The sequence below is a fragment of the Impatiens glandulifera genome, chromosome 5 (genome assembly GCF_907164915.1).
Source record: "Impatiens glandulifera chromosome 5, dImpGla2.1, whole genome shotgun sequence".
In the NCBI taxonomy this organism is placed as follows: Eukaryota; Viridiplantae; Streptophyta; class Magnoliopsida; order Ericales; family Balsaminaceae; genus Impatiens; species Impatiens glandulifera.
Window position 1 is genome coordinate 35235281 of NC_061866.1, and position 72089 is coordinate 35307369.

General features: G+C 31.2%; 1 protein-coding gene across 1 annotated transcript; it reads left to right on the forward strand.

Moving 5' to 3' along the window:
* The first annotated feature begins 48709 nt into the window (after positions 1–48709).
* On the forward strand, positions 48710–50365 carry LOC124940278 (2-methylpropanoate--CoA ligase CCL4-like). The gene has a single exon (XM_047480783.1). It carries the CDS (start codon positions 48710–48712, stop codon positions 50363–50365), a length of 1656 nt encoding a protein of 551 aa, XP_047336739.1.
* The last annotated feature ends 21724 nt before the right edge of the window (positions 50366–72089 follow it).

Genomic DNA, 72089 nt, shown 5'->3' on the forward strand with positions numbered 1-72089 from the left:
GATATATTAAAGGTTAATTCATGAATTGAGATAAGTATTATAGGCTATGGTACGTGATCTAGTATAATTAAAATATATTAATCTATCAATCATTATACTTAGTTTCAACATTAAATATTGTTTAGATTCAAGTAAAAGGTTCATACATTTAATCATGGAGTGTTTGTTGGCTTACAACCCATCAAACCTGCTTAATCAATCAAATCAATAATGTATTTTATTTGGTTGACAAATATATCATCTTTCAAACTATTTTATGTGATCAGTATATCATCTATATATTAGTAGGACCAGACTAACCAGTAGTATTTTTATCATTATGTTTGATGTACAAACAATGATGATTTTTTATAATCAATATTTCTCATCAATATTGATGGTTCTAAACATCACTACCTTGAAGTCTACTTTAAACCGTATAGAATTTTATTTAATTTACAAACTTAATTTTTTTATAGTTTCTATTAATATAAATCTTTTAATCAGTTTCATATAGTCGCATTTCTATATATTTCCAAATTAGAATAGATTATTTATATCAATACGATGTAAATGTCATTTATTTAGAGCAGTTAAATAAAATAAAATTCCTTAAGTAACTAATTTTGCTATTAGAGTGAAACAATGATGAAAATCTATCTCATCTTTTTTATTATTATAACTCCCGGAAAAACTCTTTACGTAGGTTCCCGTGAAAAGCTCGAGGTTTGAGAAATTCAACCTCAGTTTATGTGTCAGAAAATTTCTTTTGAAATAAAATATTATTTTTAAAAGATGTCATTGATTCTTGATAGATTTTTGAAATTAATTAAAACAATTAATGTCGCGGTTCAATTTTAAATAATTCGGAGATTTACTGTAATCAAATCACAATGATTTTTAAAAATCTTTTAGTATAAATTAATTAAACATAATTAATTTAAATGATTATTTATTTTGAATAAAATTCACTAATTGATTTTTAAAATTAATAAAAGTTGGTATACGTATACAAACATACTGACCAAAGTTTTTTTTTTCAGTTCGTAGTTTTTTTTTTGAAAAACGGTTAAAATCATTTTATTAAAATCCCAAAAGTGGGAGGGTCAAAAATCAAAGTTAGACAAACCTTAGTTATGATTAAAAGATGACAATCAAACGACCCTAAAGAAATTGATTAATAGCCATCAAACATACGAAAAATACAAATTACAAACAAAAATTACAAATTGTATCAAATCCTAATTATTCCAATCAGGATTTTTATTTCCATACCAACTTGATATTTCAACAGTTTATCTTTCTCTTCCCTTTGTCCTTCCTCTTCCCCTTCCTCTTGTAATGAAAGAGGGTGAACTTAAGATGATGATGAGTACTGTCTATTCTCATTTAGATTTTTTCCTTTATATGAACCCGTTCTAATTTGATAAAAAGAATTATTCTTTAGTAATTTAGAGCTCTTCACCTTGTTGTTCTCAACTTGAATTTCAAGATTATTGTCTTTATTTTCTTCAGTTTCAGTTTTAGAATCCTTATCAACTTTGGATTCCTCTATATCAACCTTAGAATTCTCTTCTTTCTCTTGATTAACATGAGTATATTCCTCTCTATTTTCATCAGCAATGATATGATTGGCTTTATCGATAGATACAAGGGTCTGGCTATTGATGAAGGTTTATGAAAAACGGTTTGAATCCATTGTAGCAACTGTCAATGGCGTGGAGTTTTCCTTCGATGAAACCGTAAATGCGGAGTTGTTTGAACTTCCGATGATGGGGCACACTTTCGACATGATCCTTTCATTAGAAGTCATGCAAGAGATGAAGAAGACCTTTTCTGCTGACGGTTCGATGATCCATGTTAATGGAAATAAGAAGGTTCTCAAACCTCACTTCATCTTGCTGAACTACGTGGTAGGAAAAGTGCTACAAGGGAAATATGGCTCCTTCCATCTCTATAGTCAAGACCGTTTTGACTATATGTGCGCTATTTCAAAGGGAATCCAGGTAAACTGGGCATCTACCATTTTCCAGAACCTCTACTTTTCGATTTGTCAATCAAACAAGGAAAGCATAACATATGCGGCTCAACTGAGTCGATTGATGGAGCATTTGGGGGTTCCCGTGGGAGAACCATAGCAGATCAACTCTCCGAGGGTATTCTCTACCCTTACAGTCGCTAGTACCCTGATAAGGATGAAGAACAACGTAGAATGTGCCTCTGGTGCATCTAGTTATGAAACAGGTGGAAAGCCCTCTACCCGATCCAAACAACCGTCTACTTCTGTTATGTCAACAGGGGCAAAAAGATCGAAAACAGTGAATGAATCGGAGGCCAGTTCCTCAAGTCTGAAAAGTTCAAATAAGAAGGACTCCGAATCAGTCGATTCAAGGTTAAAGAAAGGTCCAAGCGTACTTGCTGCAACTCCTATGTCCTCTCTATCCACTCCATTAACTATTTTGAGAAAGCCTTCGAGATCCGGTGTCTCAAAGGAAAAAAAGACGAAGGCACCCCACGCGTCTAAATCATTGAAGGTAACCTCTTCTTAATCTTTGGCCGCTGTGCCTAAGTTTGATGTTCCTGTAGTGGAACAAGATGAATCCATTTTTTCTCCCTTAAGAGAATCTGCTGAAGGGCCTGCTGTTGAGTCAGCTTGTCCAAATGATGAAAATGATAACAGGAATGTGTCTCCTATTGTTCAACCTGATCAAGTAGCCACCGGTGCTACAAAAAGTGCTCAACCAGAACAAGGTGTTGTTCTTACCCTTGTTTCTGGTGAATCTGTTGTAAAAGAATCTTTAGTAGTCGGGAAGGTTACTCGTGTAAAGCTCCCTGCCGAGTTGTGTAAGAAACCCCAATCTGCATATGAGCTGATGCGGTCCGCAAGACAGACATGTGGAATCGTGTTCAGTGAACCCAGACCTACTCCAAAACCCATCGAGGTTGTTAGAAAAGGTAAAGATATTGCGACTCCAGTTTCTGAAGAAGTATCGGAGGCAACAAGCATTGTTGACCTCATATTGGATCAAGTTAAGGCCATTGCGGCTGAAAAATTGGAAATCTTTGAATCATGGTCCCTGAAAAGATTGTCTATCAAATACAATGAAACCCTGTCAAATTCTGCGATAACCCGAGAGTGGAAGAAGCGTGTAGCCAATGAGAGAAAAGTTCTCAAGTGGGCTAAAACTTCAGAGGTTGTTGAGGCTCTAAAGAGAAAAGATCTCGTTGAAGCATGCCTATGTGGAAGAGCCCTTTTCCCAATTCTTGAATCCATAAAGGCTAGCGCACGCATATGTTGATTCCATTAAAACTATTAGGGCTGCACTAACGTTTTTTTCTGAGGTGACAGGTTTAACTATTAATGAAAGCAAAAGTGTGGCATTTTATGGAGGCGTGAAGAACGAAACAAAGCAGAACATCTTCAACATCACGGGCATCAAGGAAGGCAACTTTCCCATAAGGTACTTAGGAATTCCATTAACTGCGAAGCAGATCGAGATCTCACACTACAAGCCGCTGATTGAAAAGGTAAAAAATACGATATCTGGCTGGGCAGCGAAAAAACTTTCTTATGCAGGGAGGATCGAATTGATCAAAACCGTGGTTATGGGCATAGTTGGCTATTGGGCGCAGCAAATGGTCATTCCGAAGAAGGTAATGAAGGAACTCGACACACTGATGAGAAACTTTATCTGGGGTAATAGTGGAAGAGGAGGAAAGAAAGTCAAATGGACCGCTCTCTACAAATCGAAGGACGAGGGAGGCATCGACTTGAAGAACTGTATCAAGTGGAACAAGGCTCTAACCTTCAAGCATCTGTGGGCTTTGGAGCGCAATTAGGAGTCACTATGGATCAAATGGGTGCATACGAGGTTTATGAAACACGAAACCAGCATCTGGACCTGCAAAATTCACGAAGGTATGAGCTGGTCTCTAAAAAAGATTCTTAAACTAAGAAGCGATATTGCAGATTTTTATGACATCCGACTAGGGGACGGGAAATACACTATATTCTGGCACGACCCTTGGTTTGAAAACCAGCCTATCATCGACAAGGAGGAGTTTCAAAATACTCGTATCAGAAGGGACTGCGCAAAAGCGAAAATCAGAGACATCAAAAACAGGAATTGGAACTTGCTCTTGAGAAGAATTCCAAAAGGAAAGAGGATACTTGATCATATAAGTAACATACAACTACACGACAGACCGGATATTCATGAATGGAAAGCTTAGGACAATGGGAAGCTAGTATTGAAGAAAATATGGGAGGTAATTTGGGAAAAAGCGCAGAAAGTAGAATGGGCTCCTCTTGTATGGTCAACGAAGATTATCCCTCGACACCAGTTCATCCTATGGCTCACCTTTTGGGAAAGACTCAGCACACGTGATCGTATCAGTAAGTATATGAGCATCCCGGACGCGAGCTGTCTTCTATGAATAGGAAGTGAAGAAACCAGAGATCACCTATTCGGGAGCTGTTGTATTGCTTCGGAGCTTTGGGACAGATTCTATAAAAGCCTGGAGCTGATTAGTTTCCCGAGCGAATGGAATGAAATCAAAGAAGCGGCACTACTCAAAGCCAAGGGAAATAGATTTGCAACAAGCGTGTTCAAGTGCGGCTTTGGAGCAGTGGTGTATAATATTTGGCAAGAACGGAATGCAAGGGTATATGACAGAACCCGTAGGAGCATTGATGAGTTATGGAAAGATATTGTATCGGATTGCAGCGCCCTCGCGGGAACGTGGAGAGGAGTTCCAAGCACGGAGCAGAACTGGAATATCTGCAGGAACTGGAATTTACCGTTTTTTAAACTCACCAGAATTGAAAGCATTGTAAACAGATAATTCATTTACGTTTTTAGCTTTTATTCAGAATGTTACGACTTCAAAATCATTCTAGGCCTGTCTAGAATAATCTCTTAAACTCGTAGTTTTTTTCCCGTTTTTGGGAATTTTTAATGAAATGACGCTAAGTCGTTTTTCCCAAAAAAAAAGACTAATTTCAACCCTGTTGAGAAAGGTTCTGAAATTGAAGTGAAGGTGTTAAAGAGGCTGGATGATATCATGGACAACTACGTCTTGGTTGCTTCCTGATATGTTCATGGCGCTAATTGCTCTGGTGCAAAGTCATTTGATGATGATGAACCAATGGACATCCTTGATGCTAACAATGATACCGATGAGCTAGACTCTTCTCTCTTGATTGAATTCGGGAATCTGTCTACGGAAGAGAGACGTATTCTAGATCAACCCATTCAAGAGAACCTTCAAGAAGAAAAAGAAGAAGAAGTAATTGTTCAAGAGCCCGAACAAGCTCTTGTAACGAATGAAGAAAAAGTTCATAAAGAATATCCTCTGTTGTGAAAACAGAGGAAGCTCAAGAGGAAATGGCCGAGGTAACTCAGCCAGAGATTATCAGATCTGAGGGGGAACCCTCCAAAGATAAGAATGCTGAAGAAGGAAGTTACTCATCTAATAAGAAACAGGATCAACACGCAAGCTATGAAAAGCCCCGCTTATTCCCCAACACCATTGTGGGAAATGTTCATGAAAATATCAAAATTCCTCTTCACTACTCTATAAATCTATTTGAAAGATTTCAGAGAGCTGAAGAAGAACTGTTAGAGGAGGAACAGAATGAAGCTGCTAAGGTAGCTGAGAAGGATCAACCGGAGCAATCCATGCAGATCCATACTCACTTTGAACCAATTCAAAGTATGGCATTAAAGTCTCAAGAGACTTCATCAAATGAAGAATCCTCTACCGAAGGTAACAAGCTGTTAAAATCTATGAAGTCTGTGCTCTCATCTCTTCAAAAGAGCATGATAAAGGCCTTGAACACCCAGGAAGAAGAAAGAAAGGGCTTTGGAGAAATTATCAAGGTCCTTACTGAATTGGATAACACCCTGAAGAAGAACACGTATAAGACTCATGTTTCAAATTTAAACTTCTCCAAGTTTGAAAAGAATCTCTTTAGCCGTCAAACTGAATTGTTGGACATTGAAAGGCAAATCAATGATGACCGTCATAGGGAGACTTTGGAATAATTCAGTATGGTGAAGAATCAGATGGTGGAAATTCAGGGTTGTTTAAGTAGAAATGATAGTGAACGACATGAATTTGCTGACTCCATTGCAAGGAAGTTTCAAGCAAAGGAGAACGCAAAGGCTAATGCTGAAAGAGATCAACCTAGAATCACCCAAGGCGAGTCAAGTAGAAGAAGTGACGGTGTATTAACGGGCACTAGATCCAGACGAGCTGCAAGAAACTATGATAATCCTAGGCCAACCAAGAGAGGTGGAGGTCGTAGCGGTGGTGATCGTGAAGGCAGAAGCAGTGGTGGTGGCCGTAGTAGGCTATCTGATGTTGATCAAGGAGGTCGTGACAGTGGTGGTGATCGTGGTGGTAGATCAAGTGGTAGCTGTCGTAGTGGTCGCAACTTTCCTCCTTTTCTCAACATGCTAACCGACCAAGACATGAGCCCAACCGATCCTCGAGTTAAAAGGGAAGAACAATAATTTCTTTTCTTCTACTCTATTTAAGTCTTTCAAACAATGTTTCCTTGATGGTTTACTGAATATTAGTTTTTGGAAGTTTGATGTAAGTGAACAAGGGTTTGTTTTATTTATATGATGAATGCATATTTTGGTATATATATATACAGGTTTGTAATTTCTTTATCAAAAAGGGGGAAATTGTTGGGTCAAATTATTTTAACTAAGTGTTGAAATAATTTAAGCATTGAGATTTTGATGATGAAATGACTTATGAGTTTTGATGCAGGTTTATTGAAATTATAGTTTATAAGACTTGGCTCTAATGAGGGCCATTAGACCGATTTTGGCATTAGATGCAAATAATTAGACGTGCAGTGTAACTCAGTGGAGTTAGACGTGCAGTCTAACTCAGTGGAGTTAGACATGCAGTCTAATGAATGTAAAGAATTAGACGTGCAGTCTAACTCAGCGTAGTTAGACGTGCAGTCTAATAGATTTCGGAATTAGACGTGTAGTCTAATGTATTTGGAATTAGACGTGCAGTCTAACTCAGCGGAGTTAGACATGCAGTCTAATATATTTGGAATTAGACGTGCAGTCTATTGGAATGAGGAAATTAGACGTGCAGTCTAATATATTCGGAATTAGACGTGCAGTCTAACTTAGTGGAGTTAGACGTGCAGTCTAATATGTGTGGAATTAGACGTGCAGTCTAACTCAATGGAGTTAGACGTGCAGTCTAACTCAGTGGAGTTAGACGTGCAGTCTAACTCAGTGGAGTTAGACGTAAGTCTAACTCCTTTAGACAAGTCTGAGGTAGAACCGGAATTATACGTGCAGTCTAACTCAACGGAGTTAGACGTGTAGTTTAATGTTTAGTGAATGATTAGACGTGTAGTCTAATTAGTGAAAGTTAGACGTAAGTCTAACTTCTTCAGACAAGTCTGAGGTAGAATCGGAATTAGACGTGCAGTCTAACTTAGTGGAGTTAGACGTGCAGTCTAATGGTTATTGGATAATTAGGCGTGTAGTCTAATTAAGTGAAAGTTAGACGTAAGTCTAACTCCTTCAGACAAGTCTAAGGTAGAACTGGAATTAGACGTGCAGTCTAACTCAGTGGAGTTAGACGTGAAGTCTAATGGTTATTGGATAATTAGACGTGTAGTCTAATTAAGTGAAAGTTAGACGCAAGTTTAACTCCTTCAAATTAGTCTGAAGTGATTGTAATTTGACGTAAGTCTAATTCTATTAGACCAGGCAGTCTAATGGACTCTGTTATTAGACGGAGATGTTTGATTTCATTAGACTAATTTTCACAATCCGTCTAACTGAAATACGTCTAATGCTTAGCTTAAGCAGTATGCTTGAAGCTAGCACCCGCCTACCCACGTGCTATAGCTATACCCTACTCCTGCTCCACTTTATAGTGAAGATCAGTACAACAGCTATATGCAACCAACCAACGAATGCCACGTAAGAGAATTTTCCTCATATTACTTGTTTTCCAGGTACATCTCTGATAGAATATTCGGCACACTACTAGTGGTGTACGGCCACGTTCCTTGTGCTCAGAACCTGCGGTGTATAATGGAGGCTTTACAATGGAAGAGTGCCACGTATCATTCTAAAGATTCGACTGTTAGCTCCTGCTCAGTATTTAACAAATCTCAAGGAAAACGGACAATAAGCCTTACGAACTGCCAGATTTTACAAAGAGTTAATCTATACTCTGCTTGCTATTCAAGAGAGAGAATTCAAGCCTTTGAATATCCATATTGTGAAGTTGCTTTCTGATTGTACTGTGTGTGAATCAAGAGAGAACTAGAATCAAAAACACCTTTAACTGAGTGATATTCTTCAGATTGTATTTAACAAAATGTGTTATGTTCAATAGTGAGCTAAGTGTGTGTAAACTGTATTTGATTCGATACATATTATAGTGAATCTTTCCGGTAGTTGGAAGAAGGGGTGACGTATGAGAGTTTCTCCGAACATCCATAAACAAACTGTTGTGTTCTTTATTTCGGTCATCTTTTCATATTTCATCTTGAGCTTCAAACCCAAGTAAACAATTCCGCCTTGAATCTGTTTCAAGTGTTTACAAGTGTTTGCGTAGAATAGAAAGTGAATTAAAAACCCTAACATGATTTCTTTCAAACCGTTTTTCACAAGTCTTCATCAATAGCCAGACCCCCGTCTCTATCGATAAAGTCGATCCTATCAAAAATAATTTGGAATTGAACACGGTTTAATGCAAAGATTACTGCACTCTCAAATAGGGGAATTAAAAAAGAGAGTTGAATTTTTTTACTAAAAATGTCATTCGTTTTGCACTAGTTTTTTGCAATAATGCGTATTATCAATATTGCAAGGATTAAAGCAAATCGAAGTTGAACACAGTTTAGTGCAAAGTTTACTATACACTCAAATAGGGGAATTATAATAGAGTGCTAAAAAATATTTACTAAAAATGTCATTTGTTTTCCACTAGTTTTCACAATAATGTGTATTATCAATATTGCAAGGATTAAAGTAAATCGGTGTTGAATACGGTTTAGTGTAAAGTTTACTGCACTCTCAAACAAAAGATTTCTACATGAGAGTTGATAAATTTATACTATATATGCCATTCAGTTTGTACTAGTTTTTACAATAATACGTATTATCAATATTACAAGGATTAAAACAATTTGGCGTTGAACACGGTTTAATGCAAAATTTACTAGACTCTCATATAGGAGAATTATAATAGAGAGTTGAAAAATATTTATTAAAAATGTCATTCGTTCTACACTACTTTTTGCAAAGGTTAAACCAATTCGACGTTGAACAATATTTAGTGCAAAATTTACTGGCTTTCAAACAGGGCAAGAATTCTTAAATAATTACAACATACTTTTATTGTAAAAATAATAGCAATGAGGCGATGAACGTGGATTAATACAAATATTAGTACACTCTAATACAGGAGATTTTTATCCGAGAGTTTAAAAATAATTACAGTATATCGATTTGCACTAGTTCTCGCAATAAAGTTCCTCATTTTAATGCAAACGCTAATACAATATAATTTTCTAAATGGTTTAGTGCAAAAATTAGTGCACACTAGTACAGAAGTTTTTAAAAAAAGAGACGGATAATGTTTTTCAAACGTTCTTTAATAATATTGTCATTATTATATATATATAAAGACTAAATATAACGCAAAACTATAACATATATAACACATTGTTTTAAACAAACAAACATAACCAAACAACTAAAAAAATATTCAAAGTTACACAAAAACTATTATAATATTCAATAAACATTAAAATAAAAGATAATCTCCCAACTTACTCTTCTTCATTGCATCAGATTTGTCCACTTCATGAATATTCTTCTCATTTATGCATTCCGCCACAATGTTGATTAAGTCACTTTGTATTTATAGTAATTCATTAACCTAGCATTATAATAAACAAATTAAAGCCAAAAGATGTAAAACATATCAATATATAAATAATATATTTTTACATTACCTTTTTATTCATTCCCTCAAAGACTGTCAATATTAACCAACATTAAACTCATCTCCTTTTGCAATGTCTCTTTCTCGTTTGATCCGGTGGTGAGTCTTTCAATTTCAGACTCAAGTATATAGATTATTTCTAATGCTTCACAAAGCAACAAGTTATTAGCCTCTAACTCGGTTGTAGATTCGGTATTTGCGGCTGGCATCGGTACCGTTTCCTTCTCATCTGAGCAAAGAGAGGAAAAGCTTGGCTTGCTTGAAACCATTATGAAATGAAAAAAGAAAAGGTTTAGAGAAAATGGGTTGAAGAAAATATTTGATGAAGAGATGGAAATATGTTGAAGAAATTGGGAGATGGAAAAGATGAAATGATGAAGAAAATTTAATGATGGCGTGTGGAAGTTGAAAAGAAGGTTATGGTTGGCCGAATTAATAGTGAAACGGGAACCGAGGAGACTTAATTTATTAAGACTCGCAACTAATCTTGCATTGAATATTTATTAATATTTTAAAAATTATGTTTCATGTGAAAAAAATATAGTTTAATGCAAAATTTAATGTTAAGAGATTATTTATAATGTTTAATGTGAAACCTACTGGTAATAGATTACTAATAATTTTTTTTCAAAATTATTAAATATGATTTATTGCAAAACTTCTTACGAAAATATTATATATAATTTTTTATAGGATCGGTGCTAACAATAGAGGCTAGGGTCTAACTATTGTTAAAAACTTATGACAAACGATTTGATATAAATCCTATTAAGGATTAATATCTCTTTATATTATTCACAAATCCTTCGAACTCTTGAAACGATTTCAAGTGCAGAAGTGTTCGTCAAATTTGAAGCTTTGAACCAATGAAAGATGAATGACAGAAAGTAAAGAATACAAGAGGTTGTTTATGAATATTCAGAGCAAACCCTCATATGTCACCCCTTCTTCCACAACCGAAAGGATTTCACTAAACTCTTTGAATCAAATAAATTTTACTGACTAGCTAACACTTTGTTGAATAGAACAACCTCTGTTCAACTTATAATATTATCAACCTCTTATCAACAATATTAGCAACTTCTATTTAACAATATCGTATCTTTCTCTCTTGAACTTGGAAGATGATAGAAATCAATAAGTGCAAGAGTGATTCAGTAAGACAATAAGGTGAGCAAGGTAATCAGTAACTCGTTTGTTGTCCTTGAGCATCTATTTGTAGTAGAAGGACACCAACGGTCGAATCTTCTTCATGGATACGTGGCAAGCATCCATTGGAAGGTCTCCCATAAAATAAGAAATCTGCAGACTCTAATTAAAGGGATCGTGGCCGTACCGAACTAGTAGTGCGCCGAATATCCTCTCTGATATTGTCTTGTACTAGACAAACCGTTGGAAGGACATTTGCATATGTGACGTTCATTCATTAGATACAATTAGTTAGCTTGTTAGACTGCACAAGAGTGAGTGGAGTACAGTAGCAAACAACTAGTTGGTCGTTGGTAGACGTATGCTAACTTCAAACGGCTGTTGAAGCGAGGCATTAAACGTGCTCCATTAGACTGACTAGTGTAAGGGAGTTATACATCGATGTCTAATTGCGTGTTCCATTAGACCACCAAGTCTAATGGAGTTAGACTGCAACGTCTAACTATGCATATCTTTAGACTTGTTTGAAGGAGTTAGACGTCAACGTCTAATTACGTTTCCCATTAGAATACCACGTCTAATAAAGTTAGACCTCAACGTCTAACTACGTATCTGTTAGACTGCAATGTCTAACTACGTATCACTTCAGACTTGTCTGAAGGAGTTAGACGTCAACGTCTAACTACGTTTCCCATTAGACTACCACGTCTAATGGAGTTAGACCTCAACGTCTATCTACGTATCTGTTAGATTGCAACGTCTAACTATGCATCCCTTCAGACTTGTCTGAAGGAGTTAGACGTCAATGTCTAACTACGTTTCACATTAGACTACCATGTCTAATGGAGTTATACCTCAACATCTAACTACGTATCTGTTAGACTGTAATGTCTAACTACGTATCACTTCAGACTTGTCTGAAGGAGTTAGACGAAAACGTCTAACTACGTTACCTATTAGACTAACACGTCTAATGGAGTTAGACTTCAACATCTAACTTCGCAACACATCTATTTTGCTTACTTAGACCACGTTTAAGTTAGCAAAGTCTGATGCACCTGCATAGAAACAATTAGACAAAATTAACTTTTATTCACAACTAAGTTTTAATCATAAATCATTAAAATAAAGTCGACATCGAATAAGCTTATTCTCATAATTATTTTAGTTAAAATAATTTGACCCAATAATTTTTATTGCGAAACGTATTGCTGGTATATTTCAAATATGTCAAACGGAATTTTTAAAACTAATAAATATATATGTAATGTAGTTTGCAATAATAACATTTCATACCATTGCAGAACTGGTTGCAAAAAGATTATATATAATAATTAATGCATATCTTAAAGCTATAATATTATGAATATTTCAAAAAAAATTTACAAAACTATTATATAAAATTGTATTATAGTTTGCAATAATATATTTTAATAGAATTGTAATACCAGTTGCGAATATATTATTTATTTGTGTTAATACAATATTTTTTAAAGATTTGTTTATCAATATTATCCCAGTTACTTTTGATTTTAATTTACAATAATCAAAGCCTTATTTATATAGTATTTGTTACAGTAGATGGAAATAAATTTTATTGCAAAAGATTTTGCAAATATTGACGTGAATATATGTTAGTATTATTATCAACATTATTCTGTGACTTATTTATTACTAGTTTAGTTACAATGATATATTAATATAAATTTAGAAAAAATATTAGATTTTTCTATTTCTAATAATATATTTTGCATTAAATATTTTATAGATTATATTTTTCGTAAAAATACGTTTACGTTGAAAATATAGTTTGAAGATTTGCAATATTTCAAATATTTATTGCAATGTGTATTGTAGTTCTTCAAAGTTTGCATTAAAAAACGAAATGTTGCAATTATATGTTGCGATTTGACAATTTTAAGCATCTTTAGCTATCATATATTTATATTTATATCTATAATCTATTGCCATAGTAATAATGGCACCTTCTTTCTGGTTGTGGAGATATACCATTAGTAAAAGAAAATGCAAATTAAGAAAATATAAGTAATTCATAAAAGATATCATACCTAATATTGTTGTGGAAATATACAAGTAAAAAAAATGAAAAGAAAATAAGTAATTCCAAAAAAAAATAGGCTCATACCTAATATTGCATTAGGTATGACTAATAATTTGGTAAACAAAAATAGGTGTAGTATTTGATTTTGAAATGAAGTTCTTGGTAGACATCTTTCTCAATTAAAAAATCAGTCACGTCTTCTATTATGTAATATGTCTTTTTTACTTGTTTTGCAACAAAATTTAACCATATATAATGAACATATAAAATTAATTTTTATTACAATGAAAAATTACATCCCTAAAAATTTTGTTATAGGATTGTAAAAATATATCTTTGTAGCAAAAATTGTTGATAATTAAATGATATATTTCTACAGAAACTTGCGAAATTAAATAACGTAGTAATATTCATGGAAAATCTCCAAAAAGTATATACATTTTTTAAAATTTTGTGGAAGTAAAATTAAAAAAAAAATGTTTGCTACATTTTCAACAGAATATTGTACATTGCAACAAATTTACAGATATTTCTTTGGTTCTAAGAGTATATATGTTCATTAATTTATTTTTAAAATTATTTTGCTTTGTTTACAATGTACTTCTAGAAATCACAAAATTTAAAATTGTATTTTTCCATTCGAAACTAATTTTATTCACGTTACAAACTTATATGAGTTAGGACAAAAAAAAAACATCAAAATATATGAATATATAATTATATAAGTCTAAATATAAGTTTTGTTCAAGATTATTAATTAATTAAAATTAATTTTTGGAATAAATCAACTAAAATTAGACATGTCTTGAGGGTGCCTTGACTATGCTTAAGGTGAAGGTGATATTTGTTTCAAGTGTTTTGTAACTTGATTGTTTACTTTAATTTGAACAAAATTTTGTAATTTTTTAAATGTAAGAGGGGAATAATTTTGGAGTTATTCATTTCAATATATTTGATTATTAGGTTTTACTCAATTAGTTACTTATATTGGGTTGATATTAATGGAATTTTATATTCATATCGATGTTAATGGTGATAGATTCAGGGGAATGAATTTTGAAGCATTTAATATATATAATTTTAAAAGGGCAATAAATTGAGTTTAATTTAAAAAAAAAATATTGTTGTAACTGGGAGACAGCCATTTGTGATGAGCTCCAGCAAAATGGAAGACAATGAACTGTTTTAAGAAAATATGTTAAGCACAAGACTCGAATCAACAATATATTTGATGATTTCGTTCTTCTTTATATTTTATTTATTTGTAACATCACTATACATATATTTTCTGTTTATTTAAAGACAAGATTTCTAACAAAAACTTTCTAGCATTTGGATGCCTCAAATCACTGTTATGAACATGAGGAATCTTTTGTCTTTCTTAAAATAACCCCACTATTATGAACATGAGCAATCTTTTGTCTTTCTTAAAACAACCCTTAGAGTCTTCGTTTAGAAATTTTAAAAAATCCAACAAAGCTTCAATCGGCCATTAATGACCGGCCATTAATGACGGATTTTCCTTCAAATGTTCTTTCTTCTCCCAAAACTATCCCCTTCTTAAGAATGATGATGAAATCTTTTTATAGAGTTCTCAACCTTAGGATTTTTATTCAATCACTAAATTTCAACGCAAAAGATGATGATCGTCGATCATTTCTTCAACCAAATTCTCTCGCCAAGGAGGTAGCAATAAGGTTTTGATACCATTTCGGACAATAGAGTTTTGTTTTTGGAGATATTTAGTCGTAGTGATGTTGCGAGAGGGGATACCTATCAAGAGATAGAGTTTTAATGGAATCATATATAAACGATATTGTATGCGTTTAAATAACGTCCGTCACGAAAAAAACATTTTTCTACTTTTAAGTATTAAATATAAATATTTCTTTGAAAATTTTGAAATAAAATTAAAAACTTGTGAATAAAGAGTCGCCACCTAAATGTTTTTATAAAATTAGGGAAAATAAATTATTGGCATGTAAAACAATAACACATTGAAAATAGATATTTTAAGGTTCTGTGCTTGAAAATGGGCTTTGGCGCTATGTCTCACATGCCCATTTAAAAAACAATCTATACTTTTAATATTTTGGTCATTTTTAGAAAATATTTTACATTTTTTTTATCCGTTTATTTGTCAATTCTTATCCGATCTAAAATATTAATATTAAATTAAAGGTAATACTTATTAAATATAATAACAAATAATAATTATTATTATTCACAAATAAATAAATAAACTGAGAAAATAAAGGGAATTAAAATTTATTATATTCATAACTTAATTTTATGATTATAAATAAATTAATCCACGGTTTTCTTTTCTTTTTTTATAAAATGGTTAAAGGAATTAAAATTTTATAAAATTAAATAAACCTATAACATACCTGTGTAATTTGTATGATTTTTTGGGTTATTATTCTTGAGCAAAGCTCCATAACAACAACAACTTTTTTTTTTTTCAATCTTAAAATTTAAATTTAAATATTTTTAATATAAAGTTAATAAATAAATTTAAATACTTTTAATGTAAAGTTAATAAATAAATTTAATTCATTAAAAGAGAAAAGATATTTAACCCATATTATTAGTAAATTTAAATTAAAAATTTTAATTTAAAGAAATTAAACGTAAATGAAATATCTTAAATTAAAATAGAAAATTGAAATTTATAGATAAAATTAAGATAAGACAAAATGAGAATTTATGCTTCCAGTGAGCTTAGAGCTTAAGGCTTCCTAAAATGTTAGAAGCTTCTTGAACAAGTAAGAAACTCACAAACTATCTCTCACACACACAAATGAAAAAAAAATGAAAGTCTCAAATAATTATTTTTTTCTCTTTTTTTCTTCACATCTCTCCTCTTTTTCTTCTTCTTTTTTCTCGCGCTACATTGTTTTTTTGTATGATATTTATAATAGTCTATTGCCCTTCCATGATGTAATTTGCGGAAAACATTTTGCACAATGCCCGATCATTTATGATTTTTGTGGTTGTAATAATCTCCCACCAATATTCATTGGTGCAAAAATAAAATAAAATAAATAAAAATAAATAATTATTAATTTTATTTACACAAATAAACTAATATATATATATATATATATATATATATATTAGCCTATTTAATTACTTATTATTTTATCATATAAAATAAAACAACATATTTAATAATAAATTAAATCATTTAAAATTCAACCTATTTATAAAAATATTATTTATTTTATTTGCAAGATAAGATATTATTCCTCCAAAAAGTAATTTTATATTTTCAAACAAAAATTATTTGGTAGGCTACAAATTTATTTAAAAATATAAATTTGGGAAACAAAAATGAGTGTCTACCAAATGCCCTCTTGGACGAAGTTTGAATGAAAATTTTAGTTTTAATAAAACGCATATCCAAGTTTGAGTAATAGACATTTTATTTGAATCTCCTAAATTTATTATTTTTCTCAGATATATTTACTGAAAACAATTAAAAGATAGAGAGATAAAATATGATAATGTCCATGTTCACGACATTTCCAACCTGATGCTCGTATGACGTTTGTTGGAGAATTCGAAATGCAACAGCTATGCATTTAGCTCATTTAGAAACCTGACAACTATTGGTTGGGACTCGACCATGGCTTAATTTGTCCACTTAAACTAAGAATTAAAAATGTTATAGTGTTTGACTTAACTTGTTCACTTTAGTTAACGAAAATCTTACGTTTGACTTAGTTTGTCCACTTAAATTAAGAACTCTGTGTTATAACTTAATTTGTCCACTTAAACTAAGAAATATCTTTAGCTTGTCCACTTAAGCTAAGTTATTCTTTGTTTATCTTGTTCACTTAAGCTATGAAATATTAAAATATTTGGCTTGTCCACTTAAGCTAAGAACGAAACTTTTGTATTTGACTTAGTTTGTCCACTTAAACTAAGAACCCTGAAGGGTTTATACTTTTAACTCGACTATTACTTAGTTTGTCCACTTAAACTAAGAAATGTCTTTTAACTTTTCCACTTAAGCTAAATTATTCTACATCTAGTTTATTCACTTAAACTAAGTATTTTTTTTGTCCACTTAAGCTAAGTAACTAAAAATTTTTATTTTTATTTTAATAAAAATGCCTCTAGCATAAAATGATTTCGTATTTTTTTATCACATCACTAATCAACCAAATTTTAGAAATAAAATGTAGACCTTTTCAACCTTCTACGTATTTGAGTGCCTCTACGTTCTCACATTTTAATGACGTTGGATCAAAACATCTTCAAGAATTAGTTCAGTACATTGTCTCTTTGATTATTCAGAAGGAAAACAATCGTAAGTGCATTTCTTCGACACACAGTTTATCAATTATGAATTCAAACTCTAGTACAAATGGTATAATAAATTTTCTTTGAGCATCTTATATGCTCGAACATCAATATTTGAAGTTCATGTCAAGCTTAATCTCTCAACCATGTACCATAAGGTTAGATATAGTTTCTCTTCTATAAGTTATGTGCTTCGAACTCTAATCCTTAAAGTGTATTTCTTTAGACATACTCGAGGTATATCTAATAGAAATGATACACTCTTGTTCTTGTGATAGGATCGACGACACCAATAGAGACGGGGGTCTGGCTATTGATGAAGACTTCGGATAAACGGTTTGATAAAATCCTGTTATGGATTAATATCTCTTTCTATTCTTCGCAAATCCTTCGAACTCTATAAACAGATTCAAGTGCGGAAATGTTCGTCGGATTTGAAGCTTTGAACCAATGAAAGATGAATGGCAGAAAATAAAGAACAGGTCACCGTATGACAGGAGGGCATGCTTACCACTACAACACTTAAGATGTTGATATCTAAATATATATTTATATATTTGATATGACTAACAATTATTGAACTTAGTTTTATCCAAAAACTATTTCATCAATCATCAAATCAAAATTGTTAATTTATTTTTAAATCAATTAAAAATTTCAACCCAACAATTTCTCTCTTTTTGATTATTTAAACTAAATTATCAAAACCAGTTTAAACATTAAATATTTCAACCCAACAATTTCTCTCTTTTTGATTATTTAATCTAAATTATAAAAACCAGTTTAAACATTAAAAATTTCAACCAAACAATTTCTCCCTTTCTGATTATTTAAACTAAAATATCAAAACTAGTTGAGTTCATGATTTAAACATAATCTAGGCATTATCATAATCTAACAATCCTAAAAATATTTCTAAGGTAAGAAAACTTAGACTCGAGAAGTGTCTTTGAGAAGATGTCAGCCACTTCAGGCTGCTGATTGTCATATGCTATGTCTGAGCAGTCGGCTGTCCAGATGCTATCTTGCTCTTCCAAGCTGCTTTCCTGTTTTACCTGCATTTAAAGACAATAAATCTGGTTCCCAATTTTCTTTGGGTCCATGGCTTATTAGTCCCTTGGGAATCCATACTTTGATTATTTTTATGGATTTCCCATGTTGCATTGTGATCGGTGAGTAAGATTTATACTTAGTAGACGTCTTCCTGCTAGCAGCTGAACTGTTAATCTTAGAGGATGGTTTTTGTCTAAAACTCTTTGACTTCCTGTCAAGTTTTAATATGCCAGACTTACTGGCTGCTTCCATCTTATGTTTCAGCCAGCTAACAGTTGGCGGAACATAAGTAATCTCATCCTTTAAGGTTAACTCATCACAGCTTGGATTAGTTCCATTCTTAGTTAAGCTCCCTTTGACAAAGTTTATAGACTTAAACTTGTCAGTTTCTAGGTTTAGCTTTTCACAAGACTTGTCTGAGTCATTGCCATCAAATCCTAAAACCGGATTTGCATCCGGTAGGCCTCAGCATACTTATCTGCTGTCTGACTGCATCTCCAGACTTCGTCCAAGAACCGACCACATATGTCAAACGTTGGTTTTCAGAAAACAGAATTTGAACATTTTCCTTGAGCTTTTCATTCTCATATGAGAGCTCAACCATTTTGTTTTTAAAAACTTCAAAATCATTGTTTCGAGATGAAGAAGAGCTGTCAGATTTGTTTTTCAAATTTAGTTCATTAAAAGAGTTTGACAGTTTCTTGTACTCAATGACCATGTAATTGAGTGCAGTAATTAACTCATTTCTTGAGAATTTTTAAGAGGAGAAATCAAATACCTCAGAGTCAACTTCTTCTTTTGCTAAGAAGCAAGTGACCTCTTCATCATCACTGACGTTGGATGATGAATCATCTGAGTCGTTGTCGGCCCACTTGGCTTTGTTTTCAGCCGCCATGAGAGCCTTCATCTCTTTCTTGTTCTTTTTCTCATCTTTCTTTTTTTCATCAAGCTTCAGCTTGCTGTTTCCTTCCTTGAAGTGTCTCTTCTTCATGAATTTGCATATTTTCTTCATGAAAAGAGCCATGGAATCGTTGCTAATCTACATAGCAGCAGCCTTCACAGCAGTGGCAGTAGATGGCTCCTCAACAGTCACTAATGCCTTTGTTATGATGGTGGATGTAGGGTGCTTCTCTTCATTTCTATAGTTCAACTCGAACTCATAGGCCTTCAGATCGGCTAACAAGTCATAGAGCTCCATCTTATTGAGGTCTTTAGATTCCCTCATCGCCATCGTCTTGATATCCCACTCTCTGGGCAAAGCACGCATGACCTTGATCGCAACCTCTTTGTTGTTGTAAGTCTTGCCCATAGTGGATAGAGAAGTGATAACCTCACTGAATCTCTCATCGAACTCAGTCATCGTCTCTCCAGGACGCATCTTGAAGTTATCGAACTGTTGAGTGGAAACCATGAGTCTGTTTTCTTTTGTTTGCTCGTTGCCCTCACACAGTTTAGTCAGCTTCTCCCAAATATCTTTGGCAGTGGGACATGTGATGATCTTATGTACCATGTTGTCATCCAATGTCTTGTAGAGGATGTCTTTTGTTATGTTGTCAAGGTTGTTCTTTCTTTTATCTTCATTGGTCCACTCAGATCTAGCCTTCTCAATCTTTATCGGACCGTTGGTGATGACAAACCACATGTCATCATCTATGGTAGCTAGATGAGCGTGGACTCTCGCCTTTCACACAACATAGTTTTACTCTGAGAACATGGGAACATTTTTGATGACAGTCATAGACATGATTCAGATTCTTTAGAAGCTTGAGAATAGAAAACAAGGCTCTGATACCAATTGATAGGATCGGAAGCACCAATAGAGACGGGGGTCTAGCTATTGATGACGACTACGGATAAACGGTTTGATAAAATCCTGTTAAGGATTAATATCTCTTTCTATTCTTCGCAAATCCTTCGAACTCTAGAAACAGATTCAAGTGCGGAAATGTTCGTCGGATTTGAAGCTTTGAACCAATGAAAGATGAATGGCAGAAAGTAAAGAACACAAGAATTTGTTTATGGATGTTCGGAGCAAACTCTCCTACGTCACCCCTTCTTCCAACCACCGGAAGGATTCAATATAATTCTTTGAATCAAATACAGTTCCCTAATCTAACTAACTCTCTGTTGAACAAAACAACCTTTGTTCAACTTACAACACTGAAGTTTTCTCACAGAAAAGACAATATGTAATAAAATGTATTCACAGCTAGATGATAAGTGAGATGTTTCATTTTAGAACTTTCTTGAAAGAAAAAATGAATGAAGCATCTCTCTCTGTATTTCTTGTATTTTTCAGCCAGCAATTTTGTCCGTTGTCTTAGGCAGCAATTTATTCTTGAAAAGCTTCAACGATCAAAATTTTCTTTTGGACACATGTCATCTTTCCGTCCATTAAGTACTGGGTAGTACAGCAGAAAAAGATTTTTGAGATCGTGGTAGTACAATGCAGTACACACAATTTGAATTATGGCATACGTGGCGGTTATTCATTTGTTGAGCTCTACTGCCAGCTGACTGGAAGACTCTGCTGCCAGCTGCCTGGAAGAGCATCTACCTTCAGATGCACATCTAATCATCTTAGCCGTTCATCTGCTTAGAAGCAATCTGCATTAGACTCCACTCCACGTCTAATTACTGTTCCTTTCATACTAGTCTGAAGGAGTTAGACTGCACGTCTAACTTTTCCATTAGACTCCACGTCCAATTACAGTCTGTTCCTTTCAGACTAGTCTGAAGGAGTTAGACTGCACGTCTAACTTTCTCTTTCTAGATTGCACGTCTAACTCCACTAGTTAGACTGCACGTCTAATTCCGAATTCATTAGACTGCACGTCTAACTCCACGAGTTAGACTGCACGTCTAATTCCACGAGTTAGACTGCACGTCTAATTTCATGCATCTAATACCAAATCGGTCTAATTATGCATTGACTTTGAGTTGTGCTGCAAATTAACAAAACTTTAATTATTATTTCTGCACCTGGTGAGATTCGAACCCAGGTCACCTGTATGACAGGCAAACATGCTTACCATTACACCACTTAAGATGATGATATCTAAATATATATTTATATATTTGATATGACTAACAATTATTGAACTTAGTTTTATCCAAAAACTATTTCATCAATCATCAAATCAAAATTGTTAATTTATTTTTAAATCAATTAAAATTTTCAACCCAACAATTTATCCCATTTTGATTATTTAAACTAAATTATCAAAACTAGTTTAAACATTAAAAATTTCAACCCAACATCTTGCCTTTAACAAATTTTACAAAGATTATGTGAACAACGCGGGGTGATTTCAATACCTCAACGATTATGAGTGTCTTTTTCACTATTTCTTTTCCTATGACTAGGGTATATCTAATAAAATCGTTAAACTTTTGTTCTTGCATTTAGCAATCCGGACAAGATTCTAGGTTGAACAACAAGTGGTGATTTCTATATCTCAACCAACACAATCTTGTTTAATATAAGTTCTTGTATTTTCCTATTTTTAGAGACCTTAAGTTCTTACGCATAACCTCCTTTAGAGATGAAATGCCTTTGTTGACAACAATGGTTTCGAGTTTGGGCATTTTGACTTTTCCACAAGCTTTTCCAAAGGTTGTGTTACAAGTTTTTTTTAGGAGATTTCTTTTATAATCTCTCAAGCAAAGGAGTAGTCCCTTTTGTAAGCTATTTTTTCCCCTTCCTTTTTGAATTTTAATTTGAATATTATTTTTTTTACATTCAATGTTATGCATATTCACTTTAAACTTACTGTTTTGATAAGCATTTTAGAGGTTTGTTATATTATGCTCCCGGATCGGAAGTAATGTGTGTTTGTTATAGAATATACTATAAACCCTTATTCACTTTAAATCCACTATGTAGAAAAATGGACAAACCCAATAATGAAACAATTTTAATACAAACAAATTGTGATAAATCAAACATAACTAGCAGAAGACCAATTAAATGGGAAGAAATATCGTTCCCAGATAATTGGAAAATAGAACAAGTTGTACCTGTAAAACCACAGGTCTAGAATCATAATAATATATTAGATATTTGTCAAAGTGAGGAAGGAAGTGTCGAAATAAGATTTGACACAAACCTAAAGTTATGTCCAATACAAAGACATAGTTCTATCAAATCATATATCTCACCATTAGATTACAAGGTCGAATACCCTTCTAGGGCATCCACCTCTCAAATAAGAGAAACAATGTTTTCAGAAGATTCAACTCCAATTACAGAAAAATTATTTATCAACAGACAAAACATTGTTAGGGAAAATAATACACAAACCCTAAACGAACCAGAACCGACAATGTCGGAAATGAACTTTTCTATTTAAATGATTAGTACAACCAAAATAGATTTCAATACTGGTTCTCCAGCCAGAAAAATAATTTCTAATGAATTCAAAAATCCGGGTTATACCCAATTCAGAAAATGGTTTTTTGAAAGTTTTCACATTTCAGAAATAAAACAATTCGAAAAAGAATTTTATGAGTTCTGTACTGCTAAAAATGCTTTAATTCCTTTTACCTATTGGTTCATAAGCACCTATGTAAAAAATTATATTTCAGTAATTGAAAGAACTTTTAAATTAGAATCAGGAAAAACCTATTTAGGGACATATCCACCTCAACAACCTTTCCATATTGAAAAGGGAGAAAAAATAATTAATTTTGCGCCTTACAAAAATTTAATTGAAAATGATACACTCCCAATAACATGCAAGCATATCAATAATATGTTTGAAAAACAAAACTACACAAGTCTGTTCCTAAATATCCTAGGAGAACAGTTACAATCCATGGAAAATAAAATTGAAAAATTAATAAAATTGATAAATGAAATCAAACCAGGTACGTTAAAAATAACCCCAAAAGAAAAAGAAGCTTTACCAACTTTCCAACCACCTCCAATCATATCTGATTTCAAACTAAGGCCAATGCAAGAATTTGAGAAAATTCTTGAAGAAAAATTTAGCAAGTTAAGTATTAAGACCTTAGACAAGGAAAACAAAGATGAGATTAATAAAATAGATAAATGGGCTGATAAGCCTATACAGAGTAAATTTTACTATAATAGACCAACACCAATGGATGTTTTACATGAAGAATACACAAATACAATTGATATTAGTTATTCAGGAAACAAAATTTATGAATGGAATATTGATGGATATTCAAACAAACAAATTTATAATACAGTACATAGGATGTTAATGTACTCAACAATTTGTAAAAATAGTAAAAATAGTGATAAAACAATAGCGACAATGATTGTTGCTGGATTCAGTGGACAATTAAAGGGCTGGTGGGATAATTATTTTTCCCAAGAAAATAGAGATTCTATCCTTAACACTGTAAAACAAGAAAACAATAGCCTAACTGAACATGCAGTTTATACATTAGCAATTAACATCATTGAACACTTCACGGGAAGGTTCAATGATAATAGTCATACAATTAGAACATTATTACAAAATCTAAGGTGTAAGACACTTTCAGATTTTAGATGGTATAAAGATACCTTTTTAAGTAGAGTAATGGAACTACCAGAATGCAATAATGTACATTGGAAATCCAAATTTATTGACAGCCTCCCTAGCCTATTTTCTGAAAGAGTTAGAAGAAACCTCAAAAAGAGTCATTCAATGATACCATATGAAAACTATACATATGGTGTATTAATAGATACTTGTATACAAGAGGGACTAGCCTTATGTAATGAAATAAGGTTAAACCAACAAATTAAAAGACAGAGTCAAAATGAAAGACAACAATTAGGTCAATTCTGCCAACAATTTGGTATAGATAGTCCTACATCTAGAAAAGAGAAAAGGGTGAAATATAATAAGTTTCACAAATATAGAAAACCACCCCGAAAATACTCAGACATAAAACATGAGAGGAGGGAAGAAAAGATTAAAAACAAGCCAAAAAATTTCAAAAATAGTAAGAAATGCTACAACTGTGGAAAATTTGGACACACATCAAAATACTGTTGGGCAAAGAAAAAAATTAATAATCTTGAAATTCCAGAAGACACAAAAAGATTAATAATCCAAACTCTACAAAACTCAGAATCTGAAGAATCTGATTCAGATTCAATACCTAGTGATTCTGAAATAGATGACCTAGATAATGGAAACATTTCTGAATCAAGCTCGGAAGACTCTGAATGTGAGTCTTGCCGATCAGGATTGAGTTGTCCTAAAAAAGAAACAAATAACCTAGATCAAAATATTGACAAATCAGAATTATATAGAATCATATCTCAATTTTCAGATATGAAAGTTAATGTTTTAACATCAAATCATGCTTTTGAATTACTAAAAGCCATCAAAGACCCAAAATTAAGAATGCAGATCATAGATCAGTTTAATTCTGAAGAAGGAACTTCATCCTCTAAAGATGAAGAACCAGAAGAAAAGAGATTCAATTATAATAATCATAATAAATCTTACACTATGAGTGAAGTAATGAATCAACTTAGACACAAGATTCAAAACAAAGAAGAGAATACAACCCTCACAAATCTGTACAAAGAAATTAATAATTTAAAGGAAGAAATTAAGATATTAACTAAGAAGAATATTATACAAGAGTCTAGATTAACTAAGCTTGAGGATAAACCTAGCGAAAATAATCAATATAATGACAACAAAACAGAAATTGAAGAAAATATCTTCTCAGAAATTTTTTTATCCACAATATAAATGGTTAAATCCCAAAAATGGCACATAAAAATATCTCTCCTAATAGATAATCATTATACAAGGTCATTTACTACTCTTGTTGATAGCGGAGCAGATTTAAATGTTATTCAGGAAGGACTAATCCCTACTAGGTATTTTCATAAAACAAGCCATACCCTATGGCATGCAGGGGGGATAAACTCCAAATCTAATATAAGCTTCCAAAAGCCTATATATGTACTGATAATAAATGCATTCCTCAAAGTTTTATACTTGCTAAAGATATATCAAATCAGGTCATACTTGGAACCCCATTTTTAAACACAATCTATCCTATTAAGATGATTAATAATAAAGGTATTACAGGAACCTTCCAGAAATATGATATTTTTCTAGAATTTATTGTGGAACCGTTTACTAAAATGTTACATAGTATATATGATAATATCAAAACAAAACAAGATCAAATATACTTTCTAAAGCAAGAAATAAGTCTTATAACAATAGATGAACAACTAGAAAATCCTAAATTACAAGAAAAAATAGCTCTTCTAAAAGACCAACTTTCAATAGATATTTGTAATGAACATCCAAATGCATTCTGGGATAGAAAGAAACATATAGTTTCACTACCATATGAGGAATCTTTTAATGAAAAGAATATTCCTACAAAGGCAAGACCTTGCCAAATGAATTCAGAATATCTGGAATTATGCAAAATGGAGATAGATGCGCTATTACAGAAAGGGGTTAATAAGTCCATCACAATCACACTGGTCATGTACGACTTTCTATGTAAATAAACATTCAGAAATCGAAAGAGGCGTGCCAAGGTTAGTAATAAACTATAAATCCCTCAACAAAGTATTAAAATGGATTAGGCACCCAATTCCTAATAAAAAGGATCTGTTAGATAGACTATATGATAGTTTATTATTTTCAAAGTTTGACTTAAAATCAGGATATTGGCAAATTCAGATTGAAAAATCTGATAGGTATAAAACAGCATTCAATGTCCCTATAGGACATTATGAATGGAATGTGATGCCGTTTGGATTAAAAAATGCTCCATCCGAATTTCAAAAAATTATGAATAATATCTTTAATCCTTATAGCACATTTATAATTGTTTACATTGATGACATATTAGTCTGCTCAAAAATAATTGAAACCCATTTTAAACATTTAAATATGTTCAAAACAATAATAACTCAAAATGGATTAGTAATTTCTAAACCAAAAATGGATCTTTTTAAAACAAGAATAAGGTTTTTAGGTCATATCATTGAAAAGGGAAATATTACTCCTATTAATATAAACATAGAATTTGCGGAAAAATTCCCTAATATGATCATTGATAAAACACAGTTACAAAGATTTTTAGGCAGCCTAAATTATGTGGCTCCATACTATAAAAATCTAACAGAAGATACATCAATCTTATATGAAAGACTGAAGAAGAATTCAAAACCATGGTCAAACCATCATAAAGAGGCTATTAAAAGAATTAAAAATAAAGTAAAGGTACTTCCTTGTTTAATGATAAGTAACCCAAATTGGGAAAAGGTAATTGAGACTGACGCTTCTGACATAGGATTTGGAGGAATATTAACTCAATTAGATCCAGAAACAAAACAGGTCTATCTTGTCAAGTTCCATTCAGGAAAATGGAAAAATTCTCAAAAGAATTATGCGACAATCGCCAAAGAAATTCTTGCGATAGTCAAATGTGTTTTAAAATTCCAAGATGATTTATATAATCAAAAATTTATTATACGAACAGATTGCAATGCAGCTAAATTCATGTTCCAAAAAGATTTTAAATATGATGTATCAAAACAAATGTTTGCCAGATGGCAAGCTCATTTAACCCCATTTGATTTTGAAATAACATACAAAAAAGGGATAGATAATAATCTTCCTGATTTCTTGACCCGTGAATTTTTAAATTTACCGGAATGAGCGGAAGGGGTTATGAATCTTTCTCTAATAGAGGAAGAGGACCCTCCTCTATCAGAGGAAGAGGTCGGGGCAGAGCACCAGAGATCATATCTCAGTATGGTAAACAAAAGCTGATAGCAATGGATCTATCTCAAAGTACGGACAGTCAAAAAGACAATCCAACGTACGCCAGAATACTGGGAGATGAAGAATCAGAATCTAATAATATTGAATTTATGAGAAATGAATATAAAGAAATTATATTTCTCCTAGAAGAAAAGGACCTCAAATGGAAGAGTGAGCCATGGACAATAATGCAAAGGTATTTGGATAATACATCCACACCATCAAAGACTTACAAGACCCGAATATTTTACGAACAAATACTTATTCAAAGTGGGTCATGTGAAATATCACATTTCTCTGGGGCGAACAAAGAAATTTATAATTTCAGCAAAATAATAATAAAAAAGACAATTTCGTTGGAAGATTGGGGAATATCCCCAATGAAAGAAAAAGAATTGTCGTTTAATAAGACGACAACAATCAAATTTAATTATTGGGATTATTGTGATGCCTTCACTAAGGCTTCTAATTATGAGAATAAATATAAACATTCCTGGTTCATCAAGGTATGTGCAAATGTCTATAGAGGAGACATTCCCCACTGGTTCATAGACTGGTTTTACTGTTTTGGTCCTAGCCCAAAGGTTTTACTAGAAGAAATCAAGGTCCTATTTGATAAATGGAGTGAGGTATCTCCCCAGCTTCTGAGAAAACAAGAAGCTAATTTATATATTGAAGGAATAGCTTCATGTTTCTTTTTTACTGAATTTTCCATTCCATGGATTTGAAAATGGATTCCTGAATTTGGTTATACCAAAACAGGCATTCCCTGTCTGTTTAGGTCATCTCATTATAAATTTTGGGATAAAATGATGAGAATAGATCAGGAAACAAATGAGCGATTCGGGAAGGAGACAATGGACCTCCTACACCAGCAAATAAGTATGTATGAAGAAAAACGACAAGTAGCTAAAGCACCGTCTCCGTTTGATTATATCTCCAAAAAATTTCGAATGAGGTCAGAGAACTTATCAAAGAGTCAGATGATAACTACATATATTAAAGAAATGAAGAAAGACTTTATGTCTAAATTTGAAGATGATAATAAATCAAACAAATCAGATTCAACTATGGCATCTGATTATCTCCAAGACGCTCAAAGTGATGTCGGCATTGAAGACATTTTCGAAGCAATCAAAGACACCTTGGTTGAAAAAATTTCAAGAAAAGACGTTGGATCATCATCATCCAGCCAGTTCAAAATTTAAAGGGAAGCAAGATCCTAAAGATGCGGAAAAAACTTATCCCGGGAATCCCGGGAGGTACTGTTTGCAGAAGAAGAAGACAAGATCCGTAATTTGCGGAAAAAACTTATCCCGGGAATCCCGGGAGTCACTATTCAAGTTTTTAACTTTTGTTTATTGTTTTACTATAAATAGTTGTTTATGTTGGGTTGGAAGAGGAGGCAAAAACGACCCCTGAAGTCTGTATTGTACTCTCTCTCTCTCTATTGTACTCTCTATCACCATCACCCTGTTGTAATATATTGGAAGTTACATCAATAAAGTTTGGAGGACAGTGTGTTTAAACCTTCAATTCCGGGTACGTTCCAAATCTTACTACGTATTTAATTATTTTCTTTAAATGTCAAGCCTAATAGGCTAATCTAATTAGATGTTGATCATGACCGCTAACTACCATACCTAAAAAAGAGAGTAATTAATAAAAAATTAAAGCTTATCTTAGAAGTTTGAATGGACATCTAGCATGAATTTGAAGTGTCGATCCCTTTTATAAAATGGTACTTTAATTTTGTGTTCCTGTTTAGTCCTATTTAGCCACTGTTTAGGTATGTTGGACATTATGGAACTTTAAATTAAAGTTAAGTATTATAATTGGTTGATTGACATTTCTTTTTGTCCTAAACACATGTGTCCCTCGTCAGACTTTCTTTGTAAGCTCTATTTTTTATTTATTATATCCGATCCGAAAGGCGATATATATATATATATATATAACCTAGTTAAAAAATAAAATATAACAAACAAAAAACATAAACTAAAAAAAAAATAGATAAAGAAATATGCATGCTTTAAATTTTAATATTGCTTGATTTTCTTTATTTTGTGCATGATCTTATAAATATGTATATATGTAACATAATTAAACAGTAAAAAAAACATAAAATTTCTATTTTTTTTAAATCAATACCCAAAACCATGAAAATTAGCCTAAGATTTAATATTTTCGGTCATCTTGTATTTTAAAAACCTAAAAATAAATTCTGTTTTTACTCAATTTAATTATTTTAAGAATAAATAGATTCAGCCCAAACCAAAACTAAAATTATAATTTTCAAACAACACTTGACTGATGATAAACCATAATGTAAAAACTCTATCGGTCACGTCATTTAAAAATGAATTAAAATTGAAATCAGCCTAGGTTGTTCTAAATTATTTTCAAAATTAATAATTTAAGTCCAGTTGGAATTTTATTTTGAAGGAAAGTTAGGTCACTTGACCGGAAAAAAAAATGTTTCTGCCTTGTTTCGTTTGATCTTATTTTGCATGTTTTGATCTTATAGTTTTGAATTAAATTATTGTTGTATAATTTATTACTAACCTATGTATTTAGATAAAATCTGGGTCAAAGATTGGCCACTATGTAGTTAGTAAATTAGGATCTAGATTGAAAAACTAGAAGTAGCAGACCCTACTGTTGTAACGGTGAATCCCACCGAGGCAGCGAACCCTGGAGCGCACTAGAGGAGTCTCCGAATGAGAAAAACATACCCAGGACCGAGAGGATGCACATGTTGATGGCTATATTTCCTGCACCTGTGGCTAATTTAGGACCGAGAGGATACACCTGTTGCTAGATACAACTCATGTACTCGTGGTTAACCTAGGACCGTGAGGTCCTACACCCGTGGCTAACCTAGGATCAAGAGGATACACATGTTGCTGGCTACATTTCTTAGATTAGTGGCTAACCCAGGACCGAGAACTCATGAACTCGTGGCTAACCCAGGACCGAGAGGATGCACCTGTTGTTGGCTACATTTCCTGCATCCGTGGCTAACCTAGGACCAAGAGGGCGCACCTGTTGTTGGCTACATTTTCAGCACCGAATGAGTTGAGAACCGATATTTTGTTCACCTACGACTAAGAATCTGAACCTACTGACCAGGGACCAATGTTGTTGCACGCTAAAGATCGAGGACCGATGTTGTTGCACATCGCTATGGACCGAGGACTGACGTTGCTTGCACCAAATGACTAAGGACCATTGTCGCTTGCACCTGGGGACTAAGGACCGATATTGTTGAATGTTGGCTGCACTAGAGGACTGAGGACCGGCCTATTGTGTGTTGTTTGAATGAGTTAGGTTCACAATTCGGCTAAAATATAGGTTGCGAACGTGGAGGCTAACTACAGTCTATGTGTATGTTTTTCATGTATTTATGTTTTGTGTTTAGGCTTTAGGCTTTTATTTTGGGTTTTTTCTGTTGGCTTTATTTTTTTCATGTAAGTTTGTGGTTTGTGTGATCATAGGTTAGCATATAAAATATTTTAAAATATTGTAAAGCGTAAGTGATTTTAAAAATGACCAAAGTTAATTAGTAGAGATCTTAGAGTCGTTGTGGGACATAGCGTTTAAAAAAATCTTTTCCTAAACGTAATTAAACGCCGAACTCATTCACTTAATTTCTTCATTTTTTAAAATTAGGTGGCAACTCTTTGGTCGTGAGGAAATTAAAATTTGAAAAAACTGAAAGTATGTCTATGACATACTTCCCATTAAAAAACTCTCATTTCTTTCAGATTCGACAGGATGGTATATTATGGAGTTGTCTACAAAGCCTTATTTTTATAAGCTTAAAATTTTTAAACCTTCAAATTATTTCCCCTCACAATTTAGACTTTTTAAAACTACTTCTTAAAAAAAATAGAGATCCTAGAAAACAATTTCAAGTAGACGATTCAACGTAAAAAAATATCATTCACAACCTTATAAATATGTTATTGTTAAGGATTTTATGAAGGCATAATTCTAGAGAGATAAATAGTATGAGGCAAAATTATGTATTCCTTCTTCTTAATAGTGAAATATGATGACGGTTAAACTGGACGTAGCTCTTTTAAGTGAATCACTATAAATTTGTGTTTTCTTGTTTTTTTTTCTTTTTTGCGTTTTTATATATCGTTTAAAGCAAGTTGGATTTTGGCACCTGAATCCAAATAGAAGGTTATAAGAAAAAAAATTGTCGTCTATGAATTGAAGACCATAACCTTATTTACATTGTCCATTGTTTATTATTTAATCCATTAAAAATAATAAAAAAAAAGTATTCGGTTTCTACACATAATAAACAGTACCATATCAATAATCAAACGTGACTTAACCCAATAATTAAATAAATTTAATAGATCACTTTATTAATAGGGTTATGAATAAATTATAGTCCAAACACATTATTTATATATACTGGCCCAATAAATCTAACATTCAACTCTCTCTACGCACCACGAAGTAGCTAGTGCCGGCCCGCAACGTTGGGCTGCCCTAGACCCAACATTTTTTTTACTCACAAATAAGAATTATTAGTTTTAAATAATATACTTAAAAACATAAATAGTTAAATATCAGTAAAAGAAAAGGAATAGATAATTTAGTGTGACATGACAAAAATAAATATATACATATATATAATTAGTATTCCAGTTTAATCGAATCATAAAATATATTGTATTCCAATTTAGTATCAATTACATTACAAAATTAAAATATAACATCAATTATAAAAAAAAAATTCTAATTAGCACTATCCAATTCAATAAAAACAGCTTCTTCTTGCATTTTTTAAAGCAAACTTTTCAATCAAGTCAAAGTACTCTAACTTATCTAAGTATTCATTTTCAATTGATATTATAGCTAATCCATTTAACCTCTCTTGTGACATGGTACTTCGTAGTTAAGTCTTTATCAATTTCAACTTTGAAAAACTTCTTTTTGCCGAAACAACAGTAACCGATATAGTCAACAAGATTCGATAAGCAATCCATACCATTGAGAAACAACCATCTTCCGAATACGATCTTATAAAGTGGAGGATGTCAATCGCTTTTTTTTACTTCCATCGGTAATATTGTTTTCAAATCTTGAAGTTCTTGGAATAATATGTCCCCATCAATGTCCTTAAGTTGATTGTGCTCCAAGAATCTTTCTAATTTAATACAATACTTCTTCAATTCTTCATCACTAACACTTTTAAATTTTGCATTAAACAAAAATCCAAAGATCGCTTCATAAAGTTCAAATTGCTTAAATCGATCCCTAAGTGATGTAAGGGCTTGATCAATAATTTGGAGAAAATATGTAACTCTAAAGTTATCCTCTAATGATTGACCTTGAATGACAACATCTTTCACATCCTCATCAAATTTCTTCTTTCTACGAACAACTCTTTTTTGTGGGAAAATCGGATCAATACCAACTTCATTTGCAAGTGTTTTGGCTTCCTTCATCAAATCATTAAAACTTCATATTGAAGACTCTCATCTTTTTCATTATCACATTCATCTCTAATGACATCATTTATTCATCACTTGCTTCTTCATCTCTAATAGTATCATTTTCTCTGTCACTTATGTCTTCATCTCTAAGACTCGAATTCGAAGAGATAGAACTTTGATTTTTTGCATTGAATAATTTGGAAATCGAGCCCACTAGTGACTTTGTCATTGCATCATTTCGTCGTTTGATTCTTCTATTATAAGATCCGAAGAGATTAGAAAACATACCTTAATAAATTTCAGAGCTAATTCAGAAATTAGAAATAAAATTGTTAAAGTTAAGATATAGTAGGTTAAATTTATAAACAAGTTTAAGAAGTTTATATAATTTATAAGGAAATATATTAAATTAAGAAGTTTATAGATTTATAAGAAAATATATTAAATTAAGAAATTAGGAAAGAATAATATAAAATAAAATAATAAGATTATAGAAGGAGAAAAAGAAAAACAAAAAGTAAAAAAAGTTAACGTGTAAAGGGTTAAGGAAAGATAAAAAGTAAGTTATAGTAAAAAAAAATTATAAGAATTGGGCTGCCCAGGGGTGGGTCTGCCCTAGCCCATGGGCTTCCGGGCTTGCCCCTGGGCCGGCCCTGGAAGCAGCTGTGGTAGCGAGGGACAATGAATTCTGGGAGGAGACTGTGCGCTTTTGTGAGCCTCAAGGAGGGGATAAAAGTGGAACCATCGAAGAAAGAGGTGGTGGAATATTGTCTTGAAAGGATTCCTCACTTCATGGTGCTGAAGACCGTGATATTCATGGAGAAACTGCCTAAGACTTCAACCGGAAAAACAAAAAGTTTGAGCTTAAATAGCATGCTCCAGGGAAGATCAAATAGTCAATGAGCTCATCCATTTAGTGAAAAAACAAAAACAAAAAAGATCTAAAGCTCTTCCACATGATCATTTCTTCATGGAAAATGATGATGTCTTAATTTGATTGAAACTATGATTGTCATGAATGCAACAAATAAATGTGCAATGATATTAATTACACGCAAATATCTATTTTTAGCATGCACCTATTCAGCCTTTGGTCCGCGCCATGGTTAACTTCTCTATGTAACTTATGCATTTCATGCTTGTACATTTCTCAATGTTAAGAATATTCCTTATAATTACTAATAACCGTTGGTAATCTTATCTCATGAAAATTATACGTAAATGATATATGAAAATAATACAATGATAATAAAACAAATACAACAGATTATTTAAGAAATGAAAAAAAAATTTCTCGTTTGCTCCGAGGCCTGTGGAATCACAGTTCCCTTAAAACAGTTTCACCGTCTCCCGTTTGTGCTGGAGAGTTTCGTCGGTGGCTGCTTCCCAGGGTACAACGGAACCTGCAATGATTTAGCACAGAAAACCACTACAACAGCAAACTAGACAAAAGTACCTGAATCACAATCACCGGGTTTTGTACAAAAATGGTCGAGTCAAGAAACTCGAAGAACACTCACAAGAACACTCACAAGAACAAGGAAAGACTTTAGAATTCTAGAGAGAGAAGTGATAAGATAATGTGTGGAGAGGAATACAATGTGAAGAGATATTTATAGTTGAAAATTAAACTCATAATCAATTCTTTAATCCACCGGTCACTAATCCATCATCCATTCATCCAACGATTATCGTTGCTTGCCTTTTCATCATCTTTGCAAGTTACATCCTACAATAAATATTTTGTAGTTACAATTGTTAATTGCCTCATTCAAGACATTTATGTTAATTGTAACAATTAACAAATTTAATTCACAATGAATTTGATGTGAATTTCATTTGGATGAAATTTCACCTTAATTTACATTTGAATTTAATGTGAATTTCATTTGGATTAATTTCACTTTAATTCAATTTGAATTTCATGTGAATTTCATTTGGATTAATTTCACTTTAATTCACATTTGAATTTCATGTGAATTTCATTTGGATTAATTTCACTTTAATTCATATTTGAATTTCATGTGAATTTCATTTGGATTAATTTCACACTTAATTCACATTTGAATTTGGTGTGAATTTCATTAGCCTAAATATCATTTCCATTTAATTAATGAAATTAGTTAAATTCCAACAATAACAACATAAACACATCAACAGTTAAACTGTGGCATCATACCCCAATTCCAAAAATTTACAAGTGAAGGTGTAGTCATCAAATGTTATTTATTAAACTAAACATAAATTCATAAATGCAAGATTTTATCTATATACTCTAAATTTTTTTTAACTAACGTTTAGTTCAAAAACTAATTATAACACATTTTCTATATCTATAACTATTATATATATCATTTCCAAAACAAATATACTTATATACATGGATTGTACTGTCTGAGTACAAAGCATTTCTTCATTTTTATAACATATAAAGTAATTTACAAACCATTGTAAACATTTAATTTCAACACCACAGGTCCATAACATAATAGCATTTCATACATATATTTCTCTAAAAATGATAAAAACTGCATTATTCTAATAACTAATAAATTATTTATTTATTTTTTATAAAACGGCTTAATATCATTTCATTATAGAAACTCAAAAGTGGGGATGAATCCAAAATCAGTCAAGATCAAATCTAGACAAACTCTGTCATTGATTAAACAAATGAGTAAAAGACAGAAGTATACAAAACTTAAAGTATTAATAGTCTGATTAGAAATTACATCTTTGATTAAGCTCTGTTGCATTCAAACGTTGTTATTTTTTTCTTCTATGTAATTTATTTTTTCTTTTGTGAATATATTATTTTTAAGCATCAATGTTAGCTTTTCCTTACTGTTCATTTGATCCTCTATTTTCTCTTTACTTTTTCTCTGTTTGCAAGTGATGGGACAATTTGAATACCCTTCTTTTTCTTCTATTTAGCACTTTTTTTCACAATTGGTGATTAAACTGTTTCATTTGATTATGACTATTTATGAGCAATGATTACCTTGTTTCTTGGGATTTTCTTAAGAAGCTTCCCTTTAGTTGTACCAGAACTTAACTGAAAAAAATCTGTTTCAGTATGTTAGGGGATCTTTGTTACTATCCTTAGCGTTATCAATTATTGTCTCCTTGCTTGTTCCAACTTTGACTTTACTTGTGCATTTCCTTACTTCGCATTTACTCATAAATTATTAATCAAGACTTAAATAGAATTAGTTGACTCATAACTATCAACCAAGACTTAGATGTCCCATGCTACCGACACTTAAATATTCTACATTGATTCAAAACTGGTATAAGAACTTGAGACATAGATAACGATTATCAAATAAGCTAATAAAAATCATGTCTGGAGTAATAAAAATAGTTTCCAATTTTTCACTATTTCAAAATCATTTTAACAACTAAACTTGTATCGTATTCGTTATTAGGATTCTTTCCTAGTTCAAGTGGATTTGCGTGATCATTTTTAAATCCACTATCATTTTATAATACAATGATTTGATATAAAAAATCACTTTAGCAACATAATAATATATATAATTTAAATAGATAAAAAAAAATCTACCACTTTCGGATTAAAATTCTAAATACAATTTCATTTACTTTTCCTATTTATTTATGTCTCTCCCTATAACTGTTTGGTTTCCCTCTGGATATGTGATAAAGAAATGACGACATAAAACCATCCTTAGAAATTGATGTTCTCCTTATTCTCTCTCACAGGGAAGGGTATGATGGTAAATATATATTTTTTTAAACTAAAATAAAATTAATTATCATCTTGTCCCTCGTGAGAGAAAACAGGGGGATAGACAGTTTTTAATAGCCGAAGGCCTCCACTCCACTGTTAGTGAGGTAAGATCATCTGCTACCAAAAGTTGTATGTTCCCCTGTACCTTCTCTTATTCTCTCTCATAGAGAGAGGTATGATGATAAATAAATTTTATTTTATTTTAAACTAAAATAAAAATTAATTATCATCCTGTCCCTCCATGTGAAGGAAACAGGGGAACAGACAGTTTTTGGTAACACCTCCACTGTTAATTAATACACATGGGAAATGACAACATAAAATCATCTTTAGAAGTCGAAAAATAAGGTTTAATTAGTATCACAGGAATGTGTACTTATGTCTATATATAACGAAATTAGATCACTGCTCCCTGCTCCCTCTCACAGGGAAGAGTAAAATCGTAAAAACAAATTACGATTTTCCCATTACTTGTGAGAAGGAACAGATGGAGCAGGGAAATTCGATAACAAAGAATCTACTCTCATATATAACTGCCTTCTACTTATATATTATACTTTTTATAATATTTAATTATTATACATCATAATTTAATGTCTCACTAATTGCCCTCAATAGGCATATAAAAGTAGAACCTCGTCCCCAATTTCGTTGTCTCAAGAATTGGGTATCACATGTGCATGATCAAGAATGCTCTTGAAGACTATACACTAGAATATCATACAAGTAGATTTACGTTAGGACTGAGGTGGGTTCAAGCCCACTACGAGGAAAAACAAATAACGTTAAAATGTGACATAACCTTTAATTTTCTATAAAAATATTAATTAATTTTCAAAACTAAGTAAAGACCTACCCATTATTCCCAAAACATTTTCAAGCCTACCTCAAATGTTGTTCATGTTCACCCTAATTTCAATTCTTAGATCTGACCCTAATTCAAGCAATGTAAAAATATAGGGTAATAAGTATAATGGTATCTCTACATTTAACTAAGTTTTAAATATCTTCGTATACATTATTTTGTTTGAAATTGATCTGTGTACATTTATTTTTGTCTGAAATAGTTAGACTTTTTCAAATATTACAAAATGAAAAATCTAACTCCAAATGTGAATATTTCTTATTCTATTGTCAAAATTTGAACATTGTTGATAACTAATTTAAAAGCATTGATCGCTTAATATTCCAATTAGGTTGTATTTCTCATATTTGGATTAGACCTTATTTTGACTAATAAATTCATTTCATCTTCAAATCAAATCACATTTATTCTCACTATGGGGATTATCGTCATTTTGGTGTAAGTATTGTCTAACTAGTTGATTCAAACATAATACGAGTTTTGTATTACGATATATATATTTCGTAATCTTTAATATACCTATCAGACAATTTTTCTCTTTCAACATCAATATTTTGTATTATTTAGATATGATTTTGGATGCACAACACAAACACATAATATCTAAATATGGAGAAGACGAATGAGTAATAACATCATCGTTGTCAACAAATTGAACATAATAAATGCGTCGTCATTTGAAAAGTAATCTCAAAAGGCATGTGAAAATTTTGCCCGCAGTAAGACTTAGGAAAATAAAAAATAGATATACCATGGATAAGAGAAATTTGTGCATATTTTCAACATAAATTAATGGGTTTATAACACATATTTTTAGATATTTAGGGTATTTAAATTTAAACAAAATTAAATATATAATGAGTAATTTCAAACAAAATATATGTACAAAAGAATATTTTCAAATAAAAATAAATATATAAGGAACAATTTAAAATAAGATCATATATGAAGATATTTTAAACTTTATTAAATGCATAGAAAACAATATACATGTGATGCTGGAATTAGAAAACCTCTAGAAGTGAAAGAGATAGGATCAAATTAATGAAGTGTGGTGGAATTCAAATAGTCACTTTTGGAGATAAGCCGTTATAGTATTTAATTATCTAGTATTAAAGTTTATTTACTTCTTTTTGGGGAGCTTTTCCAACTTCCTAGTATTAAAGTTTATTTATGTTTGTTTTGGAGAGTTGTTACAACTTCTTAGTTTTTCCTATTTATAGGCCTTTTTGTAACTGCGAAAGACAAATCATTTTTGAATAATAATTACCTTGATCTCTTAAGCTTGTTTAGAAGTTTTATTTTCTATTTATCTTGCTCTAAACTCTTTTGGTGGATTCCTAGAGTGATGAGTGTCGAGTGACTTCTTGTGTTACTTCATATCTCTCTAATTTCTCGGTGTCAAAGTGGTATCAGATCTTTGGTCTACAAAGGCTGGTCAGAGAAGAAGAGGACCAAACGATGATGATCATAAACCTCGTCAAAGAGACCTTCGTGATATTGAGTTAGAAAATATAAGGAGACAAGTGCAACAGCTTGAGCAACGCCTTTCGCATGGCGAATATCGTGAACATGATGTTGATGGTCATGATTCAGATGATGGTTCTAGAAATAATGATGAGGATTTCAATCCATTTCATGATGATAATGACGCAAGTTGCCGTGTATCTCGTGGTTAACGGTTCCAAAGAAACAATGTCCGCCACAAGTTTTTGGATTTTAAAGTTGATATTCCAAATTTTGATGGAAGAAATAATTCTGACGAATTCATTGACTGGCTCAATACCGTTGAGAGAGTTTTTGAGTTCAAAGATGTTAAAGAAGATAACAAGGTGAAGCTAGTGTTTATCAAATTTAAAACAATATGCGTCCATTTGGTGTGAACACCTTAAGAAGCAATGTGTGCGTGATGGCAAGCAAAAGATCAAAACATGGGGCAAAATGAATAAGGAGTTAAGGAGGAATTTTTTGTCGAATAATTATCGCCAAGATGCTTTTCTCAAATATCACAACTTCAGGTTGAAAGATATATATGTGGAAGACTACGTGGCTTAATTTGAAAATCTTATGATGCGGTGCGATATTTTGGAGCCGGAAGAACAAACTATTGCTCATTTTCTTGGAAGACTACGATATGAAATTGAAAATGTGGTCCAATTGTAGCAATATTTGACATATAATGACGTATGCGTCAGTTGGCTCTCAAAGTTGAAAAACAACAAAAAAATCGAGTCATTTTGGGGGACATTTTTCATCGGGTGGTGGTGCCTATAACCGAGGAAGTGCTTCTAATTCCAAGAATATTCTAGCTGTAAAAGACGTAAAACATAAATCTTTTACAAGTAAGGATGTTGGTTCTAGTTTTAAAAAATCAAGTGGTCCGACTAATCAAAAAACTTGTTTCAAGTGCAAAGGGTTCGGACATTTTATCACCGATTGTCCAAATCGAAGAATCATTACACTCATTGAGGAATAGTATGAAGAAGAGAATAAGGAGACAACACCAATTTACGATGAATGTAACGAGGAGGGAGATATCACTTATGAAGATCATGGGGAAGCTTTATTAATACGGAGTATCCTCAACACCACTTATGTTCCAAATGATTCATGGCTTCATAATAATATTTTCACACTATATGCACGTCAAATGGAAAGGTGCTTGACATCATTGTCGATGGAGGAAGCTATGAAAATGTTGTGGCTACATCTATGGTGGAGAAGCTGCAATTAAAAACCGTAAATCATCCTCGACCTTACAAACTATCATGGCTTCGGAAAGGTAATGAAGTAAAGGTAAATAATCGATGTCTCGTTCAATTTTCTATTGGAGAAGAGTACAAAGATGAAGTTTGGTGTGATGTTATCCCTATGGATGTTTGTCATTTGCTTCTTGGAAGACCTTGGAAATTTGATAGGAAAACGAACATGATGGATTCAAAAATACCTATACTTTTGTAAAAGATGGAGAAAAAATAGTTTTGGGACCTTTCATGAATGAAGGACATTGTTAAACCATCAAAAGAAGAAGGAAATAATTTTCTCACCAAATCACAATTTGAGAATGTAATGAATCAATCCTTGGGGGCGTTTGCATTGGTGGTTTTGAAAGAAAACAAGGAAGATAATATCATTCCTCTACAATTGCGGCCACTTTTACAAGAATTTGTTGATGTCATACCTGTAGAGATTCCTACGGGCCTTCCTCCCATGAGAAACATTCAACATTGTGTTGATCTAATTTCTGGTGCGTCTATCCCAAATAAAGCTACTTATAGAATGAATCTTAAGGAATATGAAGAATTGCAGCGACAAGTTGAAGACTTTCTAGCAAGAGGTCTTGTACAATAAAGTAAGAGTCCTTGTAGGTGTCAGCACTTCTTATGCCAAAAAAAGATGGTTCGTGGCGTATGTGTGTTGATAGTAGGGCGGTGAATAAAATCACGATCAAATACTGATTTCCTATTCCTCGCCTCGATGATCTCTTTGATCAACTTCATGGCTTCAAAATTGGTTCTAAGATTGATTTACGAAGTGGTTATCATCAAATTCGAATACGACCTGGAAATGAGTGGAAAACCGCTTTCAAGACAAGAGATGGTCTTTACGAGTGGATGGTTATGCCATTTGGACTTTCTAATGCACCCTCTACATTTATGTGACTTATGAATCATCTGTTTAAACTATTTATTGGGAAATTTGTTGTTGTCTATTTATAGGATATTCTTGTGTACAACTCTAGTCCAGAAGAGCACTTAATAATTCTAAGATAATGCATCGGTCCTAAAATAATTCCAGCACCCTTTCTCGGTCCTATTGTACACATGGGTCACTTTCTGTTTTTTGTTTAATAATTTTGTTTTGCTTTCCTTTTATGTTTTCAAACCGAATTTTGTTATTTCTAAAAGTTGTTGTAACAAGATTGTAACCGACTACTCTTGGGTAATTCAGCTGCTATAAATGCTGATGCCCACCCCACTTTTTGGACATGAATGAAAGCTTTGTGAAAGTTCTTACTCTTAATTATTCTCTCGGTTTTGAACCTCTATCTTGGACTACTAGGTGTATTCTAGTAGTATTCTTTTCTCATCTTTGTTTCTTCTCTCTTTAACCTCGAATTCTCTTCTCATATTATTTCCGCTGCGCTTGATTATAGAATTTCACACTCGGTCCCAGCTATCAAGAACTCGATTCTTGATATTAAGAACTCGGAAAGCTAAGTTATAGTTTCAAGTTTAACATATTGGTATAAGAGCAAGACGATTCTCGAATGACAGAAACCCTCCAGCAAACAAGAGATTTAAGTAATTTAACCTGGTAAATTTGATTTCTTTTAGTATATATATAAATGAGTTTTTATTTATAAATCATTAAATTCTTATATATAATAAAATAAACAAGTATTTAATTTTTCCCGGAGTATTTTGAAATACTCATGTGCTTGACTTAATGGGCTTAATTAATAATACTTACGAGTCCCAGGGATTGGCTACTCAATCTAGAGTTGGGCAATGGATTTGATAAATACAAACCGACACAATCTAACACGATATTTATACGAAACGATACAATACGATATTATCTCACTCGGATCTTAGGTTGACACGATACAAGCACAAGATGACACGATTATGAGTTTATACGATCGTAACACGATTACGAGTCAACATGGACACAACACGAGTATAAACACGACACGACCACGAGTATACACACAAAACGACATAAACATAATTATTCACATTACCTAAGCTACTCATATTAACATTTTCTAAACCTATTATATTTTATTAAATTAATAAATTATTTATCATAAATATAAAATATATAATTAAAATTAAACCAACTAAAATACAATATTAAAAATATTAACATAAATAATATAAATTAAAATAAAATATAAATATAAATATAAAAAAATAAATTATATGAATAGAAATGTGAGTCTATTAATAATTCTCTTCAATATTACATTTATTAATTACTTTTAATTATTTAATTATTTATAATTTCAGTTATTAATACAATAAATAATAAATATATGATAATAATTTTAATTTTAATAATATAATAATATATATATTTATAATTTTTACCCACATTTTTTATTTTTTCTTATATTTTTACTCAAACTATCATTCTTTATATTAACATTATCAAATTATCATGTCACTTCTAAAATTTAGTAATTTAGTAATTGATCACATATTTAATTGTTTATCATCAGATATTTTAAAAAATTTTAAATCACTCCAAAATTTTATAAATTAATAAGAAATTTTGCCTAACAAAAAATATCAATTTATAAAATAAAAAGATTAAATTAATTTTATTAATTAAATGCAATAGTGAATAGTTATAGAAATGTATTTCAACCTAAAAAATCTCAAACTACTCTTAATTATATTAAATAAAAAAATTAATAATATATCAATTCTAATAATATTTTTTTAAAAAAATATCTTATACTTGTAGTAATAATTGAGTAATATTTGTATATCAATAAATCATTTAAAAAATCTTAAATCACTCTAAAATTTAAAAAGTTAGTAAAACAATTTAAAAAAAATCATAAAAAATTCTCCATTAATTTTAATTATATATAATAATAAATATCATATACTTAGGTATAAATTCTTATCTAATATTTTAAAAATTATAAAATTTTACGTTTATAATATTTAACTAACTTGATATATATAGATTTTAATTAAATAAATAACTTTATAAGAATAAATTTAACTAATTTTATTTTAATAATTATTTGTATGTTTTAAAATATATTTTAAATAATTAACATTCAAATTATTATTTATGAAACTATATGTTAAAATTTATGTTTACACATTTTACCTATTTAATAAATTTAATAAATTTAATATATTTAATTTATTAAATTAATTTAAATTTTTTAAATTAAAATAAATTAATAATCATATTTTATAATTTTTACTAACAATATAATTTAATATATATAAATAAACAAATAATTAACTTGAGTGTGTCAAGACACAATTGTGTTGACAAGATAACACAATTTAGTCGGAAAAACACGAAACATGAATTTAAATACGAGTTAGCACGATAAGAATAAACTTGTAAACACAAATAAACCCGTAGACATGAATAAACTCGTAGACACGAATAACACGACACGAAAGAGTCTGTGAATTATAATATTTTAAGTGGTTCAAGACACAATACTACACGGATAAGACTAAGAGACGACACGATTAAGTGTCTAAAACAAATTTTCCGAGTCAAATAAGAACGTTTATGCACGATATTCTGCTTCTTACTCAATCCATGGGTTTCGGTCACAATGATTCTTTAAATATTTTTAGGGGATTTTTTATTTTAAATCACTATTCCATTATTTATTTCTCAATCATTTAATTATTTAAATTATTAATTAAAATATTAAATATTCTTATTTAAATATTATAAAATTTAAATGCAAATAATTATAATCATTAACTAATTACAAACTTAAATAATATCTTTTTCTTTTTCATAACATTTTTAAACTCTATGTTTTATTAACAGTCATTATTCCTCTTATTAATAACATCACAATGATTAATAAAAAAATTACTGACTTTATTTATTTACATAACCAACCACAATTTTATACCAACCACATACATTTATTTATTAAGTTGAAACCTTAATATTTTCAACTATAAAACCATAAAACACCTTGATAAATAAATATATATATATATATATGAGTATATAATTTAGGTATCTTTAGCTTTCACATTTTTATAACTATAATCTTTCCATAGTAATAATTAGTAGTCATCATAGGTGTAATCATCTTCATCCTTTTAATGGAAACTCTCTTTTTTTTTTTTGTGGAAATATATAAGTACACACAAAAAAAAGAATTAAGAGAATATAAATAATTTCATTAAAGATAGACACATCTATAGTATTATTTTAGAAAACTAGTCTGACACTTTAAAGTAAAATTTCACAATTATTTATATTTAAAGTGTTTTAAGTCAGAATCACTTTTACAATGGTGGAGTCCGATTTTAAAAACAATCCGGGCTAAAATATATTTTTTACAAAAATTAATAAGGAAAAATAATTTTCAATCTATAACTGATATAATGGAGAATTCTCTGTTTGCAAAATCTCTAAGTTTGAGCAATTTTTTTAATTTACTTAAATATTTTTAAATATATTATTATGAAATTAGTTTAGATGAAATAATATTAGTTTAAATTTAACTTCATTCTAGTCCAAACATGCCTAATATATTTTAATATAAAGAGGACTTATAATAGAAATTATAAGGATATTTTTTTTAGTGAATGAATTTAATTTGTCAAATTATGACCGGCTAGACTATTAATGAAAGGGTTAAAGTAAGAATATTTTTTAATTATAAATAAATTATCCTTGTAAGTGGTGAGCCACATGAGTGGTATACAAATGATATAATTGATATCCATCATAATCTCTCTACTTTCTTTAAAAAAAAATAAGAAAAAAATAATAAATAAAATTATTCATCATCCGGCTTGAGGGCCAACCGGGCTTAACTCTCACTCTATACAATAACACACACCAAAAAAAAAAATAATAATAATAATAATCTCCATTAACCTTGCTTTATTAATTATATAATAAATGAGAATATAAGTAATTTCAAAAAGATAGGCACGTACCTAATATTGCATTACATATGACTAATAATCTGGTAAACAAAAATAGGTGTTGTATATGATTTTGAAATTAGGTCTCGGTTGAAATCTCTCTTGGGCCTTGTTTGAGGAAGTGATTTTTTGGATTTTGTCTGGGTTTTATTAAAAAAAAAAATCCCTTGTTTGATAAAAAGTAGGAAAAAATTGGTTTTTAAAATTTAAAGATTAATTTGCCCTTTGACTTTAGAAGATATGGTGTAGGTGAGAGAACGATGGTTTAGAGAGAAAATAAAATTAGAGCGTAGTTTTGTTATTTAAATGATAAAATTATTTAATTTGATGGTTGATAAAATGGTTGGTTTTGGGATAAAAACTGAGTTTTATCTCAAAAACCCTTCATCAAACTAGGCCTTGAAAAATCAATCACCCCTTGTGTTATCTAGCACGTCTCCTTCTTTTGTTTAGTAAATAATGGTTAAATCAATATAATGTCAATTAAAAATCCTTTTTAAGTTATATAAAAAAGACTTATGAAATTATATATATCGTTTTCAACTGCTTTTGTGATAATGAAACATTACATCGGTAAAACTTTGGTTGTACGGTTGTAGGAATATATGTCCCTTGCTAAAATTGTAGATAAATGTTGATGGATATAATTTTACAAAAAAAAAAATTAAGAAAATAAAATAAAGTTCAAATATTCATTGTAAAATCTCCACGGAGTATATTCATTTTCAACTGTTCACCCTGGATAGTCCACACTTTACATAATCAATCATATATAAATTTATAAACCATTAGAATTAGGATTAAATTTATCAGGTTTAGTAACTAATTAGGAAAAAGACACAATCATACATGACAAGTACAATAAACTGTTTTTTTTCCTTTTATTTTGAGAAATAATAAATTAAAATAAAAAATGAGAGATTTTGATTCATTTATTAATTAGGCAACACTAAAATTTAAATAAATAAATAAAAATTAGTCTTTACCTAACCCCTAGTCATATTATCCAAATCATAAGAAAACCTATAAAGTCACAATTATAAAATTTGCAATTACAAGTTTTCATTTGAAAATATTGAATTTGAAAAAAATATATATATATCTTATTCTATTATGTTCTTCTAATACAACTAGCAAATTATTTTCCAATAAAAAAATACACTTCTTATAATTGTTTGAGATCTTTATGTTTTCAAAACATGAAAATCCTTGAATTTTAGTTTACAGCTTTTAAGACTTTAACAATTTGATTTTTTATTTTAATTATTATTATTATTTTTAATTATTTAATGACAATAGAGTTGGACAATCCGCACCACAAGATCCAACTGCTGAGTGCTGTCTGCAGATATTCAGTTTTGTTTTTCATTTTTGGCATATTAATAATTTACTTGTTTATTTTTTAAATTTTAGCTTATATTTTGTAAATAAAGGAACACTAAAAAAATGTTATTAAGTATTTTAAAATATCTAAAAGTAGTTCTAACATTTGAAATAGAGTAGTAGGTATCTGTTTTTCTTTTAAATAGTCATCATTTTACAAAATAAAAAACATGATTTTTAAAAAAATGTGTATAATAGTGCCTATGTGAGCTATACTGGTTATTTTTGTTCTTATTGTAAAAAATATAAATAATTAAATATGTTGTCTTAATTTATAAAGTTTTTTTTTTTCTAAGGTTAAAAAGTAAAACTAAATAAATAGTTTGTAGCCAAAATCTAAATAATTGAAGGAATATTAAATTTAAAAAATGGGATAAAAGATTAAGTATGTAATTCGCAAACAAAATTAACTATTTAACTATTTAACAATTTGCAGAATTTGTAGCATAACTAGCTCAAACTCATAAACTTAGGGTTAGTATCCAACTCTTAATGCCATTAGAATAAAAAGGAAAAAAAAAGATTAAATTAATTTAATTCCTAAATAAGTTTTACTCAACGTTAATTAATGGTAGAGTCCATAAACACTAATGAGTTGGCATTAAAAAACTAACTAATTATATTAGGTCATGACCAAATCTGTCATGACAACTACCTAGCTTCACATATTATATTAGTATTTTTTTTGGGTTAATTTGTAACAATTATATTAATCTTCTAAATTATTAAAATAAAATAAATTATTTTAAAAAGTATATATAATATTACTTTTTAAAATATATAATATTTTATTTATTGATATTTTAGTTTTAAATACATCATTCATTGATTTTAAAAATAAATAGAATAAGTTAAATATATTTTTATAATTTAAATAATTTTAATTTTTACTGTTTTGTTTTTCAATCTTTCTTATTAAACATTTTTTACTTTTTATTTGAGTTTTTTTAAATAATATTAATTATTTCTTTATTCATTAACAATAATATAATTCCTTTTTCATAAATAGTAATATTATAAATTAAAATAATAAAAAAAATTATTAACTGTTTAAAAAAGATCAATATATCATATTAAATAAATTATTTATTTTTTAAAATTTATATTATACTAGCTAACCTTTAGTCAAAATAATAATTTAAATATTAATTTTTCTTATTATTATAAAATATTCTATGATAAATTTTATAATGACATTTATTTTTATAATGACATTTTAAACTAATTATTTTATCAATATTTAAAATATTAAAATAAAATACTAATATATTTAACTATATATATTTTTTTTATATATTTAAGACATAGTTTTTAATAAAAAAATAAATAAATTAGACATTATCTAATTTAGGAATAATTTATGAAAAATATAGAGATAAAATATCAATTATCTCTTTTTTATATTTAGTATGAAGAGTATGATTAAAATAGATGGTTTTTTTTAATTATAAATGGATGAAAAATAATTAAAAACAAAAGTATTTTATTTAATTTCTAAATAATTATATTAATTTTTTTTTTACCAAATTCCATATTTTTTGAGAGATTTTTCAATTTTAATAAAAACAAAAAAAATCTTGATACCAAATAGTCTGTTGAAGTAAAGACTTGAAAACTTTATCAAGTTTTATCAAAATAAAAATAAAGAAAGAACTTGTAATAAATAATAAATTATCTAGAATTTACATAATCAACAAATTTGTCAAATTAACATTTTTTTATCCACTTTTCACATCTTTTAATATACTTTTGACCTTAATTAATGAAGTTTAATCTATTTGAATAATATTTCTCATATTAAATATAAATATAATATATATCTCTTACTTTTTTTCTTTTAAAAAGATTTTAAAAGTAACTCTAATTATAAAAAACAACCCTTTAAAAAAAGTTAAATCAGATTTATTCAAATTCACTTATGAATCAATTTCTTTCCTTAAAAAAATTAAAAAAAAAAAACTTATAAAGAAAAATATTAACCCTTTTTAAAATATATATACTATTTAATGGTTTTAGTTTCATTGTTTCTTCTTAAAATTGTGATTCTCCCCTTCAGCAATAACAAAGAGAGAAAGAGAGAAACAATTCAAGCTGGGCCAGCAAATTTCTCTTATAGACATGTGCAAAAAATTATATATAATAGATTGTGTGTTGAGATTTTAATCGATCAAAACATTTATATTCATTTTGTTTGCTTTGATTCTCTATATATTATAGAGAGAGTTTTCACAAAAAAGAAGATATATAGATGGATCAATTAAAGCCTGGACCAAATAATTCCTCACCATTGACGCCGTTGGGATTCCTAGAGAGAGCTGCAACAGTTTACGGCGACTGCACATCGATCATCTATAACTCTGTAACCTACAATTGGTCGGAGACCCACCGGCGATGCCTTCAGCTCGCTTCGTCCATCCAATCCCTCGGCATTCGCCGGAGCGACGTCGTCTCCGTTCTCGCTCCAAACATTCCGGCGATGTACGAGCTCCAGTTTGCGGTTCCCATGGCAGGCGCCGTACTCAACAATATTAACACCCGTCTCGACTCCCGCACCATCTCCGTCCTCCTCCGTCACAGCGAATCTAAACTCATCTTCGTCGACTACGAGTCCTCGTCCCTGATACTCGAAGCTCTCTGCCTCTTCCCACCGAATTCTCCCCGTCCCTTACTCATCCTCATCAATGAGGTCGGTCAAGTACTCGAATCCCCGACCACCGCCGTTGATTTTGTCTCCACTTATGAGGATTTTGTGAACAAGGGTCGTCCGGACTTTGAGTGGGTTCGACCAATTAGCGAGTGGGACCCGATTGTCCTAAACTATACCTCCGGGACCACTTCGTTGCCGAAGGGCGTCGTCCATTGCCACCGCGGAATTTTACTGGCGACCATAAATTGTTTAATGGATTGGGCGGTGCCGAGGCAGCCGGTTTACTTATGGACCCTACCAATGTTTCACGCCAACGGTTGGTGCTTACCATGGGGAATTGCGGCGATGGGCGGCGTTAACGTATGTCTCCGTAAATTCGACACCCCTTCCGTATTCGAAGCGATTCGTGTTCACAACGTGACCCACATGTGCGGTGCCCCGGTTCTCCTCACCATGCTGACCAACAGCCCCGACGAGAAACCACTCCGAAACCCGGTCCAGTTTCTTACCGGCGGCGCGCCCCCTCCGGCAGCCGTGCTCATACGGACTGAGGCGTTAGGGTTTGTTGTCAGCCACGAATATGGCTTGACGGAGACGGCTAGCATGGTGGCGTCATGTGCCTGGAATCCAAACTGGGATAAACTATCGGTTGATAATCGGGCACGGATGAAGGCAAGGCAGGGAGTGCGAACGTTGTTGATGACTGCGGTTGATGTAGTTGATCCGGAAACCGGGAAGAGCGTGAAGCGGGACGGTTCGACCCTTGGAGAGGTAGTTATTCGGGGCGGGTCTTTAATGTTGGGTTATTTGAAAGACCCAATGGGAACATCCAAGTGCATGAAAGATGGTTGGTTTTATTCGGGGGATGTTGCGGTGATGGATCCAGACGGGTATTTGTCGATAAAAGACAGATCTAAAGACGTGATAATAAGCGGGGGAGAGAACGTTAGTAGCGTGGAAGTGGAGTCGGTTCTCTATATGCACCCGGCCGTTAACGAAGCAGCGGTGGTGGCTAGACCAGATGAGTTTTGGGGGGAGACGCCGTGCGCTTTTGTGAGCCTGAAGGAGGGGATAAAAGTGGGTCCATCGGAGAAGGAGGTGGTGGAATATTGTCGTGAAAGGATGCCTCACTTCATGGTGCCGAAGACAGTCAAATTCTTAGCGGAGTTGCCCAAGAATTCTACTGGAAAAATTAAGAAGTTTGAGCTTAGAGAGGAGGCCAAATCTATGGGTCCTGGGAGGATGAGTCGTCTATGAGCTAAAAAAAAAAACAAGAAAATAAAGTTAAGATCATGATCTCATTGTCACATGGAATAAATTATTATTAAGTTGCTTAGTTTGATTAAAACTAGGATTTAATGCTGGAACATGTTGGAATGTATGAATAAAAAGGAATGGAACTTAGCATTGTCTTACCATTAGTTTCTTATGTTGTTTCCATACTTGTGATTTTATTTGAAAAGTTGTATAATCATCATCATCATTTAGATTTACAAAGTTTAAATAAATAATATTTATCTCTATGTGATCGTTATCATGATCATCGTCTTCATTAAATTTTTCATCGTCAACATTTATAGTCTAAACATGAGAGAACTTAAATGGTTAGAATAGTCTAGTGATCGTTTTTCTTCTCTTATTCATCGTTATTTCATTATTCATAAAAAAATGATAATAAATTTGATAAAAAGGCATTCATTTAACTTTTTTTCATCATAATCGACTTCTTCTTCTTCGACTTCTTACTCTCATTTCTCGGTTATTAACAATATTCTTTCTTACCTAATAGACTCTCATATTACTAATTTTGTTACCACACTTCTGTACTAACCATCTCAATAGTACCAACATCTTTTGTCATCATTTTTGGTAAATCAACCATCTAATCATATCACCAACCTCTTTATTCTCATTTCTTCGGTAAAATAATAAATTCATTCATATATTTAACCATCAATATTTTTGGTTCTCCAATGAACATTTCATTACTAATTCTGTTACCTCATTTTGAGTATTTTATACCTTAACCATTTCATATAATTATTCGCAACCTCTTTATCATCACTTCAGCAAACTAACCACTAATCCAATTGACCTCTCATCTTGTGACCTCACTTTCATACTTCGGTCAACAAATTATCTCAATCACACATTTAACCATTAATTTTATTTTCCCCAATAAACAACTCTCATTACTAATATTATGATCTCACACACTTTCACACGTATCTTATCATTCGTCAAATCAACCACCAAAATCTCAAATGACCTTTCCATCTCGTGACCTCACACTTTAGATGCCTCTTATTCCTCGGCAAATCAACCACTAATCCCAATCGATCTTTAATATCATGACCTCACACTTCGGTCAATCAACATCTCATTCACATATATTTTTAACCAACAATCACAATTGACCTCTAATCTCGTGATCTTACGATCCTTTGTTACCGATCACTTATTCCTTAGTAAACCAACCATCAATCTCAATCTTACCGGCCTCTTATCACTTGGCAAACCAACCATTAATCTCATCGACTTCTCATCTCGTGACCTCATACTTTCACATGGTTCTAATCCATCAACAAATAAACTACCAATCAAAACTGAACTTTAATCTTGTGACCCTACGATCCTTTGTTAGCGGCCTATTATCCATCGACAAACCAATCACTGATTCCAATTGACCTCTCATATCGTTACCTCAATACTTTTACATGTCTCTTATCTCTCATCAAACCAACCACCAATCTCAATGAATCTCTCCATATCGTGACATCACACTTTCACATGCCTCTTATCCTTCAAAAAATCAACCATCAATCACAATCACACTTTCACAAACCTCTTTTATCTCTTAAAAAACCAACTACCGAAATCGACCTCTTATCCCTCGTCAAACTAACCACCAATTCCAATATTATCAGCCTCTTATTCATCAATAAACCAATTATCAATCTCAATCGACATCGTATCTCGTAACCTCACACTTTCACAATTACATGTCTTGAATCCCTTAGCAAACCAACAACCAATCACAATCAACCTCTAATCTTGTGCTTTTACGATCCTTTATTACCGACCTTTTTATCCCTTGACAAACCAACAACCATTCCTAATATTATCGGCCTATTATCTCTCAACAAACCAACCACAAATCCAAATACCAATTTCACCTACCTTTTATCACTTGGCAACCCAACCTCCAATCCCAATCAAACCTTCACACGCCTCTTATCTCTAGGCAAACTAACCACCAATCTCAATTGACCTTTATTCTCGTCACCTCATGATTATTTGTTACTGACCTTTTATCTCTTGACAAGCCACATCCCCAAAATACTTTCACAAGTCTCTTATCCCTTGATAAACCGATGTTACCAACCTTTTACTCGGTAAACCAACAATCAATCTCAATCACATTTGTACATGCCTAGTTATCCGTAAACTAATCATCACATCATTATCCATTGGAAAACCCACCAACAATCCTAATGTTACCAGCCTATTATCCCTCAACAAACCAACCACGAATCTAAATCACACTTTCACACACCTTTTATCTCTCGGCAACCCAACTACCAAGCACATTTTCACACGCCTATAATCCTTCGACAAAACAACCACCAATCTCAATTGACCTTTAATCTCATCACCTCACGATCATTTATTATTGGTCTCTTATCACTTGTCAAACCACATCTCATTCACACTTTCACAAGTCTCTTATCCCTCGGCAAATCAACCATCAATCTCAATCACACTTTTACACGTCTCTTATCCATCGGTAAACTAACCACCAATCTCAATAATATTTTCACACGCCTCTTATCTCTCGGTAAACAACCACCAATCTCATTCACACTTTCACATGTCTCTTATCCTTCGGCAAACCCACCACCAATCTCAATCGACCTATAATCTCGTGACCTCACGATCTTTTGTTACTGACCTCTTATCCCTCGACAAAATATATCTCAATCACACTTTCTCATGTCTCTTAACCTCAGGAAAACCAACAATTAATCTCAATCAACATTTAACTTCGTGACCTCACACTTTACTCAATCAAATATTTGATTCATATTTTTTAACCATTCTCATTTGCTACCAGACTAACCACATCACAATCACACTTTTAATTCATATTTTTTAACCACTCTCATTTGTTATTGGTCTCTTATCTCTCGACTAACCATATCACAATCACACTTGGTTAAAGAGTTGTACTAGTTTTGTTAGGTTATAGTTCAAACATACATATAACATTTTTAATTTTATTTTTAACCGTTTGAAGTTTATGTGCAAGTCAACCCACGATCCGAACCAATTATTCATTTTACTTTCACATATATATCAAAATTAAGCATAACTCTCAACCCGACAAACTAAGAAAATTCAAATTAAGCATCATTTTCTATATATATATATATATATTAGTTAAAAAAGTTAAACTTATATGGTTAGGAATATCGCACGTTCATTAAGTTTTATGTTGAATTGAAAATATAAAGTCTTAATAGCCTAATTAGTTAAAAAGTTGTACTTGTTTTGTTAAGTTGAAAGTTCAAAATATACTTAAAACATTTTTAACCGTTTAAAGTTTATGGGCGAATCGACCCACGATCCGACCCAAGTATCCATTTACTATCATATATATCCAAATTAATTACAACGACTTAAAAATCAAGAAATTCAAATTATATATATATATATGGCCTACAAAGATTTTTAGATTATAATCACGTTAGATAGAATGTTTATAAAAAATTAGTTTTAGACAATTTCAAAAGGTATAGATTTTTTTTATTTCCTAAATTAAAGGGTCATGAGTTTTTAAGTCTTTAATTTTCATTTATGTCAGCAAGTAGTAGGTTTTATTTAAATTTTGTTTTTGTTAAAGTCCACCTCAAAAAGGCCTTTTTCTATCAGATCAGATCTTTTGCTACCGAATTCTCTATTCCCCTATTCCGGACCATCATAATGCATCATTATTATTATATTATTAAATTATATTTTGAGTTGAAATGAAGAGAGATAGACCCAAAACCCGGATATAATTATGGGTCAACTTCGTTTATGTAAAATCATGTTTGAGAATCACATCACAAAGGAAGGCACATCAGGAAGTGTTATTTAGTGAGCCTTGCTTCACTTCAATCCGTTCATGTAAATTCACTTACTAATTCATGTAAAACCATTTATTTCATCTTTAAAATCATTTATATTTTCATGTAAACCTACAAAATATGAAAATATAATTCACTTGAATATATGCATAATGTATATATTCAATATGCATAAATTTGTCTATAATGTATTGAAATATATTTTGACAATTTATTTAAATATTTATATAATTATATAATTATTTATTAAATTTATACATATAACAACACATTTTTAATTATTTCTGAAAAATATTTAAATTATTTTGTAAATATATTTAAATGAATTTGTAAAACAAAATATTCAATTTTTTTTTGTAATATATTTAAATGAATTTGTAAAACAAAATATTTAAAAATTTATTTGTAAGATATTTCAAAAAAATTATTTAAATTATTTTATATTTGATATAATTATATATTAAATATATATAAATGTTCATGTAAAATCACTAACACATTTATATAAAAACATTTATACGTTCATGTAAAATCATTTATGCCTTCATGTAAGTCTTCAAAAATATTAAAAAAATAAAACAAACGCTACCCGGTGAAGCAAGCTTCACTTGGGTATTTATAGTGCTCAAATGAGTAAAACAAACACTACCTAGTGAAACCTTGTTTCACTCAATATTTGCAGCGCTAATAGAAGTGAAGCAAACTTCACTAGGTATTTAAATTTGTAAGATATTTAAATGAATTTACTTTAATTATTTTATATAATTATATATTAAATATATATATATATATATATATATATATATATATATATATAATAACATGTTCAAAATAATTTTTGTAATATATTTAAATGGATTTGTAAAATAAAATATTTTAAAATTTATTTGTAAGATATTTAAAATAAAGTATTTAAATTATTTAAATATCTTAAAAATAAATTTTAAAATATTTTATTTTACAAATTCATTTAAATATATTATAAAAAAATTTGAACACATTGTTATATATATATATATTTAATATATAATCATATAAAATAATTAAAGTAAATTTATTTAAATATTTTACAAATGTAAATACTTAGTGAAGTTTGTTTCACTTCTATCAGCGCTACAAATATTGAGTGAAGCAAGCTTCACTAGGTAGTGCTTGTTTTACTAATTTGAGCGTTGTAAATACTTAGGTGAAGATTGCTTCACCGGGTAACACTTGTTTTATTTTTTTTTTATTATTTTGCAGAATTACATGAATGCATAAATGATTTTACATGAACATATAAATGTTTTTACATAAATATGTTAGTGGATTTACATGAACATTTATATATATTTAATATATAATTATATAAAATATAAAATAATTTAAATAATTTTTTTAAATATCTTACAAATAAATTTTTAAATATTTTGTTTTACAAATTTATTTAAATATATTAAAAAAATTTTTAAACATGTTGTTATATATATATATATATTTAATATATAATCATATAAAATAATTAAAGTAAATTCATTTAAATATATTAAAAATGTAAATACCTAGTTAAGTTTGCTTCATTCTATAGCGCTGCAAATATTGATTGAAGCAAGCTTCACCAGGTAGTGTTTGTTTCACTCATTTGAGTGCTGTAAATACCCAGGTGAAGCTTGCTTCACCGGGTAGCGCTTGTTTTATTTATTTTTATTCTTTTTGTTAGGATCGGGATAACCGATAGGGGACCCTACACTACACAGATTGTCACAGACTCCTAAACCGGGTTCAAGGGCGGAAATGTTTGTTTTAATCTGAAGCAACTAATGCGATTCGGTTTGGATGGTATTTATGAGAAATTAGTTTAAGGAGGAAGTCAGTTCGGTTAAGGAAGTTATGAATTAATTCGGTTGAGATATTTAGGTGTTTCGGTTCGATTGATGGTAGTAAGCCGGAAAAATAAAGAGGAAGAACACAGGACACAGATTTTTATGGATGTTCGGAGCAAACTCTCCTATGTCACCCCTACTTCTCAAAAAGTGAGAAGGATATTCACTAAGGAATATTCAACAGCACAATACGACCGAGTCTTATTTACTGCTCGTCGTTCACTTTACAATACTCACACAGTATTTGTAATACACTTTTACAGATTTGTAATGCACAGAATGCGAGACAATTTCGGAAATTTCAATCACTATTCAAGGTCGCGCGTAAGATTTCTTTTTCACAGTTGCTCACTCTCTTTTGGAGACCCTTCGACTTCCTTTTATAGTAAAAAGATGACAACGATCATCTTTTCTCTCTCTAAGAGATTGGTCGCTGGAAGCCGTGCCGGTTCAGAAAGATTGCGTGCACGCCTTGCCATTTTGGACACATGGCAGACATGCATTAACCGGCTGCCTGTTTCAGAGATTTGCTAGAGATCTTGGAACATTTAATCATCATTGCTTTTGTTGCATGCTTCTGACTCGGATCACAGATCCTTCTTAGGTTCATCATTCAAGAGATTCATTACGTCATCTTTCATAGATTTCATCGATTTGAATGTTTTTCCCGTTGGCCTTAAAATCTTCGAATTCTTTTTGAGCCAGCCAAAAAGAGTGTTTCATCCGATTTTTCATTTGAGACGATCCGGTTTAAAGAATATGATTGTTCTTATTTGATTGTCCGGATATCTTTGATATATGGTATCTCGACCGGTCCGGTGCGGTTACCTGCAAAAGAGACATTGAGACCGGTTAAGTTCTTTTGTCCGGTTAAAATTAACTTACTTAATTTTTCTAACATTTTTACAGTATTACATGAAGGCATAAATGCTTTTAAATGAACGTGTAAATATTTTTACACGTGTTAGTGGTTTACATGAACATTTATATATACTTAATATATAATTATATAAAATAATTTAAATAATTATTTTTAAATTTATTAAAAATAAATTTTAAAATATTTTATTTTACAAATTTATTTAAATATATTACAAAAAATTTTGAACCTGTTTTTATATATATATCTTTAATATATAATTATATAAAATAATTTAAATTAATTAATTTAAATATTTTACAAATGTAAATACCTAGTGAAGTTTGTTTCACTTCTATCAGTGCTGCAAATATTCATTGCTTTTGTTGCATGCTTCTGACTCGGATCACAGATCCTTCTTAGGTTCATCATTCAATAGATTCATTACGTCATCTTTCATAGATTTCATCGATTTGAATGTTTTTCCCATTGACCTTAAAATCTTCGAATTCTTTTTGAGCCAGCCGAAAAGAGTGTTTCATCCGATTTTTCATTTGAGCCGATCCGGTTTAAAGAATAGGACTATTCTTCTTTGATTGTCCGGATCTCTTTGATATAGGGTATCTCCACCGGTCTGGTGCGGTTACCTGTAAAAGAGACATTGAGACCGGTGAAGTTCTTTTGTCCAGTTAAAATTAACTTACTTAATTTTTCTAACATTTTTACAGTATTACATGAAGGCATAAATGCTTTTAAATGAACGTATAATATTTTTGCACGTGTTAGTGGTTTACATGAACATTTATATATACTTAATATATAATTATATAAAATAATTTAAATAATTTTTTTTAAATTTATTAAAAATAAATTTTAAAATATTTTATTTTACAAATTTATTTAAATATATTACAAAATTTTTTGAACATGTTTTTTTATATATATCTTTAATATATAATTATATAAAATAATTTAAATTAATTAATTTAAATATTTTACAAATGTAAATACCTAGTGAAGTTTGTTTCACTTCTATCAGTGCTGCAAAGATTGAGTGAAGCAAACTTCACCAGGTAGTGTTTGTTTCACTCATTTGAGCGTTGTAAATACCTAGGTGAAGCTTGCTTCACCAGGTATCACTTGTTTTATTTTATTTTTTATTCTTTTGCAGACTTAAATGAAGATATAAATGATTTTACATAAACGTGTAAATATTTTTACATAAATGTGTTAATGGTTTTACATGAACATTTATATATATTTAATATATAATTATATAAAATATAAAATAATTTAAATAATTTTCTTTAAATATCTTACAAATAAATTTTTTAATATTTTGTTTTACAAATTCATTTAAATATATTATAAAATTTTTATAATGTTGTTATATTTATATATATATATATATATATATATATATATAATTATATAAAATAATTAAAATAATTCATTTAAATATCTTACAAATGTAAATACCTAGTGAATTTGTTTCATTTCTATCAGCGCTGTAATATTGAGTGAAACAAGCTTCACTAGGTAGTGTTTGTTTCACTCATTTGAGTGTTGTAAATACTCAGGTGAAGCTTGCTTCACCGGGTAGCGCTTGTTTTATTTATTTTTATTCTTTTAAAAGCTTACATGAAGGCATAAATGATTTTACATAACATATAAATATTTTTACATAAATGAGTTAGTGGTTTTACATGAACATTTATATATACTTAATATATAGTTATATAAAATATAAAATAATTTAAATAATATTTTTCAATTATCTTACAAATAAATTTTAAAATATTTTGTTTTACAAATTTATTTAAATATATTACATTTTTTTGAACATGTTGTTTTATATATATCTTTTATATATAATTATATAAAATAATTAAATAAATTCATTTAAATATCTTACAAATGTAAATACCTAGTAAAAGTTTGTTTCACTTCTATCCGCGCTGCATATATTGAGTGAAGCAAGCTTCACCAGGTAATGCTTGTTTCACTCATTAGAGCGGTGTAAATACCCAGGTGAAACTTGCTTCACTGGGTAGCGTTTTTTTTAAATCTTTTACAGACTTAAGTGAATGCATAAATGTTTTTACATGAATGTATAAATGTTTTTACATAAATGTCATGAACATTTATATATATTTAATGTATAATTATATACATTATTAACCTTAACAAATCACCCTGTTGACGAACCCTTAGATTTTCTCACTAATATTTGTTTTACTCAAGCCGATATTCTCATTATTAGATTAAGTTAAATAAAAATATATATATAAAATTAATTAAAAGAGAAATAATTAATTAAGTTGAAATAAGAAAAATGTTTTAATTGATTAAAATAAAAATAGTCGAATAAAAATAAGTTTAATCAATATGACAGAGTTTTAATGATGTGTTCGTGAACAAAACTAAGTTGTGCAAATGTTTAATGCGCATGTACATCTCAAGAGGCGCTAACAGCAATCTGAAGAAGCATGAGAAGACGCTTTGCTTCAGCAGCAGTCTGAAGAAGCTTGAGTAAACGCATTGCTTCAACAACAGTCTAAAGAAGCATGAGCAGACGTTTTGCTTTAGCCGCTGTCTAAAGAAGCACGAGCAGACTCATTGCTTCAGCAGCAGTCTCAAGAAGTGCGAGTAGACACCTTGCTTCAGCAGCCGTCTAAAGAATCTCTGGGCAGCAACCTTGTTTTAGCAGTCGTCTAAAGAAGCGCTCGCTTGTGTGCATAGCTCATCAGCATAGAGAACTGCGGTGTCCTCTATTAGTAGTCTTCCTAGTCAGCTTAATATGCCCAAATGTACAACTGTCACGTACTCATTTATTCCACTAAGTCCGCGCAGTACTATCTAGTTCACTACGTTTCAATGAATATTCCGCACACTACTAATCTCGTACTCCATGATCTAATAAATATATTTTTGCTTATGATCTCGTACATCTGTCGTACATTTAATGGAAAGATGACACATATGTATCAGATAGATTCGACCGTTGCTACACTTGAGATATATAAAGGCTCTAGAGTACAACGACGAATCTCTCCCTTGACGATTTTGGTGCTCTCGATTATCGGCTTCTTGATCGCACGAATTTCTTAGCTCTTTGATTTATTCTCTCTCTAGTTTATTATGAGAATCTCTAAGTTAAGCTGAGCAAATAATTTACTATTCTACCTGAGTGTATTTTTAGTATTGTAAGTTAAATAGAACATTGTTTGTTCAACAATGAGTGATAACTAGGAGTTTAGAACAGACAACTCTTAAGTCCTATGTTCTGACTGGATTTGTGTAGTCGTTATATGAATCAAAATCTTCTAGTGAAATTCTTTTAAAAACAGAAGAAGGGATGACATATGAGCTTTATCTCTAAACATCGATAAAACTCTTACGTTATTTCCTTTCTGCATCCCTTAGTTCGTAATTTGCCGCTTCAAATCTAGCAAACATTTTCGCACTTGAATCCATTCAAGAGTTTGCGATTATTTGTGAAGAATATAAACAAATTTTCATCTCTAACAGGATTAAAATCGAATTGAAATTTCTATTTAGTACAACAATATTCAACCTCCCTTCTATTATTGTCTTCGATCCTAACAAGTGGTATCGGAGCCAAGTTTTCTATTCTCAAGCAAAGTAGATATCTGAATCATGTCTCTTCTAAATAAAATCCCAATGTTCTCGAAAGAAGATTATGATGATTGGAAGATCAGGATGCAAGCTCATTTGGCCGCTCAAGATGATCATATGTGGTATGTCATCATTGATGGTCCAATGAAGATTTTGAAGCTTAGCATAGCCACAACTTCAACTTATGGTGCTCCTGAGATGAAGGAGAAACTAAGATTTGAGTGGACTGCTGAAGATAAGAGGAAGGCCAACCTCGACAATGTGGTCAAACATATTCTCTACAAGACTCTTGATAAGAACATGTTTAACAAGATCAAGTCATGTTCCACTGCCAAAGAGATTTGAGAGAATTTTACTCAACTCTATGAAGGCAACGACCAAACTAAGAAAAACAAAATAATGGTTGCCACACAGAAGTTTGACGGCATCAAGATTCTTCCTAGAGAGACAATGATTGAATTCGATAAACGATTCAGCAACATTGTCATTGAACTCTCCACTCTGGGAAAGACATATAGCAACAAAGAGGTTTCCATTAAAGTCATGAGAGCTCTACCTAGAGAATGGGACATCAAGACGATGGCGCTAAGGGAATCTAAAGATCTCAACGAGCTTGAGTTGCATGACCTGTTCGCCGATATGAAAGCCTATGAGTTTGAAATAAACTCAAGGAATGAAGATGAGCCATCCACATCCGTCTCAATAAAAGCGGTGGTCAATGCTGAAGAGCCACCTTTCGCGATAACTACGAAGTCTGCTAAGTAGATCAGCAGCGATGCAGTCACTCTTCGTCAAGAAATTTGGAAAGTTCATGAAGAAGACTCATTCTAACTCTAACTGTAATAATATGTTAAGAAAGGAGTCAACAATAGCAGGGGGTTGACCAAGTATTGTTAACCGCGAATATCTCCGTTCGATATTAACTCTATTAGAAGTTAATATCTGTTTTTATTTTTCACAAGTCTTCACAAACTCTTGAACAAAGTCAACTGCGGAATTGTTTGTTTAGACTTAAAGCGACAGATAAAGAGTAGTAAGATTCAGAAAGTAAAGAGCACAACACACACAGTTTGTTTATGGATGTTTGGAACAAACTCTCTTACGTCACTCTTTCTTCTCAAACTTGAAAAGGATATTAACTAGAAGATTTGGTATGAGTACAACGTTTACACAAACCCAGCCGGACAACCAGGTCTTAGACACTGCCTATTTACGAACTCCTAGCACACAATACTATATTGAATAGAACAGGTTCTGTCAACTTACAATACTAAAATCTCACACAAAAAGAATAGTATGTAATACAACTTTATAATCTAGAAAACTTGAAAACTCTTAGAACTTGAGAGCTTGATTATATAAAAGCTTAATACTCGTGAAAAACTATGGTGAAAATGGTAGGTGCAAATTGTCCTCCAGCTTCTTCTTAAATAAACATCTTCTCAACGGACAATTTTACTTCAAGGACACATGTCCTATTTCGGTTGGATGCGTGCCAGGGTAGTACGTCATAGGATAGGCCTTTGATTGTGGATGTACTGGATGAAGATAATGCGCCGAATATTCTATAAGGTTAGCTTGGCACGTAGCAGTCTTCTATAGTATTAGCTTAGATGCTTTGCATTAAATTATGGCACGTTGTAGAGCTCCACGTGCTGATGTAGCATGGCTCTATTTGAGTGATGTAGCCGCACTTGAGTATCATAGCCCTACTTGAATAACATGTGATTATTGAGCTTCTTAGAAACTTTGTATAATGATACATGGTAGTTAATACAACAGTCGAATCTGAATATTAAATGTGGCATTATTCCGTTGATTATTGTGCGTGATGATGTGACAGTCTTGTATAAAATCAAATATATTAAATACTGGAAGCGCTCAAATAAAATCGAACAAGTTAAATACCGGAATCACCGATATAAAACCGAACATGTTAAATACCGAAATCACCGATTTAAAACCGACCTAGTTAAAATACCAGAATCGCCTCTTCAAAAGTACTGAAGATAGATAAAACAGGAAGATCTTGTCCAAATACCGATTTGGACAAACTACCAAATGCACTTCTTCAAAATACCGAACTTGACATAAAATCGGAGGCGCTTCATATAAAATACTGAAGTTGATCAAATATCGAATTTGATAAACTACCGGATAGAAAACCGAGCGCGTTTTTGCAAAGACGAACATAAAACCGAGCGCACTTCTATAAAGCTGTACATAAAACCGAACGCGCTTCTTCAAAACCGAACTTGACATAATACCGGAAGCGCTTCATATAAAATACCGACGTTGATCAAATACCGAATTTGATCAACTTCCAGATATAAAACCGAGCGCGCTTTTGTAAAGCCGGACATAAAACCGAACGCGCTTCTTCAAAACCGAACTTGACATAAAACTGAAAGCGCTTCATATAAAATACCGAAGTTGATCAAATACCGAATTTGATCAAATACCGAATTTGATCAACTATTGAATAAAATCTGAGCACGCTTCTTCAAAACGGAAGTTGATCAAATATCAATTTGTTTATCTACCAAATGGATTCCCTTTCCTATTTTCTTTACTTTGACCCTACACAAAATCAATAACACTACTAAGTTATATTGATACTCTTAAAATTAATTAAAAACTAACTTAACAATTTCTCTCTTTTTGATTGTTTAAACTAAATTATCAAAACCTGGTAGAATCATTATACTGAGTGTCCTAGATTAATTTTATCTAAAAATTTCTCCATTTTTTATTATTTAAAATAAATATTCAAAACCCGATAATTTTATATTGTTGATTAATTATCCTAAGTTAATTAGAAACTTTAATCTAACAATTTATCCCTCTTTGATTGCTTAGAATAAGTTATCAAAGTCGGTGATGTGTATCTAGCAATTTTTCCCTTTTTGATTGTTTATCCTAAAAAGGATCAAGATCAGCAATTGACTAATTCTTAAACATGTATTATTCAATTTTCCCTGTTTTATAACCAGGTTAAGAAATGCAATTAGTCATTAACATAAATTCAACAAAAATCAGTTCAAGGATTTTGTAATTGAAGAAAAACAGAAGTAAACAAAAGTTTAAGATCCCCCCTTATAGTTCTGTCTTCGATGTTCTTCATCAGTTTATTCATAAAGTTTCCACTAGTACGACTACTAGAATCACGACCACGCCCTCTTCCTTATTGAGGTCGAGAGCCACCCCTCTAGGAGTAGGATCGAACCTACGTTTTGAACGAGAGCTACGAGGGAGAAGATTCCCTTGGTTCATCATCTCTTGCAAGGCAATGTCATCATCAATGGCCAATTGTTTAGCATCCTCATTAGCTGTATTTTCCTCGTCCTAGAATCCGCATGCAACTACATCAGCTTCTTCAATTCTTTTCACGTCAGCAGTCTTGAGAGAATTGGCCATTTCCATCATTTGAGAAGAAAGAATTTCAATCAAAGATTTGGTCTCATCCTAACCTACCTACATCGCTTTGACCGACTCTACACTACCTAAACCGAATCACCAAGGTACAAACCGACCCAGCAACTTCCAAACCTATCCTACTCAAAACCAGTTCTGCCTATCCTAAGAGTGTGCCGCTTCAACCTGAAACAAACCTCTTCCGCGCTTGAACCTGGTTCAAGGGTTTGTGACAGTTTGTGTAGTATTGAAACCCCGGTGTTAATCTCTAACCGGATTAATCACCACCCCTTGAGTGAGACGCGTTAACCGGTCCAACCCCGGTCCTCCAGCCGCGACCTAGATCCTAACATAGACAATATAAGGGGACGTATTCTCTTTCTCATGATTGAGGTAAGAAATGTCAACTTCAATCCGCTCGACAAGAATGCTCCTGTAGAGTAGAATACGTTGAAGTGAGTGGACCTGATTATGAATAACAATTGCTCAACAGTCCTTCAACATGTTCACGAGACCGAGTCTTCCAGGTTGAATCTATTTGACGATCTGTCCTGTCAAGACGAGACGATGGATATTTTTGAAGATGATTAGATTATTTCGGAAAAAGAGCAGCAGGCTGTTACCCATCTTGTTGATCTAGCCAATATTTCTGTTGAAGAAAAGTGGTTAATGGTCCAGCGCATTGTTGAACAGACCCCGGTCTTGGTTCAATCTGAAATCAATTTGGAAGAAGAGGATGTTGTTGTTGAATCTCTTTAAACACCTATTCAATAGAAGGAGACATCTGAGGTGGCTCCTCCTATTCTTGAAGAAGAAGAACCATGGTGGTTGAAGAAGAATTAACAAAGATTGCTGATCAGTCTCCTGAATCAGAGGCTAAGGGGGGACCGATGAAGGAGGAAGATTCCGAGAAGATTCTCTCTACTGAAGGGGAACAATTTGAAAAAGACGAGTCTTCATCCTTAGAAGGATTACCTTTGGAAGAATGTTTAATTCCCTCTTCACCAGTTCATCGATCATCTCCCGTTAGAACTATGGCATATGTAATCGATCATCTCCCATCAATTCAAAATGAAAAAGATAAGTCTAAGGATGGATCAAAGGCTCCCTCCTCTTCCCCTCCTAAAGATAAATAACCAGAGAGTTCTTTAAAAATAAATACGCATGTGAGTCCCATTTGTACTGCCCTAGTTTGTTTCCAAGTTGTATCCTCAGCTGCTCAATCCTCTAAAGAAGCTTCTCCTGGAGGAGCGAACTTTTGTAATTCTATGTTGGATGTGATGAATTCTATTCAACAAAACATGCTGGATATGTAGTCTAGATTGGCTACTCTTGAGAAGGGGTCTACTCAATGGAAAGAAGATATGTCTTCCATCCTTTCTACTCAAAGAGAAATGGAGAAAGCCCTGAAGTGTAATACATACGAAGTAAACATCTTGAATACTACGTATAAGAAGTTTGACAAGAACTTCTTTAATCGGCAATCGGAGAAATATGTTAAAACCAAGACTTTCACTCTAGAGCTTCACCAAGATATTATATCAGGAATGGAACTCATTCGAGCTCAAATGATGGAGATATCAAACTCTTTGAATAGAGCAGAGGTTGAGCGATTGGAGCAGGATGACACAGTTGCAAGGGAATTCCAAGCTAGAGAAGAAGCAGAAGTTGCTGCTGAGAAGGAAAGAGCTATCGTTGCTGTTGCTGAACCTGATAATGTTAAAACGGGGGGAGGAAGCATAAGTGGTAGAGGAAGAGGAACTCGATCAAAATCAAAGCGAAAAGTTGTTGCTGAAGTTGAAGATGGAGAAGACGATTGTAGACAAAGAAAAAGAGGTCCAGGTCGTGGAGGCGACAGAGGTGGTGGGAGTGGAGGCCAAGCGATCACTCGATTCCATAACATCCTAACTGGAGAATCTTTGCCTAAAGGCAATGCAGATCCAATAGTGAAAAGGGAAGAACCCTAAATCCCTTAAATCTTTCTCTCTATTTCTTTCATACTTTTAAACTCATTCTTGAATATATTGGTGAACTTCTTTGATTTTAATCTTACATTGATGGGGGATTATTTTGCTTCATTAAGGTTGCATAGTTTTAACATCATCAAAAAGATAATTAAATCATGAACTCATCTGATTGATAAATTAACTTAAATAATAAAAAGGGGGAAATTGTTAGGAAAAATCAAAAACAAATTAAAGAAAAATAATTAATTTAGTAAGAATTAATTAACTTAGAAATAAACAGAAATGATGAAATATTAAACAACTGAATTTTGATGATGTTTAAATATGAATGAAACTAAGTCGTCTATTTGTTTGTGTGCAGGTGCATCAGACTATGCTAACTTAGATGGGGTCTAAGAAGGCTAATTAGACGAAGTTAGACGTTACAGTCTAACTCCATTAGGAATGGCCTAATGGGTAACGTAGTTAGACGTTGTATTCTAACTCCATTAGACGTGGTAGTCTAATGGAAAACGAAGTTAGACGTTGACGTCTAACTCCTTTAGACAAGTCTGAAGAGATGCATTGTTAGATGTTGTATTCTAACAGATACGTAGTTAGACGTTGAAGTCTAACAGATACGTAGTTAAACGTTGAAGTCTAATAGATACGTAGTTAGACGTTGAAGTCTAACAGATACGTAGTTAGACGTTGAATTATAACAGATACGTAGTTAGACATTGAAGTCTAACAAATACATAGTTAGACGTTGACATCTAACTCCATTAGACTTGATAGTCTAACAGATACGTATTTAGACGTTGAACACTAACAGATACGTAGTTAGACGTTGAAATCTAACGCCATTAGACAAGGTAGTCTAATATGATATGTAGTTAGACGTTGCAGTCTAACTCCATTAGAGTCGGTTGTCTAAAGGAACATGTAGTTAGACGTTGACGTCTAACTCCCTTAGACTTGGAAGTCTAATGGAGTACGTCTAATGCCTCGCTTCAGTAGCCGTATGAAGTCAGCATACGTCTAACCACGATCAACTAGTTGTCTACTACTCTACTCCACTCACTCATGTGTAGTCAGACAAGCCAGCTAATTGTATCCAATGAACGAACTCCACGTATGCAAATGTCCTTCCAATGGTTTATCTAGTACAAGACAATATCAGAGAGGATATTCGGCGCACTACTAGTTTGGTACGACCATGATCCATTTGCTTAGAGTCTATTGTACTTTTGTACTATGGGCGGTCTTCCAATGGATGTTTGCCACATGTCCATGAAAAAGATTCGAGTGTTACTACAAATAGATTCTCAAGGACAACGGACGAATCGCTGGATCATTTCATCAACTGAATTCACAAGCTTACACTTATTCTTACTAATTTCTATCATCTTCCAAGTTCAAAAGAGAAAGAATCAAATTATTGTCTAGCTGTGAGAATATTGCTGATAATATTGTAAGTTGAACAGAGGTTGTTTTGTTCAATAGAGTGTTAGCTAGTTCAGTAAAATGTATTTGATTCAAAGTATATAGTGAAATCCTTCCGGTTGTGGAAGAAGGGGTGACATGGGAGGGTTTTCTCTGAACATCCATAAACAACTCCATGTGTTCTTTACTTTGTGTCATTCAACTTTCATTGGTTCAAAGCTTCAAATCCGACGAATATTTCCACACTTCAAACCGTTTCAAGAATTCGAAGAATTTGTGAAGAATAGAAACATATATTAATCTCTAATAGGATTAATATCGAATCGTTTATCGTAAGTTGTTAACAATAGTTAGAACCTAGTCTCTATTGCTAGCACCGATCCTATTAGTATTGCAGAAAGTGCATCTGTATGGCCTCCACTCATAAGTGATTTCCATGACAGTAGGTTTTCCTTTTCTGTCTACTACTGTTATACTATTCGATAGTGTGCTTCTAGGATGCACCTCTATGCTAATTCTAGCAAATGATAGGTGCTCTCCTCCTTCAGTAATTGGGTCCATGTATAATGGCGTACCCAATAAACCTGTAAAATCACTAAGAGTTTATACATTATACATGTGTGCAGAGATATTTCAAAGTTTGAACCATATCTGAGTTGTTTCTTTAGGCTTGCTTAATAGGTTCAAATCTTCAGACCATCTTTCCAACTTCATGCAGTTGGATCCAATATATGTATGCACATTTTCCAGAATTTCATCCAGATTTGATCCTTTTTTAAATTTCAGAAAGTAGAGATCATGTACATTCGCTAAAATTTTCTCCAATCCCTTTTCCTCTCATTGCTTCATAAGTGCCTCTTTGGTGACTATGAAGTAAACTCTGTTCTTTCCTATGTAGTTTCCCACCACTACATTTTCTCATTCCCTAACACAATTTTCTTCTACTATAGAAGACAATTTAAATTCAAAAAAAGAATTCAGTTCCTCTACTTTTGTTTGTACATTGCCCAAGTAGATTTTTCCTTTGTATGCATGATCTTTAGTCTTTTTCTCAATGTTATTTTTCCGGACTTCATTGATTTTCCATGTAGAACTACTTCTGATAGTATAGGTCTTTGATTTAGGAGCATACATTAACTCACTAATTGTTGCAACAGATCATTTTACTATCACTTCATATTCATCATTTTTGAGTAAATTCTGGTTTTGGAGATAGTGAATGTTAAGCTGGACGGTTGTGCTTTGTATTTTCTCCTTGCTGAGTACAATCTCTCATTTCTTAGCATGCATCAAGAATTTAGTGATTTGATTTTTAGTCCAAATAAATTTTTCTCGCTTTCCTTTTTCCATTTTAGGTTTTGTTACTTAGAGATCTTGAGTAGTGTGATTTCAACTTTGGCTGCACTGGCGCTCTATATATATATATATTTAACAAAAATGAGTTATTTTGATTGTTTTGGAAACAAAGGAGTTCACTTTTTTTATTATTTTGATTGCAGTTTTATTTGAGCTTTTTCTATTAAAGAGTTTTATTTTTATTTATAAAGTATAACTTTTTTTATTATTAAACCACGTCCTATAATTTAAGATATAACTATGAATCAAGATGTAACTTCAATTTTTAAAAAAATATCTGAGGAACTTCAGTCGCGCCTGGTTTTCGAGTGAGAAAACCAGCCTACTTCCTTCCTGGCCGAGAAATTTTGGTCGTGCCTAGTTTTAGACCGAGCAACCAGCTATACCCTTCCCCGACAGAGAAAATCCCAGATGAAGCACATTGACTGAGTGTTCATACATGTTGACACAGGCCAAATCACACACGAACTCGCGACGTACGACCCATTTCGCGACCCGGACACCTGGTCAAGGACCTATTTGCTTTCAATTTATAGTTTCAAATTGTTTTTTTGACAAGATTTGAGGTACTAAATCATTTTTAAAATTAAAAAAAATAAAAAACGAATTTAAAATATTTAAAATAACAATATTTTAATAAAGGCCCGATTCAATATTTTTAATTATAATGCCTTAAACTAATATTTTCAAGCACCGTCTCTCAAAATTTTCAATTTTCAATCAAAAGAATCAAAACACCAAGTATCAATATTTATTTAATATTTAAATTTTAATATGTCGAAACTGATATATGTTAAAATTTTGAAAAATAATTAAATAAATAATACTGAAAACCTATTTAAATAACCAAAATTTTGTGAAGGAAAGACCGTATTTTAACGAAAAAAAACATAGCGTATTTATTTTTTAAGTCTCAACAAACATTGAACTCATAACAAAAATCCCTGAATAAAATTATGATTGTAAACATAAAAAAATTGATTTTTTTTTACAAGTGACAGTAGGGGCGGAGCTAGAATTTGAAACCTATCCGGGCTAGTTTTATAGTTTGCTGTCACCAATGTCTTTTAGCGACGGAAAATAACCAATAACGACAGTCGTTATTGACAAAATACATATAGACTGTTTAAGGTTACCCGGGCCGGCTTGTACTTGCCTCCGCCCCTGACAGACCCTAAAATTAAGATGCTATTCATTTTAAAATTATTATATTTTAAATAATAATTTCTTCAATTAAATGTACTTTACAATATTCGAAGAAAATAATAAGTTGCAACTTGCACTATTTAATCATAGAAAGTTTTTGATTATCGTATGATTAATTAATCTTCAAGACTACAAAATATTTTCACACAAATTGAGACTTATAAAACCCGGAACTTCCGGCCTTCAGAGCCTTGCACAAATATATAAAAAAATATTTTAATATTTTATTTTATAAATATATAGATATAATGAATGCTTCCATTTATTTTGTGAATCATTTTAAAATTTAAAAAGAGTAAAAAACATATTACATATTGTTTGTCTGATCTAAAAAAGAAAAAAAAAAGTAGATTTATATTAAAATTTAAGTAATCCGCATGTATATCAATTCACCAGAATATATTATGATAGAATATATTATGATGTGTTTGATAACTTGAAATTGGTATTATTATTAGTATTGGTATTGAAATTATAGGTTCAATTCCAAATATCCTTTAATATTAAGAATTAGATTTGAACAATCTATTGTTATTTATAGATATCAATTTCATTTTTTCTAGGTCGAACTTGTAACTTAAAAAAATTTATTTTTTTATTTTTTTTCAAACTTATCATTTAAAATACGATTATGTTGTGCTTGGTAACCTTTGATTTGACATTAAAATTGGAATTTAAGGGTCTCATTGGTAGACTCTTTAATATTAAAAATTATAATTTTAATTATAATTTTAATAGAATTCAATTTAGTGTAATTTTTTTTATAATTCTTAATTCTATTCTTTATGTTTTTTCAAAAAAAATAACTTATTATTTTATCTTTTAAAATACTATTAAAGTTTTCAATCGATAATATTTTTTGGAATTTAAAATGTTAAAATATTAAACTGATGTTAAAATATCAAACTGATGTTTTTTTTATTTATTTAGTAAGTTAACATGTTGAACCGATATTTTGTTTTTGAATTTAGAAAGTTAAAATGTTTAAACTCATATTTTTATTTTTAATATATGAAGTTAAAATGTTAAAACGATATTTTTTTAATAAAAATTAAAATAAAATAAAAATCTCTTTTTCGTTGAGCTATCATAATTAGTTAGTTGTATAAACTAATAATTTAATAAAATATATAATATATAATAAAATTATTTTTATTATATTCTTTTTTATTAACATAGTAATTAAGATTGAATTAAAACTCTATAATTTTCTCTCCATAGATATTAAATTATAATTAATGTTATTTCTTATAGAATTGAAATTAAAATTTTAATGTCAATTCCAATTCTAAACGTTCCGTAAAGTCGATAAAACTTTTTTGGAATTTAGGATATTAAAATATAAGACTTTTTTTTTTATAATTTAATATGTTATTATTTTAAATATATATATATTAATTTAAGATATGTTGAACTTATATTGTTTTTAATATATATGAATTAACATGTTGAATCGATATATTTTAATAAAAATAAAAATTTGAAATAATTTTTTAACTAATGAGTTAACCTAAAGGATTGTGTATCAATATTTTAATAAAAATATATAATATATTAACATTATTTTTATTATATTATTTTTTTACAAACATAGGAATTGAGATAATTAAATTATAATTTTATAGTTTTTCAAATCATAAAAATTAAATTATAATTCAATGTCAATTTAAATTCTACGCATCCACATTTAATGTTTTTTGGTAAAAATTGAAAACCTTAAAAGTGTGACATTTTATTTAAATTATTATCACTCTTTATATTTATAATGAATTTATACAGTTATAATTAAAGTATCACAATAATAAAAAATGAAGATAAATAAATTCTTAAGTTCAGATAATTGTAATTAATTCTAAAATAAGATGAATAAAAAAATTTGAACGTAAAAAAATATTACAAAATTACAATTATATATCCTTATTTTAAATAATAAAAAAGATTGTTATCTAATCTAATTAACCGTCTAAAATTACTATATCTCACACACATTCAAATCTTTTTTGAAAAATGATAAACTCAACAATAAAATCAACAAAGTAAGTTCACAAATCAACGTGACATATCATGTGGGTAGGAGAGAAAATTTTAAAAATGTCCCAAAATGGTCATTTCCGGTCTCGAAAC

Excerpts from the sequence above, each read along its gene's own strand:
- LOC124940278 (XM_047480783.1), top strand. The coding sequence starts at position 48,710 with ATGGATCAATTAAAGCCTGGACCAAATAATTCCTCACCATTGACGCCG.